Source organism: Rutidosis leptorrhynchoides, chromosome 6, assembly GCF_046630445.1.
Source record: "Rutidosis leptorrhynchoides isolate AG116_Rl617_1_P2 chromosome 6, CSIRO_AGI_Rlap_v1, whole genome shotgun sequence".
NCBI lineage: Eukaryota > Viridiplantae > Streptophyta > Magnoliopsida > Asterales > Asteraceae > Rutidosis > Rutidosis leptorrhynchoides.
Genome location: NC_092338.1, coordinates 421235647 through 421307735, shown reverse-complemented (window position 1 = coordinate 421307735; position 72089 = coordinate 421235647). Strand labels below are relative to the sequence as shown.

The 72089-nt window shown below is 32.2% G+C and overlaps 2 protein-coding genes across 2 annotated transcripts; both read right to left on the bottom strand.

Moving 5' to 3' along the window:
- Positions 1 to 45861: 45861 nt before the first annotated feature.
- Positions 45862 to 46350, bottom strand: LOC139855159 (uncharacterized). The gene has a single exon (XM_071844403.1). The coding sequence runs from the start codon at positions 46348 to 46350 to the stop codon at positions 45862 to 45864; it is 489 nt and encodes a 162-aa protein (XP_071700504.1).
- Positions 46351 to 46386: 36 nt separating this feature from the next.
- Positions 46387 to 47386, bottom strand: LOC139855157 (uncharacterized). Its single transcript, XM_071844402.1, has 3 exons — positions 47195 to 47386; positions 46856 to 47105; positions 46387 to 46643 (listed from the first exon to the last, which is right to left on the bottom strand). The coding sequence occupies exons 1-3, from the start codon at positions 47384 to 47386 to the stop codon at positions 46387 to 46389; spliced, it is 699 nt and encodes a 232-aa protein (XP_071700503.1).
- Between the last annotated feature and the right edge of the window lie 24703 nt (positions 47387 to 72089).

Here is a 72089-nt window from a genome sequence, read left to right as displayed (position 1 = left end):
CTCGGTTCTGGGACGGTACTTCTCGTTCATCAAGTGCTTGAATGCTGACCACGGTAGTGCGTACGCATCGTCTTGTCCCACTTGCTCTAGATAGGTATTCCACCATGTTAACGCAGAACCTGTGAAGGTATGCGTAGCGTACTTCACTTTGTCCTCTTCAGTACACTTACTTATGGCAAACACCGATTCGACCTTCTCGGTCCACCGTTTCAATCCGATCGGTCCTTCGGTTCCATCAAATTCCAAAGGTTTGCAGCAGTGAATTCTTTGTAGGTGCATCCTACACGATTTCCTGTACTGCTAGATTCAAGGTTATTGTTGGTATGTAGCGCATCCTGTACTGCGGCTATGTTTGAAGCTAGAAAAGTACGGAATTCCTCTTCATTCATATTCACGGTGTGTCGAGTAGTCGGTGCCATTTCCTTCAAAATAGTCAAATGGAACAAGTTAATCATACAGAATATTAAGTGTAGTTAATAGTATTTCGTAGCATAATATGAACTCATTTATAAAAGCTTTTTCTTCATATTAGCGTTTTATAAGTTTAAATTCGGGTAGTACCTACCCGTTAAGTTCATACTTAGTAGCTAATATACAATTCAACTACTACAATTCTATATGAAAAACTGATTATAATAATATTTCGCGTTCAAACTTTTATACAATATTTTACAAACTTACAATCCCGCTTATTTTACATAAAGCATGAAATATAGTACACAATAACTTTGATACAAGATAGTTGTGAAGATAATTCTAGCTAGTACACAAGTCGTTCAGCAAAGGCAATAAAGACACGTAATTCATACGTCCAGAAACAAGTCATGCATTCTGGTTTTACTAGGACTACTTCCCATCCTTGGTCTTGTGGAACATAACCGTTATGGCCGTTGATAAGACAGCGTGTTGTAACGTCGTCAAAGGGACGAGGGTTACGTAATGTCCAACAGTCCCGTAATAATCTAAAAACCTCATTTCTTACCCCAATTACCGACTCCGTCACTTGTGGAAACGTTTTGTTTAATAGTTGTAGCCCGATGTTCTTGTTCTCACTTTGGTGAGAAGCGAACATTACTAATCCGTAAGCATAACATGCTTCTTTATGTTGCATGTTAGCCGCTTTTTCTAAATCACGAAGTCCAATATTCGGATATATTGAGTCAAAATAATTTCTTAACCCGTTGCGTAAAATAGCATTTGGGTTCCCCGCAATATATGCGTCAAAGTAAACACATCGTAACTTATGGGTTTCCCAATGTGATATCCCCCATCTTTCAAACGAAAGTCTCTTATAAACCAAGACATTCTTGGAACGTTCTTCGAATGTCTTACAAACTGATCTCGCCTTAAATAGTTGTGCCGAGGAATTCTGGCCGACTCTAGACAAGATTTCATCAATCATGTCTCCGGGTAGGTCTCTTAAAATATTGGGTTGTCTATCCATTTTGTGTTTTTATACTATAAAATAGACAAGAGTTAGATTCATAAAAAAAAATACTTATTAATACAAGCAATTTTTACATATATCATAAAGCATAAGCACACTATATTACATATATTACACCACACGAATACAACTATCTTATTCCGACTCACTTGTTTCTTCTTCTTCGGTTTTGGTTCGTTTTGCCAAGTTTCTAGGGATATATGATGTTCCCCTAATACGAGCCGTTATTTTCCACATTGGTTTAGAAAAACCTGGTGGTTTAGAGGTTCCCGGGTCATTGTTACAACTTAAGGACTTCGGGGGTTGACGATACATATAAAGTTCATCGGGATTGGAATTAGATTTCTCTATTTTTATGCCCTTTCCCTTATTATTTTCTTTTGTCTTTTTAAATTCAGTTGGGGTAATTTCTATAACATCATCGGAATTCTCGTCGGAATCCGATTCATCGGAGAATTGGTAATCCTCCCAATATTTTGCTTCCTTGGCGGAAACACCATTGACCATAATTAACCTTGGTCGGTTGGTTGAGGATTTTATTTTACTTAACCGTTTTATTATTTCCCCCACCGGTTCTATTTCTTCATCCGGTTCCGATTCTTCTTCCGGTTCCGATTCTTCTTCCGGTTCCGACTCTTCTTCCGGTTCCTCTTCGGGAACTTGTGAATCAGTCCACGAATCATTCCAATTTACATTTAACTCTTCATTATTATTAGGTGAGTCAATGGGACTTGTTCTAGAGGTAGACATCTATCACATAATATCAAACGCGTTAAGAGATTAATATATCACATAATATTCACATGTTAAAAATATATAGTTTCCAACAAAATTTGTTAAGCAATCATTTTTCAAGTAAACACGGTCGAAGTCCAGACTCACTAATGCATCCTAACAAACTCGATAAGACACACTAATGCAAAATTCTGGTTCTCTAAGACCAACGCTCGGATACCAACTGAAATGTCCCGTTCTTATTGATTAAAAACGTTCCATATTAATTGATTTCGTTGCGAGGTTTTGACCTCTATATGAGACGTTTTTCAAAGACTGCATTCATTTTAAAACAAACCATAACCTTTATTTCATCAATAAAGGTTTAAAAAGCTTTACGTAGATTATCAAATAATGATAATCTAAAATATCCTGTTTACACACGACCATTACATAATGGTGTACAATACAAATATGTTACAACAAAATAAGTTTCTTGAATGCAGTTTTTACACAATATCATACAAGCATTGACTCCAAATCTCGTCCTTATTTAAGTATGCGACAGCAGAAGCTCTTAATAATCACCTGAGAATAAACATGCTTAAAACGTCAACAAAAATGTTGGTGAGTTATAGGTTTAACCTATATATATCAAATCATAATAATAGACCACAAGATTTCATATTTCAATACACATCCCATACATAGAGATAAAAATCATTCATATGATGAACACCTGGTAACCGACATTAACAAGATGCATATATAAGAATATCCCCATCATTCCGGGACACCCTTCGGATATGATATAAATTTCGAAGTACTAAAGCATCCGGTACTTTGGATGGGGTTTGTTAGGCCCAATAGATCTATCTTTAGGATTCGCATCAATTAGGGTGTCTGTTCCCTAATTCTTAGATTACCAGACTTAATAAAAAGGGGCATATTCGATTTCGATAATTCAACCATAGAATGTAGTTTCACGTACTTGTGTCTATTTTGTAAAACATTTATAAAACCTGCGTGTATTCTCATCCCAAAAATATTAGATTTTAAAAGTGGGACTATAACTCACTTTCACAGATTTTTTACTTCGTCGGGAAGTAAGACTTGGCCACTGGTTGATTCACGAACCTTAAGTTCCTTGGATAAACCTACTGGAAAAGAGAAAAATGGATCTAGCTTCAACGGATCCTTGGATGGCTCGAAGTTCTTGTATTAGAATGATAACCTACTGTAAGAAACAAAGATTTCTTGAGGTTGGATGATCACCTTACAAGATTGGAAGTGAGCTAGCAAACTTGAAAGTATTCTTGATTTTATGTAACTAGAACTTGTAATATATATGAAGAACACTTAGAACTTGAAGATAGAACTTGAGAGAGATCAATTAGATGAAGAAAATTGAAGAATGAAAGTGTTTGTAGGTGTTTTTGGTCGTTGGTGTATGGATTAGATATAAAGGATATGAAATTTTGTTTTCATGTAAATAAGTCATGAATGATTACTCATATTTTTGTAATTTTATGAGATATTTCATGCTAGTTGCCAAATGATGGTTCCCACATGTGTTAGGTGACTCACATGGGCTGCTAAGAGCTGATCATTGGAGTGTATATACCAATAGTACATACATCTAAAAGCTGTGTATTGTACGAGTACGAATACGGGTGCATACGAGTAGAATTGTTGATGAAACTGAACGAGGATGTAATTGTAAGCATTTTTGTTAAGTAGAAGTATTTTGATAAGTGTCTTGAAGTCTTTCAAAAGTGTATGAATACATATTAAAACAATACATGTATATACATTTTAACTGAGTCGTTAAGTCATCGTTAGTCGTTACATGTAAATGTTGTTTTGAAACCTTTAGGTTAACGATCTTGTTGAATGTTGTTAACCCATTGTTTATTATAACAAATGAGATGTTAAATTGTTATATTATCATGATATTATGATATATAATATATCTCAGTATGATGTATATACAGTTAAATGTCGTTACAATATTAATCGTTACATATATGTCTCGTTTCAAAATCATTAAGTTAGTAGTCTTATTTTTACATATGTATTTCATTGTTAATACACTTAATAATATATTTACTTATCATTTAACATAATTAACCAAGTGTATCAATATCTTAATATGATTCATATGTACCTAGTAAGACGTTGTTATAACGATAATCGTTATATATATCGTTTTCGAGTTTCTTAAATTAATAGTCTCATTTTTATGTATATAACTCATTGTTAAAATACCTAATGAGATACATACTTATAATAAAAACATGTTAACTATATATATAACCATATATATGTCATCGTATAGTTTTTACAAGTTTTAACGTTCGTGAATCACCGGTCAACTTGGGTGGTCAATTGTCTATATGAAACATATTTCAATTAATCAAGTCTTAACAAGTTTGATTGCTTAACATGTTGGAAACATTTAATCATGTAAATATCAATCTCAATTAATATATATAAACATGGAAAAGTTTGGGTCACTACAACGTGTATTTATTAGAAATGGAAATGAAATTCTTGTGGTCTATTAAAATGATGAAAATGAATGTTTATGATAAACTAATGAACTCACCAACCTTTTGGTTGACACTTTAAAGCATGTTTATTCTCAGGTACGAAAGAAATCTTCCGCTGTGCATTTGCTCATTTTAGAGATATTACTTGGAGTCATTGATGACATATTTCAAAAGACGTTGCCTTTGAGTCATTGAGTTCATCAAGATTATTATTAAGTCGTTGATAGTTTGGTATATTATGAAATGGGATGCATGCCTGTCAACTTTCGATGTAATGAAAGTTTGTCTTTTAAAAACGAGTGCAATATTTGTAAAATGTATCATATAGAGGTCAAGTACCTAGCGATGTAATCAACTATTGTGAATTGTTTATAATCGATATGGACTTCGTTCAAATGGATTAGGACGGGTCATTAGAGTTGGTATCAGAGCGGTGGTCTTAGCGAACCATGTCTTGCATTAGTGTGTCTAATTGATAGTTGTTAGGATACATTAATGAGTCTGGACTTCGACCGTGTCTGCATGTCAAAAGTTTTGCTTATCAATTCGTGTCGAAAATTACCTGCTTATCATTATTAAGAAATCACTTGCTTATCACTCTTAGTCTAAACACATCTTACTGCATTGATTGCATGAATAGTGTATAGACAAATCCATATCTTAGCGTATCTGTTACTGTAGACTTTATCTGACACGTTTCCTTAATTTTCTCCGTAATCTACGGGATCTTCTGTACTATATTAGATATTTTATATAATTAGAATATTATCCGATAACAGAAAATCATTTCATATAGAAAATCCTCTAACTGATCATAAGAGATGGATCCTACACCTAGCTTGGATTCCATTAGTTCCAAAAGCAATTTCGAAATGCGTATTGAAGTAGACTCCGAAGTCAATGAACCCGAAGTGTCTCCACCGTTTAGCTATTTTTCTTTATGTAGGAGATGGGGGTGGGTCCGAGACTTACTCACTCGATGGAGAAATGAAGAAGGCGAGCCCTATCGTGAACCAAACTTACCTCCTAACATCGGAGAAAACGATGTACTCACCGGTGAACCTATGCGCAACACTGTATTCACCCTTCTTGCTAAAGTTTTCCACCTCGAAGGTCGCATTACTGCAATCTCAGAAAATATTCAACCTCTACTTCCGAATACCAATCGAAGGGGAATATTGGAAGAAGTTAGGGAACTTCGAATTAATAATCAAGATCTATCGAATCAGATGAGTGGATGGATAGAAATGATAGAGGGTAGGATAAAAACTCTGACAAGAATGGTGCGTGATTTACAAGCTATACTTACTACACCAACATCATCACCAACCTCAGCACCAACAACACTTGTAGCACCGACAGCAACAGTACCACCATCAGCAGCACCAGCAGCATAACTAGTACCAACAACAACAACAAAATCATCACACGTCTCAACCTCGCAATCTATACCTCAAGCATAATCATCGTTCTACGAATCATTCTACATAAACTATCTTCGTCCTTCATGGCGATTATGTAATCTCTAATGTTTTAGAGATTATGTACTCTAGTTCTAACCGTAAATCTGATGAGTTTAATATCACATTGACTCATTAAATCCATGATTACTCTGAAGAAAATATATATGTATATATGTTTTCATAAAGATTGTAATTAAAAAATTTTTCGTACAAACTGTTAATGGTGAAAATATTTTAACTGGTATGTAATACCCGAGGAATATTTAGATTTCACATTAATAAGTTACATTGTACATTCTTTGAATCTAATTCAACAGTCATTTACTATCCTACTTACATCCACGATATACAAATCCGTTCACCACAGAATAACCATATTCATCCAATTTCATATTTGGATTTTGATTTATTAGAATCTAACAAGTGGTATAATGAAGAAAATATTTGACAAAATAAAATTTGTTAGAAACAAACAAATTAACTATGAGAAATTTTGTTAAGAATCCACGCTAACTGTTCCTAGCTAACTGTTAATTCCGTATTACATTTTATTTATCGCAATTTATTTATCGCAATTTAGTTATCGCAATTTATATTCTCGCAATTTTATTTATCGTCATTTAATTTCTGTTATTTATTTTACGCACTTTAAATATCGGGACACGTATACAAGGTTTTGACATATCATATCGACGCATCTATATGCAGTAATGCTGGAGTTAGCTATACATGGTTGAGGTTGATTCTACAATAATATATATAGTTTGAGTTGTGATCGAGTCTGAGACATGTACACGGGTCACGATACGTATTAATTAATTCGAATATTATATATTAAACTATATATGAATTATTGGACTGTCAACTGTGGACTATCGACTGTGGACTAAAAATATTGGACAATTAAAATGAATTAAAATATTGATTATAACCTATGAAACTAAACAATTCTTCAAGTTGCCACTTGATTTCATCTTAAACCTCATTTGTATTTTGACGATTATAATCTGCGTTCAAACCTTTCATGATTCTTGAAAACACCTCAATCGAGAGGATGAACCAACCGCACTTCATTTATGGAAGAAAAGGTTAATGTATATAGTGTTGAACCTGAAAAATTCTCGGAACATAAGTAAACGTTTAACACGTATCTGTGCTAGCACATTTGGCGTTGTTATTACCAAAAATTACTTTGAAATTCCTTTCCAAATTAGCCAATTTTGTCACAGCTCTAACAAATCAACATCGACCTTTCGTTCGAAGAAACTCTATTATAACTTTGATATATAAGTTTGCCTTTCGTCATCGTTCCGGGGAACCGTTTATATTCCATCACGTTAGCAGTAAATTTACCAGCAACTTCATTGATCTTTGACTTTCCGAAAAATCATTATATTTATCGAAACTCTATCCGCATCTTGTAACGAGAATTTCCATACGAATCATTTAAGAGTTAGCAATCAGTATTTAAAATCTCACAGCATGTCGACACCAACAGTTATACATATAACGTCTATCTCCAAGACTTACATACTTTGAATGTGAGGTTTCTGAAAAATACCTTGAACTGCGAACTAGTTCTTGAAATGCTGATGAAGCAGCAACAACTGTAAACGATCTTAACAGTAAAAAGTTTGATGATAAAGAATAGTGTATTGGCAAAGCTCAAAAAAAGAGAAGTTTTAGAACTGGAAAACGGATTGAGCAAAGTATGAAAGAGGCTGTGGATAAATCACAAGGACGAAATCTACCTTCAAAGAATCCAAATGATTCAGTATCTACTGAAGTCATTAACAAATATCTTGCTCCTGATCATAAACCCCTATGGATAATATTCTTCATCATCCTCTGATATTAGAAATCCTAAGATATCATCATATCTTTCATTATAAATATCCTCCATATTTCTGAAGATATTTTCATAACTATTCTTATCTGAAATCATTAATCTTTTCGTGCTATCAGTGTTACATCATATAGAAACTGTTAGTTTCTATATTCTGAACACTTTCGAGCTTAAAATATGAATATTATTGAAGTAATGTTGGGAACTGATGCATGAGTTAGTATAATATAATGACACTTGATCAACGTGTTTATATTACAGTAAGTCATGCTGAGTTTTTAATAGGACATGGTGATTCACAGATCATAACGTCATCATGTGCCATGTTACATAACTCTTTCATTCTGCTTAACTTCTGAACATATCAAGAAAGTATATTCTTGATAGTTCTATTCTCAGTGATTCTGGTAATTTAACAAATCAAATCGTGCTATTACGTCCTTTCTTGTTTAGAACATTAAGTTCATTCGAAACTCCATACTTATGAATTCTGGACCATTACTCACTTTACTAGAGGTCGAGAGGAGAATAAAAAGGCAAAGAGCTCCAAAATATAAGAGAAAATATAAAGCCCAATAACAAGCCGGAGGTTACAAACCGTGAATAGTAATATGAATAGCAATATAAAGACACAGTAGAATTAAGAATAGTATAACCCCAAGGTAATAGTGTGATGACCCGTCCTTATCCACCTGGACGAAGTCATCAACATCTGGTCCCATTGCGAGGTACTGACCTAAATATGCCATGTACGACTCCAAATAATATCTTTAAAATGAGCATATGCACAGCATAAGATTTCTTTCATACCTGAGAATAATCATGCTTAAAAGTGTCAACCAAAAGGTTGGTGAGTTCATAGGTTTATCATAATAATCATTTCAATATATTAATAGACCACAAGATTTCCGTTTATAATTATATGTACACTCCCAAGTGTATAAAAGTATTCTATAAGTTGTAATAATTATAATACTAATAATAATAATAATAATAATAATAATAATAATAATAATAATAATAATAGAAGTAATAAAAATACTACCTTAGAAGGAAAGCTTCAATAATACTAATACTAATAAAAACTGGCTCTGCCCGGCTCAAACACGCGACCACCTAGGAGCTTAACAGCGTACTTAACCACCCCACTACCAATGCATTTATATGAACTAGTGTAATTATTGGTATGTATTGTTTTGTATAAGTCTGAACTTGAAACCCAAGCACCATTTTAAGAGCCTGATAGCTAGCCCAAGGTAATAATTATTCAAGCCCAAGATAGTTGGCCCAAGTTGTTGAGTTAAATAACAAAAAATTTCGCAACAAGCTGGGATTGAACCCCTGACCTCTCGTTACACACAAACACTCTTAACCATGGATCCATCGGTTCCTTTTCTGACTTATGCTCCGGATTAAATTTATTTATCCTATATCTCAGTTACCTTTTTCATCCTCTAAAACGTCACAGGCTTATCATATCACCTCATCATCCATTATCATTTGTTGTCACCATCTTCAATATCTTTTTCGTTGAATAGTAATAGAAAAGAGAAAAAAAAACGCAGCAGTAGGCTGCTATTCGAATACACCAAAACATAAAAGAAAATAACAGCGGTGATCATCTTCATCATTCTCTTATCCTATTCATCAAGGTATCACTGTAGCCTCTTCATCATTCGATAATACTACTGCATCACCATCATCGCTGTTGTAATAGTAACAGAAATAAGGTAGAAATAGCGAAGTAGCAATCACAGAAGTTGGTTGTTTGCTTTGTTAAACTGAAAGAGAGTAAAAAAATACTATAGCAGTGAGAGTTAACGGGTTTCAGCAGTAAAAAGCTGTAGTTTGGTGTTGGCGATTGTGATGGAGATGGTGGTTTGTTATGGTGGTTGATGGTGGGTGAACCAAGGTGGTGGTGGCGGATGGAATTATGGAGATTGATTGGTGTGTGGTTTCGAACATCATTAAGAGAGAGAGAGATAGAGAGAGAAGAAAGAATCATGGTGGTTCAAGGTGGCGTTTGTTTGCGGGGTTGAGAGTGGTGGCCGTGAGGTGGTGAGGTGTTGGAGAAGAAAGGTGGTGGTAGTTCACGACTGAAAAATAGGAAACATTTATAGCAGTTTTTTTTTTAGAATGGTGTTTTTAATGGTGGAGGTGTGGTTCTCGAATGAATTTCACGGTGGTTAGTGGTTGGCAATCGACATGGTAGTGGCCGGTTGTGGTGTTGAAGAAGAAGAAGATGAGCGTGGTTTGTTTATGCGTGTCCTCCTCATTTCAATCTAAATCTCTAGTTATATATATACATATATACATACATATTATATGAAGTTAAATAATTATAATTATATAATATTAATAAGTCATGTGGTGCAAAGAAAACATTGAACAGCAAAGCAGCCAGATTTATTGTTCTCTTCTACCTACACTTAGATATTTTTACTTCGCGGAGTGCTATATCGTGTCCATTGCTAAACAGTTGACGTATAAAAGTGTTCCTAAAAATCCCAAATTTTTAGATTAAATATATTTAATTATTTCACTCATTAACTGTTTGAAACCTGATCAAAAAGATTCGATAATTATTTATTTTCTGTTCCAATTAATATGTACGGAGTACTAATATTTAAACTAAAAAGATAAAAAAATAAAAAAATATATTTTTATCAAATCTAAAATCTTCGTAATCGATTTACTGTCCAACTTTTATTTTAAATCTTCATGAACTCGTTTTAGATCCATATGAACACTAACGAAATGTCAACCGAGTGTTACTGACGTTTACAAATTAGACTCGAAATCGTTTATTTTCCATATACAATATGTATATATAAATACATTTTAATATCCGGTTTTATTATATAACTAAATATATATATATTTTCAAATAAATATATTTACAATTAACATTCATGTATATATATATATATATATATATATCTATTTACAAATAGTTGTTCGTGAATCGTCGAGAACAGTCGAAGGTCAATTGAATATATGAAACAGTTAATAATTTTTGAAACTCAACCTAACAGACTTTGCTTATCGTGTTAAAGATATTAAATCGTATCGAGATTTTGGTTCAAAATTAGTCGAAATTTTCCGGGTCGTGACAGTACCTACCCGTTAAAGAAATTTTGTCCCGAAATTTGAGTGAGGTCGTCATGGCTAACAATAAAAATGTTTTCATGACGAATATGAGTTGATAAATAGAGTTTTATTCACTGTTGAGTAATATGAATAAGACAATTCGATTACTCGCAGCGTATGAGTGAATCTATCACAAAATAGTGAAATGAGAAAAATAAGATTCGACCTGACTTTTGACGTAGTCACGAATATTCTTCTGGAATTCAAGGAATTTAAAGAAATCTTCTAATCAGAAAGAAAATGTAATAGCACGATTTATTAGCAACTGTCGAAATTATGGAAAGGATAGAAATATCAAGAGAATATTTTCTTGATATGTTTAGAGATTAAATAGAATGAAAGAGTTATGTAACATGGCACATGATGAGGATAAGGTCTGTGAATCATCATCACGTTACATTAGAAATTTAGCATGACTTACTATAATATAGCCACGTTGGCCTGACGTCATTATATTATACTAACTCATGCTTCAATTCCCAACACTTCTCCAAAAACCATTCATAATTTATACTTAGATTTTATAAAAGTTTCCAATATAATGAAATACAAAAAACACGAAGAGGTAGATAATTTCGGGCAAGAATATTTTTGAAAATATCCTCAGAAATATCGAAGATATTTATGATAATATTTTGGAATTTCTAAGTTCGAAGGTGGATGAAGAAAGATTTTCCGCAAGATTTTAACATGACTTCGGAACAAGATATTCTCTAAAAATTTCATCGGATACAGAATTACCTGGATTCTTTGAAGTCAAACTTATTCTTTGTGATTTATCCACGGCTTCCTTCATAGTTTCGCATAATCCGCTTTTCGGTACTAAATTTTCTATTGAGTGTTTCCAACACTCCCTTCTTTATCATCAAACTCTTGGCTATTTAGGCCATCTACAATTTTAATGTTTCATCTGCATTTAATGCAGTCATATCTGAATCGTCGGTTATCAATCCGAGGTGTTTTAAGGAGAATTGTGTTTTTAGATGATTAAACGCTGTTGGTAATATGGTGGAATATAAAAGGTTCCCCGATAACAATAAATGAGCATGCATATATATCAAGGTTATAATAAGGTTGTTTTGAATGAAAAGCCGAAATTGTCTGGTTAGAGCTGTGACAAAATTGGCTATTTTGAAAAAGAATTTCAAAGTTATTTTGGGTAATAATAACGCTAAAGGAATTCGAACGGTTACGAGTTAATCGTTTACTCAGTTTCCGAGAGTTTTTCAGATGCATAGCTGTATGCATAAATCTTTCCTTCCGTAAATGAAGTACGGTTGATTCATCCTCTCGATTGAGGTGTTTTCAAGAATCATGAAAGGTTTGAACGCAGATTGTAATCGTCAGGATACAAATGAGGTTTAAGATGAAATCAAGTGGCAAATTTGTAGAATTTGTTTAGTTTCATATGTTATAATCAATATTTTAAATCATTTTTAATTGTCCAATCTTGATAGTCCACAGTCGATAGTCCACAGTTAACAGTCCAATAATTCATATACTCCCTTCGTCCCACCACAAGTGTCCACATTTCTATTTTGGGATGTCCCATTTCAAGTGTCCACTTTGTATGTCAACCAATGAAAAGAGGTTATTCAGGAGAGAGAAAATTTCTGATTGGTGGAAAATGAAGTTAGTGGGATTTCCTAAAACTATGTGCAAAAAGTAAGTGGACATTTGTAATGGGACGGAGGGAGTATAATTTAATATATAATATTCGAATTAATTAATACGTATCGTGACCCGTGTACATGTCTCAGACTCGATCACAACTCAAATTATATATATTATTGTAGAATCAACCTCAACCCTGTATAGAGAACTCGATCATTACTGCATATAGAGTGTCTATGGTTATTCCAAATAATATATATAAATGCGTCGATATGATATGTCAAAACCTTGTATACGTGTCCCGATATTTAAAGTGCGTAAAATAAATACAGAAATTAAATGATGATAAATAAAATGCGTAAAGTAAATAACAGAAATTAAATGACGATAAATAAAATTGCGATAATTAAATTGCGATAAATAAACTGCGATAAATAAAATGTAATCAGTTAGCTAGGAACAGTTAGCTAGGTACAGTTAGCGTGGATTCTTAACAAAAAAAATTTCATAGTTAATTTGTTTGCTTCTAACAAATTTTATTTTGTCCAATGTTTTCTTCATTATGCCACTTGTTGGATTCTGATAGGTCAAAATCCAAATATGAAATTGAATGAAAATGGTTATTCTGCGGTGAATGGACTCGTATCTTTGTAGATGTAAGTAGGATAGTAAATGACTGTTGAATCAGATTTGAAGAATGTACAGTGTAACTTATTAATGTGAAATCTAAATATTTCTCGGGTATTACCTACCCGTTAAAATATTTTCACCATTAATCGTTTGTACAAAAGAATTTTTAATTACAATCCTTATGAAAACATATATACATATATATTTTCTTCAGATGTAGTCATGGATTTTAATGAGTCAATATGATATTAGACTCATTTGATTTACCGTTAGAATAAGAATATATAATCTCTAAAACATTAGAGATTACATAATCGCCATGTCGAATGAAGATAAATGATGTAGAACGATTCATAGAACGATAATTATACTCGAGGTACAGAATGAGATGATGAGGCAGGATTGTTGATGGTACTGGTGCTGTTTATTGATGATACTGTTGGTACTGGTGATGTTGTTGAAGCTGGTAAGTTTTGCACCACATTCTCCAAAAATCATCACTCAGGCACGAAGCTTGTTGACTTCTTCGATTACTCCGGGATGATTGTCGGTAAAAATGAGCGATTGAATAAGGTTTAGAATCTGAGATAGTATGTAATCATGACGAGATATTCGAGAAATGAGGGTGAAATGGTATTTCGGATTGGTTCACCGGTAAGTGCTTCAGGTTCATCGTCAAGAGGTAAATTCGGTTGGTGAAAAGGATCGCCTTCTTCGCGTCTCCATTGATTAAGTTGACTACGAACTCATCAGATGATTTGGGGGTGGATGATTGGTTGATTCATTCTGGTGACATTGCTTTCGGAGCTTAGGTGAGACTCAATATCGAAATAGCTGTCGGAATTCGAGGAATTCAAACTAATTGAGGGATTCATCTCGTACGATCAGATGAAGGATTTTTGATAAGAAATAGATTATAGGATGTAGATTAGTACCCTGCAATACATAATTTATATATGCATATATAATACTAAAATCCCATAAGTTACGGAGGAATCTACGGAAGCTGTCAGGCAAAGTCTACAGTAGCAGATACGCTAAGTTATGAATTTTTGTCTATACATGCAGTAAAACGTGTCTAGACTAAGAATGATAAGCAGGTAATTTCTGACAAGAAATGATAAGCAAAACTTTTGACATGCAGACACTGTCGAAGTCCAGACATACTAATGCATCTAAACAACTATCAGTTAGACACACTAATGCAAGACCTGGTTCGCTAAGACCACCGCTCTGATACCACCTGTGATGACCCGTCCTTATCCACCTGGACGAAGTCATCAACATCTGGTCCCATTACGAGGTACTGACCTAAATATGTCATGTACGACTCCAAGTAATATCTTTAAAATGAACATATGCACAGCGGAAGATTTCTTTCATACCTGAGAATAATCATGCTTAAAAGTTTCAACCAAAAGGTTGGTGAGTTCATAGATTTATCATAATAATCATTTCAATATATTAATAGACCACAAGATTTCCGTTTATAATTATATGTACACTAGCAAGTGTATAAAAGTATTCTATAAGTTGTAAAAATTATAATACTAATACTAATAATAATAATAATAATAATAATAATAATAATAATAATAATAATAATAATAATAATAATAATAATAATAATAATAATAGAAGTAATAAAAATACTACCTTAGAAGGAAAACTTCAATAATACTAATACTAATAAAAACTGGCTCTGCCCGGCTCGAACACGCGACCACCTAGGAGCTTAACAGCGTACTTAACCACCCCACTACCAATGCATTTATATGAACTTGTGTAATTATTGGTATGTATTGTTTTGTATAAGTCTGAACTTGAAACCCAAGCACCATTTTAAGAGCCTGATAGCTAGCCCAAGGTAATAATTATTCAAGCCCAAGATAGTTGGCCCAAGTTGTTGAGTTAAAAAAATTTCGCAGCAAGCTGGGATTGAACCCCTGACCTCTCGTTACACACAAACACTCTTAAACATGGATCCATCGGTTCCTTTTCTGACTTATGCTTCGAATTAAATTTATTTATCCTATATCCCGGTTACCTTTTTCATCCTCTAAAACGTCACAGGCTTATCATATCACCTCATCATCCATTATCATTTGTTGTCACCATCTTCAATATCTTTTTCGTTGAATAGTAATAGAAAAGAGGAAAAAAAAAATGCAGCAGTAGGCTGCTATTCAAATACACCAAAACATAAAAGAAAATAACAGCGGTGATCATCTTCATCATTCTCTTATCCTATTCATCGAGGTATCACTGTAGCCTCTTCATCATTCGATAACACTACTACATCACCATCATCGCTGTTGTAATAGTAATAGAAATAAGGTAGAAATAGGGAAGTAGCAGTCACAGAAGTTGGTTGTTTGCTTCGTTGAACTGAAAGAGAGAAAAAAAATACTATAGCAGTGAGAGTTAACGGGTTTCAGCAGTAAAAAGCTGCAGTTTGGTGTTGGCGGTTGTGATGGAGATGGTAGTTTGTTGTGGTGGTCGATGGTGGGTGAACCAAGGTGGTGGTGGCGGATGGAATTATGGAGATTGATTGGTGTGTGGTTTCGAACATCATTAAGAGAGAGAGAGAGAGAGATAGAGAGAGAAGAAAGAATCATGGTGGTTCAAGGTGGCGTTTGTTTGCGGGGTTGAGATTGGTGGTCGTGAGGTGGTGAGGTGTTGGAGAAGAAAGGTGGTGGTAGTTCATGACTGAAAAACAGGAAACATTTATAGCAGTTTTTTTTAGAAGGGTGTTTTTAATGGTGGAGGTGTGGTTCTCGAATGAATTTCACGGTGGTTAGTGGTTGGCAATCGACATGGTGGCGGCCGGTTATGGTGTTGAAGAAGAAGAAGAAGATGAGTGTGGTTTGTTTATGCGTGTCCTCCTCATTTCAATCTAAATCTCTGGTTATATATATACATATATACATACATATTATATGAAGTTAAATAATTATAATTATATAATATTAATAATAATAATAAATTATATTAATAAGTCAAGTGGTGCAAAGAAAACATTGAACAGCAAAGCAGCCAGATTTATTGTTCTCTTCTACCGACACTTCGATATTTTTACTTCGCGAAGTGCTATATCGTGTCCATTGCTAAACAATTGACGTATGAAAGTGTTCCTAAAAATCCCAAATTTTTAGATTAAATATATTTAATTATTTCACTCATTAACTGTTTGAAACCTGATCAAAAAGATTCAATAATTATTTATTTTCTGTTCCAATTAATATGTACGGAGTACTAATATTTAAACTAAAAAGATAAAAAAATATTTTTATCAAATCTAAAATCTTCGTAATCGATTTACAGTCCAACTTTTATTTTAAATCTTCATGAACTCGTTTTAGATCCATATGAACACTAACGAAATGTCAACCGAGTGTTACTGACATTTACAAATTAGACTCGAAATCGTTTATTTTCCATATACAATATGTATATATAAATACATTTTAATATCCGGTTTTATTATATAACTAAATATATATATATATTTTCAAATAAATATATTTACAATTAACATTCATGTATATATATATACATATATATATCTATTTACAAATAGTTGTTCGTGAATCGTCGAGAACAGTCGAAGGTCAATTGAATATAAGAAACAGTTCACAATTTTTGAAACTCAACCCAACAGACTTTGCTTATCGTGTTAAAGATATTTAATCGTATCGAGATTTTGGTTCAAAATTAGTCGAAATTTTTCGGGTCGTGACAAATAGTAAAAGTAAACAGATTTTTCTGGTGGAAGATTTAAAAGAAGGATGACAGAAATGATAATTAGAAAAATATCAAGGATTAGAACTGGATTAAGCATTTTCACAATCTTTTGGATGTATGAACTAAGAAAGAAAGTATAGGAATGGTGAAAATAATGAAACGGAAAAAGTAATTTTATAATGAAAATATCAGACGTAGCAATCGAAGCAAATCACTGTAATTTAATTATAGAGATCTTAATTTCCTTATTCACCAAAGAATCAAATCTTTTAGATTTCGAAAATTTTCTTTAAAACCCTTGAATTCCGGAATTCAACCTTGACTACGTCAAAAGCTAAATCTTTACTTCCTTACTTCACTCTTTTGTGATAACTTCACTCGTACTCTTCGAATAATCGAATTGTTTTATCCATATTACTCAATGATGATAAAACTCCTTTATCAACTCATATTCGTCATGAAAACATTTTTATTGTTAGCCATGACCACCTCACTCAAATTTCGGGACGAAATTTCTTTAACGGGTAGGTACTGTGACGACCCGGAAATTTCTGACCAAATTTAAACCAAATCTTTATATGTTTCCGACACGATAAGCAAAGTATGTAAAGTTGAGTCTCAAAACTTTTGAACTATTTTTATGAATTCAATTTGACTTTCGACTGCTCTCGACGATTCACGAATCCTTAATCGTAAATAAATACATATATATTTACATATATAAATATATAATAATAATTTAGAATATAATTTGAAATATTATATGAATTAATTTATTATATAAAATAAAAATAAAAAAATGGGATATTGTGATCATTATTATTTAAAATATATATATATATATATATATATATATATATATATATATATATACACATATAAATGAAGTATATTAAAAAATAATATTTTGGTATTTCTAATATTTAGTAAATAACAGTAACACTCAATTGCCATTCGATGGATATTAATCAGGTTAAATACAAATTCATATGATTTAATTGTCATGAAAGATAACTTAAAATAATTTAGAACTTATTATTTAAAACTATTTATTTAATTATAGGAAGTACATTAAGTGTAAATGTTTTTGAACATAAATTGTCAACGATAACATAGGATTAAATGTATACTACATAGTTATATTATAAAATCAATAATATGTAATTATAAATATAATTGTTATAATAATACTATTATTATTTTCAATATTAATATCAATACTAGTATTATTAAAATTATTGTATATAATCTATAGATATTAGATTTGTTATATATAAATTGTTATAGTATTACTATTACTAATATTATTATTATCATTAATAATATTATTGTTATAAATTTTATGGTTATTATTATCATTACTATCGTTATTATTATTATTATCCTTAATCTAGTGTATTTATAATTATTAATAAATGATCTTTATATAATAATATACTTAATACACATAACTTAAATATATTAATATTTTTATTTGTTTAAAATATATATAAAATGAATACCTCTATTTTAATAAAGAAATATATATATAAGTTAATAATATAAAAATCATATCACTAATAAATTTATATACATATTCATTCAATTACGATTATATGTATTAATGAATATACAAATGATATAGGTTCGTGAATCCGAGGTCAACCCTGCATTGTTCATTTCCGTCGTATGAATATTTTTACTACAAAATATTGGATAGTGAGTTTCATTTGCCTTTTTACCCTTTATATTTTTGGGCTGAGAATACATGCGCAATTTTTTATAAATGTTTTACGAAATAGACACAAGTAATCAAAACTTCATTATATGGTTGAATGATCGAAGCCGAATATGCCCCTTTTTGCTTGGTAACCTAAGAATTAGTAAACCAGTCTACTAATTGACGAGAATCCTAAAGATAGATCTATTGGGCCTAACGAACCCCATCCGTTGTAGCGGATGCTTTAGTACTTCGATGTTGTTTTATCATGTCCGATGGATTTCCCGGAATGATAGGGGATATTCTTATATGCATCTTTTTAATGTCGGTTACCAGGTGTTCAATCCATATGAATGATATTTTTGTCTCTATGCATGGGACGTGTATTTATGAGAAATGGAAATGAAATTCTTGTGGTCTATTAAAATGATGGAAATGAATGTTTATGATAAACTAATGAACTCACCAACCTTTTGATTGACACTTTAAAGCATGTTTATTCTCAGGTACGAAAGAAATCTTCCGCTGTGCATTTGCTCATTTTAGAGATATTACTTGGAGTCATTCATGACATATTTCAAAAGACGTTGCATTTGAGTCGTTGAGTTCATCAAGATTATTATTAAGTCGTTGATAGTTTAATATATTATGAAATGGGATGCATGCCTGTCAACTTTCGATGTAATGAAAGTTTGTCTTTTAAAAACGAATGAAATGTTTGTAAAATGTATCATATAGAGGTTAAGTACCTCGCAATGTAATCAACTATTGTGAATCGTTTATAATCGATATGGACTTCGTTCAGATGGATTATGACGGGTCATTAGACAACCCACAAAAAACATTTTGCAAACACCGGTGAAGGGTTATTCCGAAAAACTTATCTAGGGTAAAAGCTAGAATGAATTTTCAAAAGATCAAATATTTTCATAAAGATCCAATTTCCTTAAAGGATCTAAATTTTCATAGTCATGTGGGACTGTAAATCACATCGTTACTATCATTGTTTATATCGCCGTATCAAAATCACTAATGTATAAAGTGTGAAGAATAAAAAAAAAAGTGATTCGAGTGAAGTGTGATTTTATTTCAAGTTCTGTATTGCTTGAGGACAAGCAACGTTCAAGTGTGGGGATATTTGATAGTGCTCAAAATGAACATATATTTAGGCACAATATCCTTTCAATATGTAAAGCTTTTAGTTACAATTGTTCTATTTTTATGTAATATTCGTTTAAATAAATAAGTGCGAAGACAAAAGAAGAAAACGACGATTTAAAGACGCAAATGACCAAAAAGCTCAAATGAACAAGATATAATTCAAGTGGTTTCATTTATTGATAAGAAACGTCTAAAAATGACAAGAGTACGAGCCGCGGAACGCAAAGTACAAGATATCTCCGCGTACGAAAGGACGTTCGAAAATCCGGAACCGGGACCTGAGCCGACTATCAACGCGCGATGCAACGGACCTAAAATTACAAGTCAACTATGAACAAGAATATAATATAATATATATATAATTAATATAAATTTTATATATATATATATATATATATATATATATATATATAAAACGTCGGTAAGAAGAAAACAAAAGCAAGTGGCCTGATACAGCTGGCCATGCGATCGCATGGCCTGGCTGCCTTATTCCCATGCGATCACATGGCAGGGAATTGGTGGCCAAGTCTATAAATTCAGCATTTTTCGGATGAGTTTTAACACATCTTTTTCTTTTCCTTCTCTGTAAGAAACATATATATATATATATATATATATATATATATATATATATATATATATATATATATATATATTTATAATTTAAAGTTTAATTTAAGTTTAATAATAATTGGGTTATTGTAAGAAATGTTTTAAGGCTTTGTAAGTCTGAACTCTGTCCGTATAACGCTACGCGATTAATCACCACTGTAAGCTATGTTCCTCCTTTTTAAATTAATGTCTCGTAACTAAGTTATTATTATACTTATTTGAGCCGAAGTAATTGTGATGTTGGACTAAATATTAAGACGGGGTTATTAGATTTTGTACCATAATTAAGGTTTGGACAAAAGACCGACACTTGTGGACATTGTACTATTGACTATTAATAGATAGGAGGAATTGTCTAATCGAATGACAACTCATTAGAATCTGTCGAACCTATCTTCAAATTAGTTAATCTAATAATTATTAAAATGATTATGTATGTTCTATTTAGTGACGTTTATACGACATCTTTTACGGTCATTTAATTAATTATTCGAGTTGGGTAATTGATTATTCATTCTGATCAAGTGGGTAAATTATTATTCATATCTCATTAAAACAGGGGTGGATTACATACAAGGATAATTGGTGTAATTGTTAACAAAGTATTAAAACCTTGGATTACACGCAGTCGATAACCTGGTATAATTATTAAACAAAGTATTAAAACCTTGTTACAATTCGAATCCCTAATTAGATGGAATATTTGACTTCAGGAATAAGGTTAATTTGACGAGCATTTTATAATTATGACCGATGGACTATTATGAACAAAAACCAGATAGGTATCAAATAAACCAGGACAAAGGACAATTAATCCGGGTAACAATTAAATAAAATCAAAACATCAAACATCATGGTTACGGAAGTTTAAATAAGCATAATTGTTTTATTTTATATCTCATCGTACTTTTATTTACTGTCATTTATTTATTTGTCATTTTAAATATTGTTATTTATTTTACGCATTTTAATTATCGTCATTTATCTTTACGCTTAAAATATAAAATTGACAAACCGGTCATTAAACGGTAAAACCCCCCTTTTATATAATATTATTGCTACTTTTATATATATATATATATATATATATATATATATATATATATATATATATATATATATATATATATATATATATATATATATATATATATATATATATATATATATATATATTTTATATAAATATAGTTAATAAAAATATAGTACATATCACTAGCTCCCTGTGGAACGAACCGGACTTACTAAAAACTACACTAATGTACGATTAGGTACACTGCCTATAGTGTTGTAGCAAGATTTAGGTATATCCACTCTATAAATAAATAAATAACTTGTGTAAAATTGTATCGTATTTAATAGTATTTCGTAGTAAAAATATAACTATTTCGTATACACCACTGCACACATCAGTGGGTCAGATGACAAGAGGAACAAAATTGACTAAAATAACCTCGTATGCAAGTCATGTGCACCACTTAACCGCGAGATTTACACAGACGTTAGTTAATTGGACCCCCCGTGAAACTATTGCAAACCACAGTGACTCCCCAAGGTGAAAAAAAATTCTTTTGAAATCCGCTTGTTATTTCGAACATACCACAGAGACCCCCATGCAATTTTTTCTCAAAAGAAAGCGTCAAAGTATAGAAGTGAAACGGGAAAAATACTAGTTTAATTAAGGAATATAGCGGCCGCAATTGAATCTATCGCAGTCGCGATGTTATGTTATGCTCGCATAAAATTTCTCGCGGTCGCATTATCTTAACAGAAATTCGGAGTTTGAAGAACAACGAAATCGCGGGAACAAGACTTGACAATGCGGTCGTGACATTTTCCAATAATCGCGGTCGCGAGGCCAGGAGATGCGGTCGCGAGATTAGCTGCCGACTTATGTTTTTTTGCAACTATTTAAATGCGAATTTTAACCCTTTTGAGGGTAATCAGTTTTCTATTACAAATTTTTATCCCACAGCAGCTAGGTTACGAATTTTATTACTTTTCTTCATAGTTTTCATTGGGTTTACATTATTGCAACAATTTTGGTTATTGTTAATCTTTCAATTACTTTTATTTACATTCAATTTAATGATTTCAGTGATTTATCTTGAAACAACCCAACCCGTATTCCATACGATAAATTTTTTTTTTTAAAATAAAACACATTTACGCGCCAATTAAATATGTAACCATTCCATACGTTCGTTGGAACATACAACGAGTTTTAGTGTTTACAAAAGGCACAAAGGCCATTAACGAATGATACAAGTTTGACCAACTACAAATGATAGTTTATAATCCAAACGACCCCTTGAGCATGGTTTGGGACTAAACTACCCAAAACGTAGGTCAACTTCCAAAAGCTTCGTCATAATATCAACAATGACACCTAGTGCCCAATAACCCCCTTGCCCTTGTCCACACCTGCACCTAAAAAGATAAACAACGAGAGGGGTAAGCTAATGCTTAGTGAATGCAATAATTATACATACACATATATAATATATCTACTTGCAAACACTTACACAACACCGTACACAAGCTAGCAATTCGACAACCATGCAAAACATTATGCATATATCAATGACCGCAATTCACATTGAGCTAGCAATAACAAAAGCATATAGTTCATATTTAAGTATGCTAATGCACAATTCATACAACCATGGTTAACCAAATCGTAAAAGGAATGGTACTCTAATTTCCCATTGGTGTTCACAACAACCGTTAGTGCACAACACATATATCACTAACCCTTGGACAACACATATCCGTTTATAAAATCGTTAGTGTACAACACATATAACACTAAATCGGACAACACATATCCATTCATAAATCATTAGTGTACAACACATATAACACTAAATTGGACAACATATATCCGTTCTTAAAATCGTTAGCGTACAACGCATATATCACTAACTTGGACAACACATATCCATTTCTACAAGTAAACACATCATATACGTACATGTATACTTATTCCACTCACCTTGACACAAGGATGATGATTATGCACGTCCGAACTTCAAGACAATGTACCTAATTCATTAAGTACACATTCAATACACCAACTAGTGGAATTAACCACATTACACTTACTTGAGCATTTAATGACCTAATTCACATTAAATGACTCAATCACACCAATACCGCCCTTAAATGGCCAAGACCCGACTTTAACCACTAAAGCTAGTGCATTAAAGTCTACTAACTTCAATTAACACAAACTTAGGGTAATTCATACCCGTTTCACCCAAACTAGGTCAACTAGTACATTTGACCCATTTTAAATTACTTAGCCTCTCAATCAAGTCAAACTTACCCATTAACACTTCTTCCATAAATCCAAAAGTGGATTAGTGACTAGCAATACCATTTGACACTTACAACCTCAAATCATAAGACCAAAACCCTAGTTTGTGGCCATTAGGGTTTCATTACAACATCATAACCCAAATTCACCCATTTTACCCTCAAATGGGTCATACAAGTCTCTAGTAACCAAAACCCTAGCCATTAATCAATTAAAATTTAAAACATAGAGTTGGAACTTACCGAGACTATCAACGCGTAGCTAGAAACAAGAGGAACAACTTTAATTCTTGCTCCAAAGATCAACCCTCAATCCTTCACTCTCAAATCTCACTTTAAATCTAAATGGGTGTTGAGTTTTGGGAGAGAAAATAGAAAGAAAAGGGAAAAGAAATTAAATGAAATGGGTGTGTGGTTGGGATTTAATGCTCCCATTAGATTTATACGCCAAATTACTAATTTGCCCCTTGAAGTCATTTAATTTGAGCTAGAACCGGATTCTGTCCAGCAGGACTGCCGCAGCGCAGCCAATTCGTCGCGACGCGACGTAACAAAGGAAAATCGACCCTTCTTAAGTCCCTTTCTGATCCTGGTTTGCTCTATATGTCGCGTCGCGGCCCAGATTGTCGCGGCGCGACATTTGCTTTTGCCTTAACACTTCGACAACACTTAAACCAAAAATCATTTTACGCGACTTACAAATTGTTCATGCTTCCGATATACGTCTAAACATCGTATCTAAGCCACACAAGACTTAACGCTAACCAAACTCATATACAAACTTATATACGCACACATTAACAAGTATATATATATATATATATATATATATATATATATATAATATATATATATATATATATATATATATATACACAATTACGCCTAAACGACGAGTTACAAACGTACAAACGATTAAGTATGTACCTTTCAATACATACGGGAAAAACGGGATGTTACATATCTTTTATTCTCTTGTGTTTGTTGCTTTAATATGAGTAGCTAAATTTGTTGTATCTACTTAGATGATTGAACTGAGGTGAAGGATTGCTATCTTTATGAATTAACCGATTAAATCTCATTATTCATATATTGTTTGGCCAAGAACGACTATTATATAGGTTAATTAATTAGTTGAAGTTACGGAGATTATTGACTATTCAACAAGAGTTAAATTAAGTTGTGATCTTTCTTTACTAGGTTATTAAATGTGAATAGCTTAGGCCTTTGGTTAATTATATAAGGGAGACCGGTATAATTAAACAACTTGTAATTAAACTGTGAGAAATCTTAATAATTGTGGAATTGTTAGGGAGACTAAAGCAATTCAAGCTAGATAAATATCTTGATTAATATCTTGGTAACTAGATTAGAGAATTAGGATCAACGAGAGTTGAGCTAAGGATTTAGTTGATAATATGTGAAAATCGAGAGATAATTACAGTGTTACCACCATTATAATTGTTTAAAAGTGGACTTAACAGCAATCCTGATCCGAGAAAATTGATTCTAAATGGATACCTTTGTCTTTATTGAATTAAGTTAATTTTAATTGCGCAATTGTTTTCTAAACAAAAACCCCCCCCATTTTTACTAGAATAATTACAAGTTAAAGTTTCTTATAAAACTGCTCTCTGTGGACGAACTGGTCAACATTACTTATAAATTACTACACGATCGGGATTAGTTGCATGTATTGTGTGATAATTATTGGGTAGTTTTTACTAGTTATTTTAAGAGTACGAAATTACTCATCAAGCTCTCTGAAACTATCTAGTCATTTAGAGATTAAATTGAGGAGTGATTCGTTGAAACAACCCTAAACCGGTTAATTAAACAACTTGTAAAAATATGACGTACTTTTTTTTATACCAATAACAATAATTGCAACAACATTGGTTTGGATCACCATAACGTGCTTAGATGTTAAACATAATTCAAAATACATCAAGTTCAATTTTACAACATCGGAACTCAAGTCCCATAACGTGCTTAGATGTGAGCATCACCGTCGGGACCATTACCAAAAGTGCCTTCCAAAATCCACCACATGCTAGCTAAGCCAATCCCTTACCATTGTCCTTCGATGTGCCACAATCTATAAAAAGATAAAAAACGAAGGAGTAATCTACAATGCTTAGTGAGTGCAATACTTATATGCATACATACATAAACCACTTTCTTGCGCAACTTACACATATCCGCATACAAGATATCATCACTAATGCATATAAACACAACCGAGTACAAGCTAGCATGTTAAACGCATAAGACTATTATATAACATGCTACACTACCAATAAACAATATATAGTTAACCATACCCAAATGTGTTAGTCATCAAATGAATAACACCATCAACCCATGTATCTGTCCAACAAAAGCGCCTCCGAGATGGCACTACCATATACACCCGAATGTGGCCAACAAAAAGTGAAACCGAATGGTGACACTTACCACATCCTCACAAGTGGCCAACAAAGAGTGGACTTTCACATAGTCGACACTCACCACTTTTCCCAAACGCAACGTGGCCAACAAAGAGTGAATCATCAAAGACATCACTCACCACTATGCACTAAGTGGCCAACAAGCTTCCACATCCAGGTAGTACTCATTACTAAACCCCGCAAGCAAACAATTTATATACATACACATATAAATACTCCATTCACCTTAATCACCTAGATGAGTCAACAACCGAGCTAAGACTTCAAGCTTGATCCAAGAGCAAGTCACCTAGCATAAACATAACATCAAGCTATAAACACTAATAGCTTGACCCAAAACCCTCAAGTGTAATTTTAACCCATTTGCACCTAAACCACCAACTAGGTTAAATAAGACCCCAATACCCTAAATCACCATTGGCTAGTGATTTGGCCTCAAACTCACCAAAATATAACTCATGGTCAAGTGCTAGGAGCACTTCATGAACCATTTAAACCTAATGGCTCATTTGACCCAAATTGGGTTTACACCCAAAATCAAACTTCCAACACACTCATTTGGGTTCCAATCACCAATAAAATCACTAATACTAGTGATTATACCCAAATTGCAACCATTATCATAACCAAAACGTTTTCCAACCCAAAACCCACCAATAAGGGTCAACAACACCCACAAGTCCACAACTAGCTTCAAACACCCATTTGTGAGCTAGATGAGGTTTCTCAAGAACATGCAAGTTCAAACCCTAACATTAAATTGAATGAAATTCGGAGTTAGGACTTACCACCACTATCATAACGTAGCTAGGAAAAAGATGAACAATGTTAACTCTTGCACTTTGAAGAGATTCAACCTCCTTCTTCCTCAACCAAGCTTTCTCTCACTAGAAATGGGTTTCTCACTCTAAAAGAGATGAGAGAGTTTGTGTGTGTGAAAGATAAAGTTTGAGTGAGTCTAAGACATCTATAAGGTCGTCCACAAGTGGAAAGACCCAATTGCCCCCATTTAAACCCCTTTTAAAAACACAAGTCAGCATTCAGCCCCGCCTTAAGGCGCGTTGCGGCTCTCAGGCCTGCGACGCCGACCTCAGTGCATTTTGATTTTTGGCAACAGAGTTTTGCCTTCGTTCCAACCTTCAACTCACGCAAAAAGGCGCGGTACGGCCCTAAGGCCCGCGGCTCGGCCTATAACACAATTTCGTGCCAGTCATTTCCAAAGGAACTCCCATCGTGTCAAGTATCGAGGATCCACGTGAAATTCGTCATCAGCCAAAATTCAAGGAACCCTCTATCAGCTCATTATTTGAGGCGCGGCGCGCCTTTCTCCTCCGCGGCGCGGCCAAAAGCGAGGATTGAGAATCGGAGTGTTACATTCGTGTTTCTGGATATTCATTTTTGCTAACTGAAGCTTTAAATCGGATTAAATATCATTGAATGATTCTAGATCTTAAAGTCAAACATTGAAGCTTTCTGTTCAAAGAATAATTGAAGCAAATTAGTGTGTTTCAGATGTTAGAATTGGATGTCGACTACTCATGTGGAGATTCTAAGAAGTTTTGATTCACACATCTTCATCTGAAAATCACTAGAAATCGAGTTTGATTTTTTTAAGCTTATGAAAGTTCATCGATGTTCATCAGCAAGTTCTGTAGATTCGTGAAGTTGTTGTTCAAGTTTCTGATCAGAAGTTGAATAACGAAGGTTCATCGATTTTCTTCAAAAGGATATCTGATTATGCAGAGATTCACAAATATGTGAACCATTTCACAAATACATAGACTAATCACTTATGATGAATATCAATTTGAATTCTTGTTTGAGTTGTCTTTATATCGATTTGGGTTTTAATGAAAGTGTGTACAACGTTTTAGAGCAACTTCGAATGCTTATGATTTTTGTTGAAGAAGAACACAGTTGACCACGAAGAACACAACAATATGATGATGATCATGACGTTACACACACATACTTAAGTTTTAAGTTTGTTTTGATTTAGGTGAAGATTTTGTTTTCTAAATTCGTTTTTGTGGTTTTTCATTTATTTTTTTTCTAGAAAAAAATTAGGGTTTATAATTTGGGAAAAAACAAGTTGAGCAATTCAGAATTTAGATGAAGAACCAATTCAAAGACGAATCTACCCTCACATGCAATGCACATGTCAAGAATTAACAGACTTTTTTAATGGCAATTGACGGAGGGACTCGATTTGTTTAAATGGGATAATGGAAGGATGCTGATAGCCAAAAAATTGAAGGGACACTGTTAGCTTTTCGGTGTATAATGGAGGGACCAACGGCACAAAAAAGTCTTTTTTTCAATACCCAGTTCTTGAAGAATTACTTGAAGAAGATCTCGTTTTCATCTCACCTCGATTAAATTTATTGAATCTCAATAAAAACCATTATCCATTGACCCTAAAATCTCTCGATTAAATCGGATCTATTGGCTATCAACGAATTTGGTCAGTTGATGAACCGCCGTTTAATTTCGGCGTTGGTTTTTCAATTTTGTTGTGGTTAAAATTAAAGGCATGCTTTACTCAGTTTCATAAATGCGGCATACCTTCAATTTTAAAAGCATCTGTGATGTGTACTTTAAATGGGTGGGTTATGATTTTAAGTTCTAATTGTTGTAAATTAGGTTAGGTCATTTTTTCAAAGTAATTTTTATGTAGATACACAAATTTGGAAATCGATGGTGGTGTTGTCATCGTCGTTAAATTTCAAATCTGGAAACTCTTCTTAGATAATTTATCTATATATTTACAATGCATGCGTGTAGGTTTTTGTAAAGCATGTATTAATGAACATCAAATCAAAGAACCAAATTCTCTTGAAATCGTGTATGTATGTATTGTATAGATGTATCTATCTATCTATACATCTATACATTATTATAAAGCACGTGCTAATAATTCTACGTGTCAATTTCTCATTTAATTTGAATTAAATTTGCACAAGTGTCAATTTATCAATTATTATGAATTAAATTTGTCCACATGTCATTTTTTATAATTAAATTGAATTATATAATGATAACTACCTAAAATAACTCTCAGAATATATCCATAAATAAAATAAAATATATACCAAATTAAATGCCTATATTTTAGTAACTGATTGAACATAAATATAATACCTCCTATTATTTAGCTACTAACAATTCTAATTCTAAATGTCATTTTTCAATTAAACTGAAATAAATAATGATCACATGTAATTTTCTTATAAAATTCTTATATAAGGTATACCTAATTATATATGCTAAAATACGAGACCATGTGAATTTATTTAATTAATAAATAACTTAATTATGGTGACATGGAAATAAAAATGACTGCATATATTGGCATTATTGTGGTACGTTAATCATGATATCACTTTCCAAAATTATATATTCTAGCTTATTTAGTTAGGAGGTATTTATTTACATAATTAAATTAGTTTTTTGTAAATATATTATATGTAGTATTTTTTTCTGAACTACTTTTATATATATTATATATTTTAACATAATTAATTATTACGATTAAAATAGATTATTGATTCATAAAAGATTAATATATGTAGGAGAATTTTCAACTTCGGAGGTGTTAGAATTTTTTGTCTTTATACGAAAAACCTCAACTCGCATTGAAATATATGTATATATTTTTTTTTTAATGTGTTATATCTTAAATATAATTCTTAAAAACTATTATGTTATATATTTAATTCAAAATAAAAAAAATTCCAAAATCTGATTAATCAATTAAACTTCTATTTCATAATTAGATCTCAAAAACCAGATTCTTATATATATAAAGAGATTAAGATAAGATAAGATTTACTAATTATTTTTTTGTTTAATTTAAAAATACCATGCAATGTACATGTTTTCCACGGACACTTCCATAGAGAATTATCATATTACGATTCCATTTTATATATGTTTTTATGTTCCTAATTATAGTATATGTTTTGATCAATAACATCTCTAATTGTCGTCAATACTAAAGGCTATTGATAGTGCTCTAAATGAACATATATTTAGGCGCAATATCCTTCCAATATGTAAAATTTTTAGTTGCAATTATTCTATTTTCAAGTAATATTCGTTTAAATAAATAAATGCGAAGACAAAAGAAGAAAACGAAGATTTGAAGACGCAAACGTCCAAAATGCTCAAACGTACAAGTTAAACTCCAAGTGGTTCAATTTATTGATGATCAACATCTAAATATTGACAAGAGTATAAGTTGCGGAACGTAAAGTACAAGATATTAAAGCATACGAAAAGACGTTCGAGAAACCGGAACCGAGACATAAATCGGGCGTAAATGTACGAGACAACGGAGCGAAAATTACAAGTCAACTATGCACAAGAATATAATATAATATATATATAATTAATGCAAATTATATATATATTATATATATAATAATATGTCGACAAGCAAGAAAACAAAAAATATGTGAGCTGGATCTGACGGCCATGCGATCGCATGAGAAATAGGCATAAAACCCATGCGAGTGCATGAGCCCATGCGAGTGCATGAGATTTGCACTAAAACCCCATGCACTCGCATGGGCATCAGAATCAGGAAATATGCCTATAAATACCAGGCTTCTGCTCGACGAAAAAACTACACACCCACAATAATATATATACTCCCTCTGTAATAATACATATATATATATATATATATATATATATATATATATATATATATATATATATATATATATATATATATATATATATATATATATATATATAATATAGTTTAGTTTTATATTAGTTAGTTTGGGTAATGTAAAGGTTATTTATATATATATATATATATATATATTGTTATAATTCAGTAGGCTTATAACTACCTTTAGTGGTTTGATTCTTGATGTTATAATTCAGTAGGCTTATAACTACCTTTAGTGGTTTGATTCTTGATGTTATAATTCAGTAGGCTTATAACTACCTTTAGTGATTTGATTCTTGATTTAGAATACTAATAATGAAGTGTAAGAACAAAGATGATAATGGAGAGAAAGAAAGAAACACTTTGTAAGTGTGAGAAATGGTGCAAGTTTAATGCTTGCATTCATGAGTATTTATAGCCTAAAATCTCAATATAAAAATACATACTTTGTGTACCAAAATTGACTATATATATACACCAAAATTGACTATCCATATCTATATTATTATTATTATTATAACACTCCCCCTTGGATAGCAATTTTATTTTGTTGAAGATCAACTATAAATTACTGCCTCGTTAAAAACCTTGCTAAAGAAAACCCAGTGGGAAAAAACTTTAGCTAAGGGAAAAAGAGTGCAGCATGGAGTTGACTCCCCCTCAAGTAGACATCGCTTCAGCTGTTACATCTTTTGAACATGTCTCATGCCAATGTTATGAACGTGTGTTCTGAAAATAGCAGTTGGAAGTGCTTTCGTGAAAAGATCAGCAGAGTTTTTGCTAGATTGCACATATCTCATTTCAATCTGGTTGTCCTTAATGAGATTTTGAGTGTATGAGAAGAATCTAGGTGGTATGTGTTTTGTTCGGTCACTTTTGATATACCCTTCTTTCATCTGTGCTATGCAAGCTGCATTATCTTCAAAGATAGTTGTTGGACTTTTATCGCGTTCTAGTCCACAAGAATCAGTAATGAGTTGTGTCATTGATCTCAACCAAAAACATTCTCGAGTAGCTTCATGTAATGCAATCACTTCGGCATGATTTGACGATGTAGCAACAAGTGTTTGTTTTTGAGAACGCCATGATATTGCAGTACCTCCATTTAGGAATACATATCCAGTTTGAGATTTAGCTTTATGTGGATCAGATAAATAACCTGCATCTGCATAACCAACCAAATCTTGTTTTGATTCGTTAGAATAAAATAATCCTAAATCAGTAGTTCCTCGAAGGTATCGAAATATGTGTTTGATCCCATTCCAGTGTCTTTTGGTAGGAGCAGAGCTGAACCTTGCCAACAAATTAACTGCAAAAGAAATGTCAGGTCTTGTACAATTTGTAAGATACATAAGAGCTCCAATTGCACTAAGATATGGTACTTCTGGTCCAAGAATGTCTTCTTGATCTTCACATGGACGAAATGGATCAGCTTCAACATTGAGTGATCTAACAACCATAGGAGTATTTAATGGTTTTGCCTTGTCCATATTGAAACGTTTCAAAATCTTTTCAGTATATGTTGTTTGATGTACAAGTAAACCATTAGGCATATGCTCAATTTGTAAACCAAGGCAATACTTGGTTTTTCCGAGATCTTTCATTTCAAATTCTTTCTTTAGAAGTTGAATGGCTTCATGGATCTCTTTATTTGTACCTATGATGTTAAGATCATCAACATAAACAGCTATGATCACATATCCGGATGTTGTTTTCTTAATGAAAACACAAGGGCAAGTAAGATTATTTGTATACCCTTTGCTTATCAAGTAATCACTTAATCGGTTATACCACATACGTCCCGATTGTTTTAACCCATATAAAGATCTTTGTAATTTAATCGAATACATTTCTTTGGGTTTTGCATTTGATGCTTCTGGTACCTTAAATCCTTCAGGTATCTTCATATATATATCACTATCAAGTGATCCATATAGATAAGCAGTCACAACATCCATGAGATGCATTTCTAAATTTTTAGAAACTGCCAGACTGATTAAGTACCTAAAAGTAATTGCATCCATAACAGGAGAATAAGTTTCTTCATAATCAATTCCCGGTCTTTGAGAAAAACCTTGAGCTACAAGTCTAGCTTTATACCTTGTAACTTCATTTTTCTCATTTCTTTTTCGGACAAAAATCCATCTGTATCCTACAGGTTTCACATCTTTAGGAGTGAGAATGATGGATCCGAAAACTTTTCTTTTATTGAGTGATTCTAATTCAGCTCGTATTGCTTCTTTCCATTGAGCCCAATCATGTCTATTTTGACATTCAACCATAGATGTTGGTTCTGGATCATCATCATTATTCATGATGTCATATGCAACATTAAATGAAAATTTCTCATCAAGATTTTTCATTTCATTTCGGTTCCATAATATTTTTGAATATGCATAATTGATTGCAATTTCTGTATTGACATCATCAATCTCCTCTGCAGTAGGAGTACTGATTTGTGGTTCTTCTTGAACACTTTCTTTTACTTCATTATCAGCTGATTTTCTTTTTCGAGGATTTTTATCCTTTGAACCGATTGGTCTTCCACGTTTCTGACGTGGCAAAGATTCATGAGTGACGTTATTGCCAGCTTTTGGAATTTCAATTCGAGCTGGAGTATTTACTGCTGGTATATATGATTTTGTCACCGTTTTTGTATCTGTAAATGCATCAGGCAATTGATTTGCAAGTTCTTGTATATGCATTATCTTTTGAACTTCTGTCTCGCATTCTTTTGTGCGAGGATCAAGATACTTTAATTGAGGTTCACACCATGAAACATCATTTTCTTTATTTTTCATTTCTCCCCCTAATCTAGGGAACAATGTTTCATTAAAATGACAATCAGCAAAACGTGCTGTAAAAACGTCACCTGTCATAGGTTCAATATACCTTAATATTGAAGATGTTTCATATCCAACATATATTCCCAACCTCCTTTGAGGACCCATTTTTGTACGTTGTGGTGTCGCAATTGGAACATACACTGCACAACCAAATGTTCTAAGATGGGAAATATTTGGCTCTTGACCAAAAGCAAGTTGTAGGGGGGAATATTTATGACTTGCACTTGGTCTGATGCGAATCAATGCAGCAGCATGTAAAATTGCATGACCCCATATAGATACAGGGAGTTTTGTTCTCATTATCAATGGTCTAGCGATTAACTGTAAACGTTTAATCAATGACTCGGCTAAACCATTTTGTGTATGCACATGAGCAACAGAATGTTCAACAACAATTCCTATAGACATGCAATAGTCATTAAATGCTTGGGATGTAAATTCACCAGCATTATCAAGTCTCACCCTTTTAATGGTGTAATCAGGAAAATGAGCTCTCAATTTAATAATTTGGGCAAGAAATTTTGCAAATGCCACATTACGGCTTGATAACAGACAAACATGAGACCATCTGCTAGATGCGTCTATTAGAACCATGAAATATCTAAATGGTCCACATGGTGGATGAATTGGTCCACATATATCACCTTGAATTCTTTCAAGAAACATTGGTGATTCTTTCTCAACCTTAAGTGGTGAGGGTCTAGTTATCAATTTTCCAAGAGAGCAAGATGTACATGGAACCATTGTATCATGATGGATTTTTCTATCCTTTAGTGGATGTCCATGAGTACATTCAATAATCCTTTTCATCATTGTTGATCCTGGATGGCCTAATCTGTTATGCCATAAACTGAATACACCAGGATCAATATATTTTTCGTTAACTACCATATGTATTTCTGGTACATTTATATGTGTATAATGTAATCCAGAACTAAGTCTTGGCAGTTTTTCAACCACATGACTCTTGTCAGTGATACTTAAATATTTCTCATTTTCTGTTGTCACTGACTGATAATCATACCCGTTAAGGTATATGTCGGAGAAACTCAATAAATTTCTGCTTGACTTGGGAGAAAATAAGGCATCATTTATTAAAAATTTTGTACCATTTGGTAGTATGAAATTTGCCTTTCCTATCCCTTTTATCAAGTTAGCAGGTCCTGATATTGTATGTATAGTTCCTTCCGTTGGTTTTAGATCAATAAAATATTTCTCGGATTTAAGTATAGTGTGTGTAGTTCCACTGTCTGCTATACAGAGATCTCCACCACTTGATTGATGTTGTATTCCAGCAAAATTCATATTGAACTTCATATATAAGAAATAAATAGTGAGTACATTAATATTACACAATATTTTAAACGCAAATAGATAGTACTGAAACATTTAGCAAACATAATGACAAAGACAGACGATATTAAATCGTTTATTTTTCAAAAGACGCACAACTTAAACATTCAAGAAATCTTCATATAAATCAGATGGTTTCTCAGTGACTGTTGGATCAATATTATCCACAAAATTTACTTCCTTTTCTTTACCTTTCAGCGAATCCTGATACATCTTAACAAGATGTTTAGATGTTCGGCAAGTATTAGCCCAGTGGCCCATTCTACCACATCTGTAGCAAGATTCTTCAGAATTTTTAGAAGAATTTTCTTCAACATCTTGTTTAATGGGCTTGTTTTGTGGTTGATATTTATATTTTCGTGGATTACTATTTCTTTGACCACCACGGCCACGACCACGACCACGTCCACACCCATTACCATTACCATAAGGATGGTTTCTACCATAGTTATGGCTTTTGGCATGATGATGGTGATGGTTATTATAACCACGACCTTGCCCGCGTCCTTGTCCCTGTTTATAATTATTTGCAGTATTTGCTTCAGGGATTGCAAGTGTACCAGTAGGACGGGATTGCTGATTTTTCATTAATAGCTCATCATTTTGCTCTGCAACTAAGAGATATGAATTAAGTTCAGGATATGTTTTGAACTTTAGCATTCTCAAATTTCTTTGCACTGTGATGTTTGCAGCATTCATTGTGGAGAAAGTTTTCTCCATCATGTCTGCATCACTAATTTCATGTCCACAGAATTTAAGTTGTGAACATGTATTATACAGAGCTGAGCTGTATTCATTTACTTTCTTAAAGTCTTGGAACCTTAATGTTCTCCATTGTTCCATTGCAGCTGGAAGTAAAATTTCTCTTTGATTATTGAATCTGCTTTTGAGACCTTCCCATAAAACATGGGGATCTTCTACAGTCACATAATTATTTTGTAAGCATTCATCAATATGTTGATGAATAAAGCAACATGCCGTAGCTTGTTCTTTTTCAGAACAAGTGTTGTTTTCATTTATGGTTTCAAGAATGCCCATTGATTTAAGATGCATTTTTACTTTTATAACCCATGGCATGTAGTTGTTTCCAGTTGATTCTAAAGGAGTAAATTTAAGCTTTTCCAGATTCGACATTTTCTATTATCAAAAATTAAAACAAACATCATGATAAATTAGAGTCAATTTATATTCATAAGTATATAAACATTAAACATAAATTTAATATAACATAAATGATAAGTAGGTGACAGTGTCGACCATGTGTAAGCAATCATAAATAAATGTTATATAACAAAAATATAAATATTAGTAAACATAAATGAAAATTTGGCGACAGTGTCGACCATATATTTTTTCAGGTGGTATAACTGACCTATATCATTCTGGTAGTATAACCGACCATATATCATTTTGGTGGTATAACCGACCATATATCATTTTGGTGGTATAACCGACCATATATCATTTTGGTGGCAGAGCCAACCATATTTAGTATTAAGATTATCGTGCTGATAACGTGTTATAATTCAGTAGGCTTATAACTACCTTTAGTGGTTTGATTCTTGATGTTATAATTCAGTAGGCTTATAACTACCTTTAGTGGTTTGATTCTTGATGTTATAATTCAGTAGGCTTATAACTACCTTTAGTGATTTGATTCTTGATTTAGAATACTAATAATGAAGTGTAAGAACAAAGATGATAATGGAGAGAAAGAAAGAAACACTTTGTAAGTGTGAGAAATGGTGCAAGTTTAATGCTTGCATTCATGAGTATTTATAGCCTAAAATCTCAATATAAAAATACATACTTTGTGTACCAAAATTGACTATATATATACACCAAAATTGACTATCCATATCTATATTATTATTATTATTATAACATATATATATATATATATATATATATATATATATATATATATATATATATATATATAATATAGTTTAGTTTTATATTAGTTAGTTTGGGTAATGTAAAGGTTATTTTACGGGTTTTAAAGTCGGAACTCTGTCTCTGTAACACTACGCGATTAATAATCACTGTAAGCTAAATTCTTCCTTTTTAATTATGTATCGTACTTAAGTTATTATTATGCTTATTTGAGCCGAAGTAATCATGATGTTGGGCTAAATATTAAGACGGGGTTATTGGGCTTTGGACCATAATTGGGATTTGGACAAAAGACCGACACTTGTGAAAATTGGACTATGGGCTATTAATGGGCTTTATATTTGATTAACTAAATGATATCTTGTTAATTTAATATAGAGATTTATAATTTGACGTATCTATATATAACCACATACGCTTGAATGGGTACGGTGAGCGGGATATTTATAAATACTAATAATTATTCATTTGACCGGACATGGGGACGGATTAATAGTCAATGGACTCATTAAAACAGGGGTGGATTGCATTCAAGGGTAATTGGTGTAATTGTTAATAAAGTATTAAAACCTTGGATTACACGCAGTCGATAACCTGGTGTAATCATTAACAATGTATTAAAACCTTATTACAGTTTAAGTCCCCAATTAGTTGGAATATTTGACTTCGGGTATAAGGTTAATTTGGCGAAGACCCTCGCACTTTATAATTATGACCGATGGAATGTTATAGACAAAACCAGATGGACTTATCAAATAATCCAGGACAAAGAACAATTAACCCAGGGTAATAAATTAAAATCAAAACGTCAAACATCATGAGTACGGAAGTTTAAATAAGCATAATATATTTTATTTTATATTTCCTCGTACTTTTATTGTCATTTTAATTATTGTTATTTATTTTATCGTTATTTAAATATCGTCATTTACTTTACGCTTGACTTAAAATATAAAATCGAAAAACCGGTCATTAAACGGTAAATCCCCTTTTTATATATTATTACTATAAATAATTATATATATTTTGTACAAATATAGTTGTTTAAAATATAGTGTAAAATAAGCCGTCTCCCTGTGGAACGAACCGGACTTACTAAAAACTATACTACTCTACGATTAGGTACACTGCCTATAGTGTTGTAGCAAGGTTTAGGTATATCCCATCTGTAAATAAAATAAATTAAAACTTGTGTAATTTGTATCGTATTCCGTAATAAAAATAAGAGTATTTCGTACGCATCCGCTACCACATCAGCTATAAAAACTAATATTTTTACAACTTTCATCCAATAGCTTTATTAAGATAAGGTAAGATTTATTAATTATTTTATTTAATTTAAAAATATCATGCAAAACACGGGCTCTTCTACAGGTTCTTCCATTGAGGATTCTCAACTAAAGATTATATTTTATTTGCGGTTATCATGTTCTTAATTATATTCTACATTTGATCGTTAACATCTGTAAATTGTAATTGTCGTCTTAATACTAACTATTTTAAAAACTAATTTATTTGCAGTTTCCGTGCAACGGACGGGCTCATAAAACTAGTGTAATTATATAAGTAGTCATATGTTGGTTTTAATTGAATTTATGTTTATTAATATAATTAGGGTTTAGTTTGTAATTAATTAAGTATTTGATAAAAGAAAAGGTTTTGAATTTGTGGATAAATGATTTAGGATTTGTGGATAAATGTTATTAAAAATAAAATCTGATTCATGTGTTTTTTTGTTTTAAGGATGAGATAGAAAGACAGCTGGGAAGAAGGTAAAAACATTGGTTGAAGAAGATAAGAGAGGAAATGACGGTTTCAAGAAGATGTTGTAGTTTTGGAAAAATGTCTAATTTACTCTCACGTGAGATGCACATGATCGATGATGAAAAAATAGTCAGTCAAGTGACAGAGGGACTACAATTAAAAAACTACAATTTAAAGGACTGCCAATGTAAAATTAAAAGTTCAGGGAAGGGTAAACGATAGGGACTATCCACGTAATTTTGGCTACTATATTTTTAATTGTTGTAGGTCGCTTTTTAGAGTATACACGGCCGTAATTATCTTTTTTTTTTTTTTTTTTTTTTTTTTTTTGTAGATTTGTGTTCTCGGTATGAGGTTTAAGCTACAACATTTCATAACTTTTCTAGTGAAGTGTTTTGGAACGTTCAATTTCGAACACTCTAGGGCCACATACCATATTTGTCATAAGATTATATCTTTGTGGACTTCAGATGTCAAACTGTCACAACCTCTTATAGATAAGATGAAGTTTCCCTATAAATACAAGCAATTCTATAAATACAAGCACTTGATTATCAATACAAGACTTCACTATCCTTGTGAATAACCCCTCATGAAATTGTTAATATAGTCAGCATATCACCAAAGATCAAGCCTAACCACCCTCAAAATTCTTTAAAGTTGCTTGGGTTTGCTCGTAAATCAACATATCAACAGTCGATCTCTCGTATACACTAATTAAGATCTCGCACTCAAATTGAAATGCTCTGGATTAGTAATGAACATGAACAAATATGAGGCGGACTTACGAATATAATATAATAATAATAAATAAAAAACGTCGAGTTGACTTTTTACGGTCAAACCTTTTTTTAGATTAAGTAAGGTGATATGATGGATGTAGTAAGATGATAATGATTTATATTAGAATGATCCACCTAATGAATAGATAACATAGCACTAGAAATATATTTGAATTATATAAGCATGATCCAAGTGGACTTTATTATCAATATATCACATGGTTAACTTTGTAAAAGTCAAGCTATAATCACACAAAAGAAGTTATTTTACGATGAATAATGATTTTGTACTAGTGAAATGACCCGTGGAATCACGGGTTTGGTTAAATAAAACAGTTTAATAATGTGTTTTATGTATTAAGTGAACGTAAATGTTAAAGTCATATAGTTTAATGACCCGTGGAACCACATATTCCGACTAAGAAACTTGTCATTGTTTTTACAAACATATACTTAACTTAGTCAGAATAAATGAGCTACATTTATTCTCCCACCACTTACTTTCAATTTTGATCACAATTATTATTTTTCTTATCATAAAATTTACATTACAACATTTTATTGAGACATGTATTTCGCATACATATGTAACGTAATTAATCCCGTAAAGAAAACCTATATTTGAATAATAATAATAATGTAATAATACTCCCTCCGTCCGACTACAAGTATCCGGTTATTGTTTGCACAAAGTTTTAGGAAATTCCACTAACTTCATTCTCCACCGATCAGAAATCTTCTCCCTCTCCAGAATAACCTCTTCTGATTGATTGAAATATCAAGTAAATACTTGAAATGTGACAACAAAAAATAGAAAGGTGGATCATTATCATTTTCATTATTGTAGTAATATCGTTGTATATGTATGTAAATAAGTATTGTTATCTCATCATATTGTTGGTCAAAACAATAACTGAAGTGCTACTGGTGATGTGAGCAAAAGAAGTAAACAATTGTAATTAGTTAGATATACATATCAATTTTTTGACGAAACGTGATTTATAGTATCCGTAGCCTATCAATTAAATGAAATTAACAACAATAAAAAAAATTCAGTTAGCTAAAGTATAAAGATAAATAATAGTGATCACATTATGTATTCTCACCTTATAATAGCTTTATACCGTTGAGGAGAAGTAGATGATTAACATGTATCGATTATGGTAGTTAATATCATAGTACATAACTCGGAGAAAAAAAAAACAAGCATGAATAATTGCAGCTAAAAAAATTAGGGCATAAAGACGTATCACATTAAGATTGAATAAATGAGTAAATATGATAGTTTATATGTTTAAAATGGGCTAATATGATATAATTATATTTAAGTGGGTAAATATGTTATTATTAAAGTTAAGAAGGGTATATATGATAAAAACCCTAAATAAATAATAAAATATTTAATTAATGTTAATGACATCATCAAGATGGCTTAGATTTTTTTCTTTTTATTTTTTGATTTTTTTTTAACAAATGAAATAGTCTAATAATGACATCATCATTTTAGAATTTTAATAGAAACTATAGATTTGGCACATAAGCTTCTAGAAGTTTATGGAACCTTAAACTTATTTTTTTCATAAGCATTAGTTCTAGTCTTGTTTGAAAGACAAATATTTCAGAGCTTATGAAAAAAATAAGTTCTGAAAAAATAAGTTAGTTGAAGTAGCTTATGAAAATAAACTCGAAAACTTATGTAAGTAAAATTACATTATTAGCCCCTAAATCATTATTTATCATTTACTTTTTGTCCTTTTATGTCATTGTATATACATAAGCTCCAGCTACTTTACCAAACACTTATAAAGCACAAGCTCCAGTTTCTAGCTTAAAAAATAAACTCCAGCTTTCAGCTTTAACTACAAGCTCTCGCTCCAGATAGTTTAATTCAAATACACCCCCAAACACCATTTTTTTTTTTTTTTGGATCCATGAATTATGTACAAACATAATAATTGTTCCGTACAAACATTGATTGTGAATGTAAATCCATCAAATATTTATCATTGCCGTTTTTGATAAAACGAAAATGGTATTTTAGTACACTTATTTATATAATGATTGTGCAAGTGTAAGCATTCGTTTAACGTATGAGATCGTGTTCATAAGTGGTGGAATTTTGGTAACTGTCCTCATTCGAGTGTATCCGATGTCCTTCATGGAAAGGCCCCTCGAGCAATGTCCTCTCTTGGCTCAAAAATTTGGCAAGCCGTTGCGTGGGTATGTGTGTATCTAATCTGGAATAATCGTAACATGATGGTGTTTCAAAATAAATCGAGTTGTCCTCCGGTGCTTCTAAATGAAATTCAAGTAAAGTCGTTCGAATGTGTGGTCGATGCCATCTTCTTGTAATTTGTTGTTGAATTTATATATATAATTACCTTACTTTTCAGAAAAAGAAAAGAAAAAGTAATTAGCACAAAAGGCAAAATCACGCCGTCTATACAAATATAATATATATATATATATATATATATATATATATATATATATATATATATATATATATATATATATATATATATATATATATATAAGAAAAAATTATTCTTGATTGTGGTTGAAAGTTATTTATGGATGGTTATATGTATAGATTATATATACTCCATATTATTTACACTTATTATTATTATATTATATATTATATATAATAATAAATAGAAAATCCATAAAATAGAATACTCCGTATATCATAGATACTCAAAATAGGTATAGATAATAGTTACAGTATGTGATCTATAATATTATTTGGTAAATTTGACTTATATACAAAATAAAGTGATGACGTCACCAAATATAATCTGTTAATTTAAATTTCATCATTTATTATTATCGATTCAAGTTGATGTATTATAATATTTTCATTTCCATTATTATTCTATCTTTTCAATTCTTTCTCATCTCTTTCCATTTAAAAAAAGAAAAAGAAAAACCTCGAGAATACAACGTTAGATATTTGGTATATGTAGTCTTAACCTATTGATAATGTGTTGTCGATTGAATTGTCATTGTATTTTTGAGAGAACTGTTGATGTTGAAGAAGGAATGGAACACACGGGCTCAAAAATCTACCATATAAATTAGAGAATCAAGTAAGTTTTAATGATTTTATTTAACAACTATGCAACACACGGGCTCAAAAATCTAACATATCATATTTTGTTGACACATTTCTATCTATAGGTCACAAAAATAATTGTTTGATAAACTTAATTGATTTTGGGTTATTAATATATTTAGTAAATTATAATTACTAATTAATACTTCGTACGTTTCATGTTTCATCTCCGGGGAACTTCTAACATATTATATATATTTTTTAATATTATAATTTAATTAATTTTGTTAATAATAAAATTATAACTAAATTAATTAAATAACTAAGTTAGTTATTTACTAATTAATATTATTAATAAAAATAAACTTTTAAATTTTCTCAATATCACGGGCTCTTAAACTCAAAAGAATAACTGTTTGACAAAATCAATTAGTTTTATACAATTATTTTATTCATCGTGCAACGCACGGGCTCTAAAGCCTATTACAATAAAATTGCAAAGTGATTTTTTTAACAATTTTAACTACCGTGTAATATATGTACGGGCTTCGCTCCGTACACTATCTCATAAAGTGTTAGCAATTTAATATTTTATCAATTATTATCATTTTATTAAAAATATTACCTCTAAAATGTAATCCGTAATTGTTTGGTAAACTCAATTGATTTTGCACGGTTATTTACTCACCCGTGCAACGCACGGACTCTAAAACCTAGTATATATATATATATATATATATATATATATATATATATATATATATATATATATATATATATATATATATATATATATATATATATATACTAGACTCGAAACTAAAACTTTTTAATTAAAGAGTTACCTATAGCCATCTAGCAAAATCAGTTGGTGCCTAGAAATTAACTTAATTCTTACTGATTTTTCATATATAAAAAATAAAGTAAATTATTACGGAGTACTATAGTAGGATAGTAATTTAATACATGCAGTTTAACTTTCTATGAGAGCATTCCCAATAACTCGTTAATGTCTAGCCAATACTCCAAGCCAATTATTGGTAATTGGCTTCCAATGGCAACACAATGTTAATCCTTAGCCAATATATATTCGTTACCAGTTTCGTGGATTTTTAGTTTATTTCATCACGTGAATTGTAGTCAAGAAAGTAACAGAAAGTTGAATTGAGTGGACCAACTTGGTAGTTGCAAACATAAACAATACATTTGATAATAATACAATTAAGTTTAATAACAAAATTAATAAAGTGAGTCCATGTGATAGTATGTCATGATTGAGAGTGAATTATTATGAGTTAGTGATAGGAAGAAAATGGGAAGAAAATGGTGATGTGACGCTGATGTGGCAGTGTGTTAATATGAAGAAGGGTGTCATGAATGGGAATGCTCTGAGTACTTAAAAAAAGAAGATGTTTTGCCATTTACAAGTAAATCACGTGATGTCAAAGCAAATCAACACTAATCAAGATGTAAGTACATTTACGGATTAATATATGATAAATTGAGGTAACAACTTGTTCTAGTTTATTTTCAATCTTGAATATAGTTTTTGATGCGATCTTTATTTAATAGTTCATAGACAAAGGATACGTGATTTAATCAATTTTATTATCACTCTATATTTTTTATTTACTTAACAGTTTAACCTTTTAACTTTTCACCTACATTTTATTTTATATGCATAATAAGGTATGAGTATAAAAAGATTGTACTCTATTATTCTTATTTATTTATTTATGGATTAGATTATAAATATAAATTTGAAACATCTTAAAAAGGAAAAAAAAAGAAAAAAAAAAAGAAAAAGAAAAAAAGAAAGGTGATTATTGAATTGAGAAGAGGGAGCATCTGTATTTAGAAACTATAACAAATACGGAGTAATTGGTTTGTTACACACTTACACCATATACCAACTCGCTCGCATGTGAAAACTTTCAAGAAAAAATATCACCGTTGGTCCACGAACTTTGTATCAAAAATCATGATAGTCCACAAACTTTATTTTCATCTTCGTTGGTCCCAACTTTTCCTATTTCATCCCGTCTGGTCCCAGTTTTTAACCCCGTTACCTCCAGATACGTTAAACCCTCCATGTGGCTTGCACACGATGGGCAATATTGTCCTTTTGCTTTGTACATCTAATAACCCTAATTATTTTCTATTTATTCAAAACCCGTCCCTTTATTTTCCCCAAATCCCATACGTATCACCCCTTTCTAATTAAGAACCCTAATTCTCAAAATTCCCAAATTGTTCTCATCAAAACAATGGAAATTTGTTGGTGTGGTCGTAGTTCAGTGATCAGAACATCTTGGACTGTTAAAAATCCAGGTCGTCGTTACTATGATTGTCCAATTAAGGTAAGCCGATTTTTTTTTCAATTACGTTTACTGTTTCTGCTAATTTGTGTTTTTTGTTTTCATCTTTGTTCGATCTGTAGTGATCTAAATGCAGGTTTTTAGCTTGGTATGACCCACCCATGTGTGCCCGATCAGTCATGATCATTCCAGGACTTTTGAAGGCGAAGAATGCATTGGAAAAGAAAGTAAAGAACTTGCAGTGGTCTCTAGTTTTAAGTTGGGTTTTTTTTTGCTGTTTATGTAATGATGCAATCGAAATAGTTGGGTTGGTTAGCATTGTGTTGTTTGAACTTTAAGTTTAATGTTTCTTCCATTTCAATGCACTTGAATGTATTGTGGTTTACTGTTATTTACTTCTAATGCAATTGAATGTCTTTTGGTTCTTGTTATCAACTAATGCATACTGTTTTTGAGCATCATTATTAATGGAATCATCTTGACCTGCATTCACACGATGTATACATAGTACCAATGTGCAATTCGAATTGAAACATACATAGTCTTTAATTCAAACAGTTTCATTCAAACATTAAACCAAACATATTCTAGACGAAACATAGTGTAGAATTCAAACATAATTCAAACAAGGCTGACCAAAATAACAAAAGAAAATGACAAGGCTGACCAAAATAGTATAGAATTCAAACATGGCAGACCAAAATAACAAAAGAAAATGACAAAGTGTAGCTTTAAAATAACAAAAGAAAATGACAATTCAAACTTAATTCTTGGCTTTTCCCTTCATCTTTTTTTGCACTCCACTTCCATTAGCACCATTACCAGACCTCTTTGTTCCACTTCCAGAAGCACCATTTGTACAACTTCTAACATTATGACCAAATCCTTTGCACTTGCCACACTGAGTAGTCCCTCCCCTCTTTGACAACTTACCATTTTTGACCATACTTTCTTTTTCATCTAATTCCTTTCTTCTATTTTTTTTGGGCCTTCCAGCAGTTTTAATTTTAAGTGGTGGCATAAGCTTGGTTGGTACACTTGTTTTTGGCCAATTTTCTCTGCCATTGACTGGGTCAATTGTAAATTGATAGGTCTTCTTCCAAGTTTCCAACCTATGTACTTGATGAACCCATGATTCAGGACGTCCAACACTTTTGTCATATGCATACATGTTCCATAACACTGCTACAACATGTTTGCAAGGCATACCTGTAAGCTCCCACTTTCTGCATACACATGCCTTTTGTTCCATGTCAACCACACATTGATCTTCATGAGGTCCATTAACTTAATATTTGCTGCTCCCATTAAACAAGACAGTATATTTTGTAGCTTCTTTCTTTATTCCTTCAAACACTTTTGTAGCAGCAGGGGTTAATGGACCCTCACTCTTTGCAATTTTGGAATGAACATTAACTATTCTCTTCATTAGGTATTCTCTAATAAACTCAAGTGCAGTAATGATTGGCTTATCTCTACCATCTACCAACCATCTATTTAGAACTTCACACATATTGTTGAGAAGCACATAAGTTTTGGCCTTCCCTACATTTAACAAATAGTTTACACACCATGTAATTCTCAATCATTTAAGGGGGATGATTCTCACACACACTTTTTTGATCCTCACACACCTATTTTAACCTTTTACTCTTCTAATAAAACTCAATTGGTGTGTGAGGATCAAAAAAGTGTGTGTGAGAATCATCCCCCATCATTTAACAAGTACATAAATTAAAAAATGTATATAACTTTACCTGAGAAATGACTTCTTGCCCAATGTTTGGGTTGAACCTTAACCAAATATTTCCAACAACCTTCATTAAAGTTTTTACGCTCCTGCATACAATGTTCAAATTGTGGAACAGTAGTTGCAGTAGGACACCTCCACAAATGGTCTTTGTATGCTTTTCCATTCCATTGTGTTTTCATGTTTTGTTGTATATGCCTTAAGCAGAACCTATGCTCAGCATTAGGATAAAGGTTTTCTTCAGCAGCTATGATCCCCTATACAAATTTAATCATTCAGTTAAAAAAAGGTGTCAATAAGTGTAACAAGAATGAAAGTATAACTTGTATTTAAGTGATTATATTACCTTTTGTCTATCACTCATGAAAGTGATGTTTGACCTCTTAGTTAAACCCAAGTCTTTACCAACACAATTAAGGAACCAACACCATGAATTATAAGTTTCAGACTCCACTATGGCATAAGCTAAAGGATATATTCCATTGCTTGAATCAATACCAACTGCTGTTAATACTTGACCACTAGCAGGTTCTTTCATAAATGCACCATCCAAACCAAGAAGATCCCTACCCAAAGATTTGAAACCCTTCTTTAATGGTCCTAAACAGGTTGTTTACCATCGTGTGCAAGTCACATGGAGGGTTTAACGTTTCTTGATGTAACGGGGTTAAAAACTGGGACCAGACGGGATGAAAAAGGAAAAGTTGAGACCAACGAAGATGAAAATAAAGTTTGTGGACTATCATGATTTTTGATACAAAGTTCGTGGACCAATGGTGATATTTTTTCAACTTTCAAACTCACATTTTCTTTATTTGCACAATATGTGCACTTGTAAATTGTAATATTACACTAATAGATAGATTTGTAATTATATACATAATTCTAATTATATCCACAAATCACCAATTAAATCATTATCGTTTTTGATTTAGCTATCTAAAAGATGTGTTTTGCTAACATTTGCTTTTATGGCATAGTGTATTTAAGAGCACGGGGTGTTCGTGTCCATTTTTCAAGTATATTCAAGCTCGAAAATGAACTTTGAAATTGATTAAAGTGGGGTATCGTTCGGTGTCCATTTCGGTGTCAGCTTCAAGATCGAAATGACGTGGCCAATAAGAAAATAGAATAATTTAAAAAGAAAAAAAGTGTCCGTGTAGCGACGATGGTGTACTGACGCCGGAATAGGTATTGATCGACGGTGGGCCGGTATAGCCACCATCAGTGATGAACGCTGCAATTGCCGACGGATACCTGATGCTCTTAATAAACACATAACAAGGTAAAATATGATTAATAAGGTAAAAGTTTAAATTACCAAAATTATTTTTTGAATAAACACATAACAAGGTAAAAGTTATGTTGAAATTGATGAATATTACTCGCAAACGATACTAGCGGTATGTGAGAAGTCCCTTCAACCAAGACGTTGGGGGTCAGTGGCTATTATATGATAAAAACTCAAAATACTGTTGAAACGACCCGACCCAATCCATAGGGACGAATACAATAACATATGATTACATCGCGAGGCATTTGACCTCTATATGATACGTTTTATAAACATTGCATTCTTTTGAAAAGATATACCATAAATGAATATTTAAAATTCAATGTTTTCGACATCTGATGATTTCTACATATAGACAATCACCGTAAATAACAGTTTACAAGAATACTTCCGTTGACAATGCAGTCAAAATAAATACACGGTGATGATTTTGTGAATGCAATGCTTCCTCGAATAAAACATGTATGACTCCATGCACATGGTTTCTCTAGCATATATTCAAACAGCGGAAGACTTCTAGGAACCTGAGAATAAACATGCTTTAAACGTCAACATAAAGTTGGTGAGATATAGGTTTAATGCTAGCAGCGTTATAAATATAGACCACAAGATTTCATATACATAAACGTTTTAATAAAAATATTCTAAGTGGTTGAGCACTTGATAACCATACTTAACATTTAATCAACGTCGCATATTCCCTTTATTATGAAATCTCACTACACTGTACCAAGTGTAGTCACCAAAACGAAGTACTGTGCAACCGTTGAATACTGGTCGTCCAGTCCAGTTGGGGTTGTCAGGCCCGATAGATCTATCAACAGGATTCGCGTTTACAATACCACATGTAAATAGTAGTTACCAAGCTACAGGGAAGTATGCCAGTGGTACAACTCAACGTAGAATATATATTTTAATCACTTGTGTCCATAACGTAAATCATAAAATGCATGTATTCTCATCCCGAAATATTTAGAGTTTAAAAGTGGGACTATATACTCACTTTTGCCTTGAAGGTATTTAACTCGACTTGGTCTCCGATAGATATCACGAACCTAACCATATATATAATATATCAACATATTTTCTTTTCAATTAATCGTTACATATATACTTATAATACTTTTAATATTTTCTTAGTCCGTAGTTAGCAGTCCGATATTAGTAGTCTACAATTAGTTGCTCAATAAAATAAATAAATAAATAAAGACCCCATCGTATTCGTATTGATCAGAATTAATCTCGACCCATGGTACCATGTTGTCAAATGACGTGTTGCGTACATAAAGTACCGTGTTGTTAAATGACGTGTTGCGTACAATCATGAGGTCTTATGATTAATCTTCTCGTGTTGTTTACGGGTGGTCCTGAAATATGTAAAATCAAATCATAAGTAATTATATATAAAATATCATATTAATTAGAAAAGATATGATTAATTTACTTTATCTCCAAATATTTTCGTAGCTAAACTAGCTTCGGATACCCAATCTTGTTTTAGTCGTAGTTTCTTCATTACAACTCCGTTTTTGTTGGTTCAACTTGCCACTTCCTTGGTTCGAGTCAAATTTTAAGAATATGAACTGAAAATACCTTAGTTTGTATTTGAAATCATAGGTTATAGGTCAAACTTTGATAAAACTTATGAAAGTGATCATTTCCGTTGTAAAAACAACATCTAGATGATCATTTTTACAAAAATACTTACACTTTGAGTTACACCATGAGATTTTTATATATTAACATATTCATAAGAAATATCATTTTTTTCTAGAATATAAACTTCCAATTCAAAGTTTAAGATGGTTTTTAATTATCCAACCCAAAACAGCCCCCGGTTGCACTCCGACGATGTAGATTCAGTTTTTAAGGTGTTCTTTGTAAAACCAAGTTATATCTTGTTAAGTTAGCATATCATTATGATATATTACAGATTTTGAAGTGTTTTAAAAGTTAAGTTAGAAGGATCTATTTAGTTTGCAAACAAGTTTAAAATCATTCAAACTATGTTCTTGTTGTTAAAATTTTACAACATAAAATAAGATAGCTATATAATTATGAATCGAACAAGATTATGAACAAGGTTACTACCTCAAGTTACTTGAACAAAGTTACTGTAAGAGATAAGAAAAAATCTTGGAATCAAAGAGTAGTGGAGTTAGATCAAAAGGTTGGAAGTATACTTCTTCAAATGGGTGGTTATTTTGATATGTTCTTGAAAGAGTTTTCTTATGGTGTTTAAGGCTTGTAATTGAAGCTAAATGATGGGGAAAATGCTTGGAGATGATCAAGTATGAAGATAGGAGTATTTTGAGAGAGAAATGAGGGTGTAGGTATGAGAAAATGGAGTGAAGAAATGGTGTTCATTCATAAAAACGTTTTTAGTTTATAAAGAAAGAAAAGGATTCCTAATTTTGTTTTCTTACTAATAATTCATGCTACTTGATAAATCCTAGTTACCTCATATCTAGGGCAGTAATAATGTTGATTAGGATGTTGATTTGATGTGTATATACCAATAGTAAATACATATAGAAGCTGGGTATGATACGGGTACATATACCCTAGATATACGTATAGAAATCTTGAGGAAACGGAATGAGAATTCAAATATAGCTATCTTTTGTGAATATACTTATATTGTTTTATGTATTTAAGTCCTTAAAAAGTGATTAAATATATTATATATACGATACATGTATAAGCATTATAGGTTATAAGTATATATATCAAAGAATGTTATGTATAGTTATCGTTTTGAAAACTTAAGTTAGTAGTTTCAAAATATACTTATAACTCATTGTCATTAGTACACAATGAGATGTTAAACCATCCTTAGATCATGTTAAATATATATAAGTACATATATATACACAAACGTATAATTATCGTATGTTATATAGTTCGTGATATCATCGGTCAAATTGGACGGTCAAACGTTGTGTAAAACTCTTTTCAAAAACACAAGTCTCAACAATTTGGATTGCTTATCATGTTATTAAGGTTTAATTTATGTAAATATTCATCTCATAAGTATAAAACGATTGGAAAAATCTGGGTCGTTACAGTACCTACCCGTTAAATTAATTTCGTCCCGAAATTTGAATGGGATGGTCATGGCTGACAATAAGTATGTTTTCATGATGTATACGAGTTGGAAATTAGAGTTTTATTATCATCAAGTAATATTGATAAAGCAATTTGATTTTTGTGAAGAGTACGAGTGAGGCTATCACCAAAGGGTGAAATGAGTAGGTATAGATTCGTCATATCTTTTGACGTAGATAGGATTGATTTCCAAGTTCAAGAGATTTGGAGTAAAATCTTCATAATGAGATTTGATTCTTCGATAATCAAGGAAATTAGAATCCGCTTTAAATGCGATCATCTATTTTGATTGCTCTGTCGGATCTTTTACTATAAATCCACCTCCCTTCATTTCCTTACAACTCATACCTTCTATTCTTCCTCCCTCAATTCATACTTTAAAACATTTATCAGTATGCTTCATCCAGTACTGATCCTGGATATACTCTTAACTTTCATCTCTGTCATTCTTCTTTTTCATCTACCTCCGGAGGATTTTATTTATTTCTACTATTACCTTGGGGTTATAGTATTGTTAATTCTCCCGTGCCTTTACGTTGCAATACGTATTGATATACACGGTTTGTAATTTATTTGTTGTTGTCGAGCTTTATATTTTCTTTTATATTCAACAGTTCCATACTTCTGTTTCCTCTTCCCGACTTCGAGTCAAGCGAATAATGGTCCGGAATTCGAAGGAATGGATTTTGAAATAAACATAGTTAATGTTCTAAGAAGGAAATAGTAATTGCGCGATCTTGATTTGGTAAGTTACCAGAATGTCCGAAAAGATAGAATTATCAAGGAGATATGTTCTTAATATGTTTGGAGATTGGGTAGAATGTAAGATTTGTGTAACATGGCACATGATGACGTTATGATCTGTGAATCATTATGTTCCGTTTAGAAACTCAGCATGAATTACTGTAATATAATCACGTTGATCAAGTGTCATTATATTATACTAATTCATGCTTCAGTTTCCAACACTACTTCAAAACATTCATATTTTAAACTCGAATTTTTCAGAATTTAGAAACTAACACAGTTTCTTTTATGTTGTAACGCAAATATTGTGAAGAGATAAATGATTTTTGATGAGGATAGTTGGGAATATATCTTCAAGAATATCGGAGATATTTATAATGAAAAATACGATGATATCTTAGAATATCTAAGATCAGGGAATGACGCAGAAAATCTGTCTGTGAAGGTTTAGAATAAGGAGTAACGTTCTTACTAACGGTTTCAGCAGACACTGATTCATTTGAATCCTTTGAAGGTAGATTTCGTCATTGTGATTTTTCCACGACCTCCTTTATACTTTGCTCAATCCATTTTACAGTACCAAATTTTTCGTTCGAGCTTTTCCAATCTATTATTCTTTATTGTCAAACTTCTGACCGTAATTGTTGTCTACTGTCTTTACCACTTTATCAGTCTTTTCCAAAACTTAATAGCACTAATTCGTAGACTGGAGCATTTTTCAGAAACTTCACATTTGAAATATGTAATTCTTGGGGAAAGACGTTGTATATATATATATATATATATATATATATATATATATATATATATATATATATATATATATATATATATATATATATATATATATATATAACTGCCGAAATAGAAATGCTGCGAGATTTCAAAATACCAATTGTTGATTCCGCCAAAGGGGTAACGAGTTGCTGGTACATCTGCTGATAATGTCGTGGAATATAAAAGGTTCCCTGGTAACAAAAGGGTAATCGTATGTATTACAGGTTATAATAAGGCTACTTCGAATGGAAAGTCGAGGTTGACTTGCTGAAACTGTGACAAAATTTGCTATTTTGAAAAGGAATCGCAAAGTTATTTTTGCTAATAAATGCTAAAAGATTTAACGCGGATACGTGTTAAATTATGTCCTTGGTTTCGAGAGCTTTTCAGGTGCAAGACTGCGGGTAATGTGTGGTTGGATCATCATCTCGATTGTCCATTATTTGAAGTGTCTTCAGGAATTTCGAAGGGTTTGATCATAGATTGTAATTGTTAATATACATATGATGTTTTAGGACTTTGAATGATACAAATATTTTTCCGGGTTCCAAGAATCGAATGATGTTCTAGCATAGTTTTGAAATCAAAGTATAGTTTTGAAAGATGTAAGAGTCCTAAGAGTGATGTCTTCTGTTAAGTCTTGACTTGGATTTCGTTTTGTCGTAATCAAATTTGGATGAGAATGGTTGTTTTGATTTCTATGAAAGAATGTATATTATTGTGAAGGTAGCGAGTATAGTTGATGATTGTTAAATCAGAGTTGAAGAATATAATCATATTAATTGTGAATTTATATATCTCTCGGGTATTACCTACCCGTTAAAAAAAAAATTTCACAAGTAATATTTTGTACCAGAGAATTTTATTACAATCTTTATGAAAATATATGTACATATATATCTTCTTCAGATGTAATCATGAATTTAATAAGTCAATATAATATTAGACTCATTTGATTTTCGGTTTGAGTTAGAATAAGTAATCTCTAAAACGATTAGGAACCACATATTCTTCACAGAATATTAATGAAGTTATGGATTAATACTTCATTATTTATTCTTATATATATTTCCTTAGTAAATTATGCTGATACTCATTGAACTCTTGCTAACTTCGCAAGATATGAATGTTGTTTCCCAGTAAGCTTCGAGTACATTGAAGATGAAAGTGTAAAATCAAACATATTATTGAATAATACACTTGGTTTATTATAAAATGAAATTCATTGAATTGAAACAGGGATTGTAGTTAACGATGATTAAGTTGCTGACGAAGGACGTACATCATTGCATATTTGTAGTATGAATTTAAACGAGTAGTATCTACCCTTTTTCAATTCATACTTAATAGCTTAGTACGAAAAGATTTATTTTGGTTTCCGAATTCATATATATAAAATATTTATATAAATTCTTCAGAAGAATGAGTTAATACTTCATAACTCGTTGAGGCAATATACGCGTTATTGATGATGTCCACGGTGATTCTTGAACTGGTGGAGCTTGTGATGTTAAAGTTGCTGATGATTCTAACGATGTTGACAACACTGACTGTGTTGGTGAGGCTAAGGGTACTGCTGATGCTGTTGGTAAAACAAGTCTAGCTTGTACCTTACGCATCATTCTTGTCGGGGTTTCTACTCTTCCTTTTATCATTTCTGTCCACTCATCTGATTTATGGTTAAGGCAGAAATAGGTAATCTCTATGTCTTTAGAGATTACATAATCACCATAGAATGTTTCTCCGATGAAGTTATGAATCAATACTTCATCGTTTGTTGTCGTTGGTACTTCTTGGTATCTATGGTGCGTGTGACGTTGATATTCGAGGTACGGATGGTGATATTGAGGCGTGTGATGCGGATGTGATTGTTGGTGGTGGTAATGATCCTGTTGATGTTGATGATGGTGATAACGTTGATGATGGTGATGCTGCTGGTGCTTAGGGTATTGAGGCTTGCGATGTTGATGTTATTGACGGTACTGGTTATGCTGATGATGCTGCTGATGGTGTTTGTAACCTTCGTACCGTATTCTCCAAAGCCACTACCCGAGTGCGAAGCTCGTTGACTTCTTCTATTACACCGGGGTGATTGTCAGTTTGGACGAGCGGATAAATAAAATCTAAAATTTGATGTAGTATATAATCGTGACGAGATACTCTGAAAATGAGAGAGAAAATGTGTGACGATCGCTCCAAATCCATATGGACGAACACGTCATTTATTGATTTCATTGCGAGGTATTTGTCCTCTATATGATACATTTTGTAAACATTGCATTCTTTTGAAAAGGCACACCATAAATGAATATTTAAATCAAAGGTTTTTGACATCTGATGATTTCTACATATAGACAATCACCATGAATAATAGTTTACAACATTATTTCCGTTGACAATGCAGTCAAAATAAAATACATGGTGATGATTTGGTGAATGCAGCGTTTCCTTGAAAAATGTGTCATATAAGACTCCATGCACATAGCTTGTCTAACATCTAAACAAACAGCGGAAGACTTCTAGGAAACCTGAGAATAAACATGCTTCAAGTGTCAACACAAAGGTTGGTGAGTTCATAGTTTTAATATTACACATAATCCGTATATCAATGTGGATTTACAAAAGTTCAGTTGTTTTATTCAAAACGTTTATCAATAGGTTTTACATAAAAGGTGGATCACAAGATTTCAGTTGTTTCATCCGAAACGTTTATCAATATATTCTATAAAAGTGGATCACAAGATTTCAGTTGTTTCATCCAGAAACGTTTATCAAAAATATACTACGAAATTGAGCACCCTGGTAACTAAACTTTAACGTTTATATAATTTGTACCCTTTGTATAATCATCTTAATAATACACGCAAACCAACGTGTACGCTTCTCAAATAGCATACGTCCGTTAAAAGGCTAGCGCTCTAGCTCGGACGGGGATGTCAAGCCCTATGGATCCATATACTACTACTCGCGCCCACCAGTTCTTATAACTGGCAGTTACTAGTTACCAAAGCTAAGGGATTTTCGGTTCAAACTCAGTGTAGAATTTAGTATGTACTTGTATCCATTGCGTTTAAAATAAAGTGCATGTATTCTCAGCCCAAAAATATAGATTGCAAAAGCAATTAAAAAGGGAGCAAATGAAACTCACGCATATAAATATTGTATATCGGTTAATAAAGCATTTGCATGTATTCTCAGCCCAAAAATGTAGAGAGTAAAAGGGATCATATGAAACTCACGCATATAAATATTGTATATCGGTTAATAAAGCATTTGCATGTATTCTCAGCCCAAAAATATATGTAAAAAGGGATCAAATGAACTCACTGTTTAATATTGATATACAATATTGCAGGAAAGCACGTAGACGCATCGGAGATGATAAACACGAGGTTTGATTCACAAAATAAATACCCCCGAACATTACCCATAACCTCATTGGCAATAACCCATAATTTCCTTAGCTCTAGCTTGCTCGAAAACTCATTTTGAAAATTACTTGGACAGCACTCCGTCGTAATATTTTTTGTACATTATTATTTTTTGTATCGCAAAAATAATAACACTAATAATAAAAATAATAAGATTAATAATAATCTTATTATTATTAATAATAATAATAATAATAATAATAATAATAAAATAAATAAATACGGAGTAAAAATAATATATATGTGTGTGTGATTTATCTGGCCAAAACTCGAGAATTTATAGCACTTGGCCTGAAATCTGGAGTCATGCGACTCGCATGGAAATGGCCTTCTGGCCATGCGACTCGCATGAGGACCAGGGACAGCTCACATTGTTTTGTAATTTAGCTCGTCGACATAATTAAATATTAATATAATATATATAATTTAAATAATTAATTATATATTATATTAAATTCACGTGCATAGTTGACTTGTAATTTTTGTTCCGATAAGTCGTACGTTATCACTCGACTTATGTCCCGGTTCCGGTTTTTCGAACGCCCTTTCGTACGCTGAGAAAACTTGTACTTTACGTTTCGTGAATCGTACCTTTGTCAAAATATAGTCTTAAATCATCCATAAAATATACCACTGTAGCAAAGTTACTGTAGCAAAGTAAATTTTTACTGTAGCAATTCACTGTAGCAAATAGTGATTTTCAAAAACACTGTAGCATTTTGGGTACTGTAGCAATTTGAAATGTTACTATTGTTTACTAAATTACTTGAAATTATATATATGTATATATCTTTTTAATATATATAAATCAGTTTTTAAATACACATTGGAAGTTATTTATAAATAAATTTTAATAATAAATATTTCAACTTATCATATATATTCAAATAGATATTTAAAATAATAAGTTTAATGTACGGTATCAAATAATTAATACATTGTTACATTTTCAAGTTATAGTATATATGTATCTATTTACATATAATTGTTCGCGAATCGTCGAAAATAACCGAAGGGTATTTAAATATATAAAAGTAGTTCAAAAATTTTGAGATTCAGTTTTACAGACTTTGCTTATCGTGTCGGAAATGTTAATCATACAAAGATTAAGTTTAAATTTGGTCAGAAATTTCCGGGTCATCACAGTACCTACCCGTTAAAGAAATTTCGTCCCGAAATTTGAGTGAGGTCGTCATGGCTAACAATAAAAATGTTTTCATGACGAATATGAGTTGATAAATAGAATTTTATTACCGTTGAGTAATATGGATAAAACAATCCAATTACTCAGAGCTTATAAGAGAAGTTATCGTAATTGAGTGAAATGGAGAATAGAGATGCGTCTTATCTCTTGATGTAGTAACGATTGATTTCCGGATTTTAAGGAATAGAAAATCTTCATAATTTAAATAAGATTTGATTTTTTGGAATTTGCGGAAATTAGGATTTTCTTTGATTAAATGCGTAATCTGACTCTATTACTGCGTCCGATATTTTGCTATAAATTGACCTCTTCCGTTTCATTTATTTTCAACACTCCTATAATCTTCTTTATTATTTCATACATCCCAACAGATTGTGAAAATGCTTAATCCAGTTCTGATTCTTGATATTTTCCTGGCTATCGTATCCTTCATTCTTCTTTTTCATCTACCACCAGAGGAAGTTATTTTCTTCTACTATTACCTTAGGGTTATAGTGTTTTTCATTCTCCCGTGTCTTTATATTGCTATACGCATTGATATACACGGTTTGTAATTTCGGGGTTGTTTTCGGGCTTTATATTTTCCATTATATTTCGGAGCTTCATGCTTTCGTTTTCTCTTCCCGACTTTAAGTCAAGCGAATAATGGTCCAAAATTCGTAGGTATGGATTTTGAAATGAACATAATTAATGTTCTAAGAAAGAAATGGTAATGGCACAATCTGACTTGTCAAATTACCAGAATATTCGAAAAAAAACCGAATCATCAAGAAAAATATTTTCTTGATACGTTTGGAGGTTAAATAAAATGAAAGAGTTATGTAACATGGTTCATGACGAGGGTGGGATCTGTGAACCTTTCTCACGTTCCATTAGAAACTCAGCATGACTTACTGTAATATAATCACGTTGATCAAGTGTCATTATATTATACTAACTCATGTTTCAATTCCCAATACTACTTCAAAAATATTCATATTTTAAACTCGAAGGTTTTAGAGTTTAGAAATTAAAATAGTTTCTTTTATGATGTAACACAGATATCATAAGGAGAAAATTGATTTCCAATAAGAATGATTATGGAATTATCTCCATAAATATGGAGGATATTTATAATGAAAGATATGATGATATCTTAGAATTTCTAATATCAGAGGATGATGAAGAATATTATCCGCAAGGGTTTAGATTCGGAAGCAAGGTATTCGTTAATGGCTTCAGCAGATATTGAATCATTTGGATTCTTTGAAGGCAAGTTTATTCTTTGTGATTTATCCACAGCCTCCTTCATACTTTGCTCAATCCGCTTTCCAGTTCCAAACTTTCTCTTTTTCTGAGCTTTGCCAGCACACTATCCTTTATCATCAAACTTTTTACTGTTAAGGTCGTTTACAGTTTTTGCTGCTTCATCAGCATTTTTCAAGATTTCGAGAACTAGTTCGTAGTTTAAGGTATTTTTCGGAAACTTCACATTCGAAGTATGTAAGTCCAGGAGGTAGACGTTATATGTACACATATAACTGTTGGTGTAGACGTGTTGCAAGATTTCAAAATACTGATTGCTAACTCCTGATAATTCGTATAGCAATTCTCGTTACAAAATGCAGATGAGTAAATGATAGGGTTTTAATGAGTATAAGGATTTTTCGAATGGTCAAAGATCAATGGAGTTGTTGGTAAATTTACTGCTAATGTTGTGGAACATAAAAGATTTCCCGATAACAAAAATGTATATGCCAAAGTTACAAGTCTGAAAGGTCGTCGTTGACTGGTTGAACGGTTGATAATACTGGATACTTTGAAAAGAAATTGCAAGGTTATTTTCAGTAATAACAATGCTAAAGGATCTTTCACATTTTTGAAGTCAAAGTATAGCTTTGAAAGATGTAGAGATCTAAGAATGATGTCACCCGTTAAATCTTAACTTGGATTCTGATCCATCAATATCAGAATATGTAATTGAATTTGTATGGAAACGATTGTATATCGCTGTGAGCATAGTTAATAATTTTTGAATCAAAATTGAAGAATGTACAGTGTAACATATTAATTGTGAACTTAAATATTTCTCGAGTAGTACCTACCCGTTAAAGATTTCACAATTAATACTTTGTACAAAAGGAATTTTATTACCGTCTTTATGAAAATATATGTATGTATATTTTCTTCAGATCTAATACAGATTTAATGAGTTAATATCATATTAAGCTCATTTGATTTTCGGCTTGACTTAGAAATGATTATTCTCTAAAACATTAAAGATTACATAATCTTTGCGGAGTATTTCGCTAATGTAATCGATACTTCATTATTTATTCTTATTTCTCGTGAAGGATGTTGATGCTTGTGGAATTTTTGTGAACCTTACAAGGCACAGATGATGTTTTCTGGAAAGTTTCGAGTATATCGAAAATGAAAATATAAAACCAACCATATAATTGAATAATATACTTAGTTTATTATGAAATGGAATTCATTGGGTTAAAACAGAGATTGCAGTTAACAATGGTTAAGTTGTTAAGGAAGGATGTATATCTTTGCATATTAGTAATATGAACTAACCAAGTAGTACCTACCAGTTAAGATTCACACGTAATAGCTTAGTACGAAAAGATTTATTTTGATTTCAAAATTCATATATATTATACATAAATTTTCTTCAGGGGAAATGAGTTAATACTTCATCGGTTATTGTTGCTGGTATTTCTTGGTAACTACGGTGTGTATGACGTTGATGCTCGTGGAACAGATTGTGAAGTTGAGGTTTGCGATCCGGATGTTGTTAGTGGTGGTAATGGTACTGTTGGTGTTGTTGTCGGTGGTACTGTTAATGCCGGTGATGTTGCTGGTGCTTGTAACCTTTGCACCGTATTCTCCAAAGCCACTACCCGAGCGCGAAGCTCGTTGACTTCTTCTACTACACCGGGATGATTGGCGGTTCGGACGAGCGGATGAATAAGATCCAGGATTTGAGAGAGTATATGATCATGACGAGATATTCTGGAGATGAGAGAGAAAATGGTATTACGAACAGGTTCGCCGGTAAGTGCTTCAGGTTCTTCGTCAAGAGGGCAATGTGGTGGATGGAAGGGATCGCCTTCTTCTTGTCTCCAATAATTAAGTAGGCTACGAACCCATCCCCAATTCATCCAGAATAGATGATGGCTAATTGGTTGATCCATTCCGGTTACACTGTCTTCGGAATTCAGGTGAATATCCATATCGGAATAGCTGTCAGAGTTTAAGGAATTTGAACTAGATACGGGATCCATCTTGTATAATTAGAGAGATGAGTTTTGATATGAAATAGATTATAAAATTTGATTGGTACTCTTCAATACATAATTTACATATGTATATATAATACCAAAATACCGTAAATTACGGAGAAATTTTCGGAAGATGGCAGTCAAAGTTTACTGTAATAGATATGCCAAGATATGAATTTTGTCTATACACTATCTATGCAATCAATGCAATAAGACGCGTTTAGACTTAAGATGATAGACACGTAATTTCTGACAAGAAATGATAAGCAAAACTTTTGACATGCAGACACAGTCGAAGTCCAGACTTACTAATGCATCCTAACAACTATCAGTTAGACACACTTATGCAAGACCTGGTTCACTAGGACCAATGCTCTGATACCAACTGTGACGATCGCTCCAAATCCATATGGACGAACACGTCATTTATTGATTTCATTGCGAGGTATTTGTCCTCTATATGATACATTTTGTAAACATTGCATTCTTTTGAAAAGGCACACCATAAATGAATATTTAAATCAAAGGTTTTTGACATCTGATGATTTCTACATATAGACAATCACCATGAATAATAGTTTACAACATTATTTCCGTTGACAATGCAGTCAAAATAAAATACATGGTGATGATTTGGTGAATGCAGCGTTTCCTTGAAAAATGTGTCATATAAGACTCCATGCACATAGCTTGTCTAACATCTAAACAAACAGCGGAAGACTTCTAGGAAACCTGAGAATAAACATGCTTCAAGTATCAACACAAAGGTTGGTGAGTTCATAGTTTTAATATTACACATAATCCGTATATCAATGTGGATTTACAAAAGTTCAGTTGTTTTATTCAAAACGTTTATCAATAGGTTTTACATAAAAGGTGGATCACAAGATTTCAGTTGTTTCATCTGAAACGTTTATCAATATATTCTATAAAAGTGGATCACAAGATTTCAGTTGTTTCATCCAGAAACGTTTATCAAAAATATACTACGAAATTGAGCACCCTGGTAACTAAACTTTAACGTTTATATAATTTGTACCCTTTGTATAATCATCTTAATAATACACGCAAACCAACGTGTACGCTTCTCAAATAGCATACGTCCGTTAAAAGGCTAGCGCTCTAGCTCGGACGGGGATGTCAAGCCCTATGGATCCATATACTACTACTCGCGCCCACCAGTTCTTATTACTGGCAGTTACTAGTTACCAAAGCTAAGGGATTTTCGGTTCAAACTCAGTGTAGAATTTAGTATGTACTTGTATCCATTGCGTTTAAAATAAAGTGCATGTATTCTCAGCCCAAAAATATAGATTGCAAAAGCAATTAAAAAGGGAGCAAATGAAACTCACGCATATAAATATTGTATATCGGTTAATAAAGCATTTGCATGTATTCTCAGCCCAAAAATGTAGAGAGTAAAAGGGATCATATGAAACTCACGCATATAAATATTGTATATCGGTTAATAAAGCATTTGCATGTATTCTCAGCCCAAAAATATATGTAAAAAGGGATCAAATGAACTCACTGTTTAATATTGATATACAATATTGCAGGAAAGCACGTAGACGCATCGGAGATGATAAACACAAGGTTTGATTCACAAAAAAAATACCCCCGAACATTACCCATAACCTCCTTGGCAATAACCCATAATTTCCTTAGCTCTAGCTTGCTCGAAAACTCATTTTGAAAATTACTTGGACAGCACTCCGTCGTAATATTTTGTGTACATTATTATTTTTTGTATCGCAAAAATAATAACACTAATAATAAAAATAATAAGATTAATAATAATATTATTATTATTATTAATAATAATAATAATAATAATAATAAAATAAATAAATACGGAGTAAAAATAATATATATGTGTGTGTGATTTATCTGGCCAAAACTCGAGAATTTATAGCACTTGGCCTGAAATCTGGAGTCATGCGACTCGCATGGAAATGGCCTTCTGGCCATGCGACTCGCATGAGGACCAGGGACAGCTCACATTGTTTTGTAATTTAGCTCGTCGACATAATTAAATATTAATATAATATATATAATTTAAATAATTAATTATATATTATATTAAATTCACGTGCATAGTTGACTTGTAATTTTTGTTCCGATAAGTCGTACGTTGTCACTCGACTTATGTCCCGGTTCCGGTTTTTCGAACGCCCTTTTGTACGCTGAGAAAACTTGTACTTTACGTTTCGTGAATCGTACCTTTGTCAAAATATAGTCTTAAATCATCCATAAAATATACCACTGTAGCAAAGTTACTGTAGCAAAGTAAATTTTTACTGTAGCAATTCACTGTAGCAAATAGTGATTTTCAAAAACACTGTAGCATTTTGGGTACTGTAGCAATTTGAAATGTTACTATTGTTTACTAAATAACTTGAAATTATATATATGTATATATCTTTTTAATATATATAAATCAGTTTTTAAATACACATTAGAAGTTATTTATAAATAAATTTTAATAATAAATATTTCAACTTATCATATATATTCAAATAGATATTTAAAATAATAAGTTTAATGTACGGTATCAAATAATTAATACATTGTTACCTTTTCAAGTTATAGTATATATGTATCTATTTACATATAATTGTTCGCGAATCGTCGAAAATAACCGAAGGGTATTTAAATATATAAAAGTAGTTCAAAAATTTTGAGATTCAGTTTTACAGACTTTGCTTATCGTGTCGGAAATGTTAATCATACAAAGATTAAGTTTAAATTTGGTCAGAAATTTCCGGGTCATCACAAAATGGTTTCTCGAACAGGTTCGCCGGTAAGTGCTTCAGGTTCATCGTCAAGAGGGCAATTTGGTGGATGGAAGGGATCACCTTCTTCTTGTCTCCAATGATTGAGGAGGCTACGAACCCATCCCCAATCCATCCAAAATAGATGATGATTGATTGGTTGATTCATTCCGGTCACACTGCTTTAGGAGCTTGAGTGGTATTCCATATCGGAATTCGAGGGACTTCAACTAGTGACGAGTTCCATTTCGTATGATTGAATAAAGGATTTTTTGATATGAAATGATTTTTCGGCTATCGGGTGGTATTCTAATTATATAGAATATCCACATATATAGAACAAAAGATCTCATAGATTACGGAGGGATTTACGAAATATGTCGGACAAAGTTTACAGTAACAGATACGCGTAGATATGAATTAGCAAATACGCTAAGATATGAATTTTGTCTATACACCATTCATGCAATGAATGCAGTAAGACGCGTTTAGACTTAAGATGATAAGCAGGTAATTTCCTGCAGATGATAAGTAGATGATTTTCGACACAAAATGATAAGCAAAATTTTGACATGCAGACACGGTCGAAGTCCAGACTCACTAATGCAACCTAACGACTTATCAGTTAGACACACTAATGCAGACCTGGTTCGCTAAGACCTCCGCTCTGATACCACATGAAACGACCCGACCCAATCCATAGGGACGAATACAATAACATATGATTACATCGCGAGGCATTTGACCTCTATATGATACGTTTTATAAACATTGCATTCTTTTGAAAAGATATACCATAAATGAATATTTAAAATTCAATGTTTTCGACATCTGATGATTTCTACATATAGACAATCACCGTAAATAACAGTTTACAAGAATACTTCCGTTGACAATGCAGTCAAAATAAATACACGGTGATGATTTTGTGAATGCAATGCTTCCTCGAATAAAACATGTATGACTCCATGCACATGGTTTCTCTAGCATATATTCAAACAGCGGAAGACTTCTAGGAACCTGAGAATAAACATGCTTTAAACGTCAACATAAAGTTGGTGAGATATAGGTTTAATGCTAGCAGCGTTATAAATATAGACCACAAGATTTCATATACATAAACGTTTTAATAAAAATATTCTAAGTGGTTGAGCACTTGATAACCATACTTAACATTTAATCAACGTCGCATATTCCCTTTATTATGAAATCTCACTACACTGTACCAAGTGTAGTCACCAAAACGAAGTACTGTGCAACCGTTGAATACTGGTCGTCCAGTCCAGTTGGGGTTGTCAGGCCCGATAGATCTATCAACAGGATTCGCGTTTACAATACCACATGTAAATAGTAGTTACCAAGCTACAGGGAAGTATGCCAGTGGTACAACTCAACGTAGAATATATATTTTAATCACTTGTGTCCATAACGTAAATCATAAAATGCATGTATTCTCATCCCGAAATATTTAGAGTTTAAAAGTGGGACTATATACTCACTTTTGCCTTGAAGGTATTTAACTCGACTTGGTCTCCGATAGATATCACGAACCTAACCATATATATAATATATCAACATATTTTCTTTTCAATTAATCGTTACATATATACTTATAATACTTTTAATATTTTCTTAGTCCGTAGTTAGCAGTCCGATATTAGTAGTCTACAATTAGTTGCTCAATAAAATAAATAAATAAATAAAGACCCCATCGTATTCGTATTGATCAGAATTAATCTCGACCCATGGTACCATGTTGTCAAATGACGTGTTGCGTACATAAAGTACCGTGTTGTTAAATGACGTGTTGCGTACAATCATGAGGTCTTATGATTAATCTTCTCGTGTTGTTTACGGGTGGTCCTGAAATATGTAAAATCAAATCATAAGTAATTATATATAAAATATCATATTAATTAGAAAAGATATGATTAATTTACTTTATCTCCAAATATTTTCGTAGCTAAACTAGCTTCGGATACCCAATCTTGTTTTAGTCGTAGTTTCTTCATTACAACTCCGTTTTTGTTGGTTCAACTTGCCACTTCCTTGGTTCGAGTCAAATTTTAAGAATATGAACTGAAAATACCTTAGTTTGTATTTGAAATCATAGGTTATAGGTCAAACTTTGATAAAACTTATGAAAGTGATCATTTCCGTTGTAAAAACAACATCTAGATGATCATTTTTACAAAAATACTTACACTTTGAGTTACACCATGAGATTTTTATATATTAACATATTCATAAGAAATATCATTTTTTTCTAGAATATAAACTTCCAATTCAAAGTTTAAGATGGTTTTTAATTATCCAACCCAAAACAGCCCCCGGTTGCACTCCGACGATGTAGATTCAGTTTTTAAGGTGTTCTTTGTAAAACCAAGTTATATCTTGTTAAGTTAGCATATCATTATGATATATTATAGATCTTGAAGTGTTTTAAAAGTTAAGTTAGAAGGATCTATTTAGTTTGCAAACAAGTTTGAAATCATTCAAACTATGTTCTTGTTGTTAAAATTTTACAACATAAAATAAGATAGCTATATAATTATGAATCGAACAAGATTATGAACAAGGTTACTACCTCAAGTTACTTGGACAAAGTTACTGTAAGAGATAAGAAAAAATCTTGGAATCAAAGAGTAGTGGAGTTAGATCAAAAGGTTGGAAGTATACTTCTTCAAATGGGTGGTTATTTTGATATGTTCTTGAAAGAGTTTTCTTATGGTGTTTAAGGCTTGTAATTGAAGCTAAATGATGGGGAAAATGCTTGGAGATGATCAAGTATGAAGTTAGGAGTATTTTGAGAGAGAAATGAGGGTGTAGGTATGAGAAAATGGAGTGAAGAAATGGTGTTCATTCATAAAAACGTTTTTAGTTTATAAAGAAAGAAAAGGATTCCTAATTTTGTTTTCTTACTAATAATTCATGCTACTTGACAAATCCTAGTTACCTCATATCTAGGGCAGTAATAATGTTGATTAGGATGTTGATTTGATGTGTATATACCAATAGTAAATACATATAGAAGCTGGGTATGATACGGGTACATATACCCTAGATATACGTATAGAAATCTTGAGGAAACGGAATGAGAATTCAAATATAGCTATCTTTTGTGAATATACTTATATTGTTTTATGTATTTAAGTCCTTAAAAAGTGATTAAATACATTATATATACGATACATGTATAAGCATTATAGGTTATAAGTATATATATCAAAGAATGTTATGTATAGTTATCGTTTTGAAAACTTAAGTTAGTAGTTTCAAAATATACTTATAACTCATTGTCATTAGTACACAATGAGATGTTAAACCATCCTTAGATCATGTTAAATATATATAAGTACATATATATACAAAAACGTATAATTATCGTATGTTATATAGTTCGTGATATCATCGGTCAAATTGGACGGTCAAACGTTGTGTAAAACTCTTTTCAAAAACACAAGTCTCAACAATTTGGATTGCTTATCATGTTAGTAAGGTTTAATTTATGTAAATATTCATCTCATAAGTATAAAACGATTGGAAAAATCTGGGTCGTTACAACTGTTATATAAATTTAGTTGTTATATAAAATATGATTAATAATTTGTAAAAGAATATTCCAAACATGTGAGGTTCTTGGATCTCACATCTTTCCATATAAACCCACCAATGTTGGTGTTCAAGTCTCCTAATAAAATAAAAACACACACACACACACACACACACACACATATATATATATATATATATATATATATATATATATATATATATATATATATATATATATATATATATATATATATATATATATATGAAACATTTCGTGTTTATTATGTGAGTTTATCTTAAAAAAATTAATTTGAATTAAATACTGCTTAAGATATGGCATGGAGATACATCCAATTATTTAATATATTCACAATTATTGTGCATTTATGTGTAATAAATCAAGAGACTACTTTGTCATCTCGAAAAAAACTGTAGCATGCTTTTTGGTCGATGGATCGCGTTGATCAAACTTGGAAGGAGTGTGTCATATTAGAGATGAACAATTAGAAATGTTTTCTAAGGCCACTCCCTATCGTAACTAAACTATTCATCCTCTTAACCTTCCACATCAGCGCCACATCAACACCAATATTCTATAACTAACCCATAACAAACACTCCCTATAATGGTGTAACAACCCAAACCAACCCTCGACCAAACCACGCGAAAATACAAAGTAAAAAAATTTTCCTGTGCAGCATACCCGCGCGGCGCGCCAGGTAGGGGCGCGGCGCGCCAAAGTGGTCTGTCCGGAAAGTTTTAAAATGCGAAAAAGATCGGCTAGTTCCCGACATTTTTAGACGACACGCTTTTAACCACACATTCAAATATGTAAAACTATCACGATTCAAACATAAAAATGATGTTTTACAAGTGGGGCCCACATCGGCCGTTTTACGAGTTTAATACAATTTACGAGTTTCGACCACCAAAAAGTTTAAGTTCCAAACTACACAATGAGCATGGCGTTTGGGATTAAACTACCCAACTATCGGTCAAACTCCAAGAGCTACTAAAGCCAAAAGCGTCCCCTAGCATCAAGCGGGATCTCTAGTCCAAAACGATGCCCTTACCCTTGTCCAAAACCGAACCTATAAAATGGTAAACAACGAGAGGGTAAGCAAAGCTTAGTGAATGCAATAATTATACGAATACATATATAACTATACCTACATGCATACACTTACACACCAAACCGCAAACACGCTAGCATACACATTTAGCTTATCGTCACAATAGCAAGCTATAAATCTCCAATACCACAAGCTAGCATAACAACCGCATAGGAATATAACTCGAATAATATAATATGCTTACAACACAAATAACCATGGTTAACCAATAGTACAAGGGAACGGCGCTCGCGAAAACGCCATCGGTGTTCACAACATCCGTTAGGGCATTTAACACCTCGCACCACTAACCCCTAGGGTGGCACCTTAACACCTCGGCACATCACCCCGAGTGGCATCTTAACACCTCTGATGGTCAAAGCTAAGGGGTATAAAATACTATTAAATTTTAGCAGGAAATACTATTAAATACGATACAATTTTACACAAGATATTTATTTATTTATAGAATGGATATACTTAAACCTTGCTACAACACTTATAGGCAGTGTACCTAATCGTACAGTAGTGTAGTTTTTAGTAAGTCCGGTTCGTTCCACGGGGAATCGTTTTAAACAAAGCTTAACGCTATATTAGTTTACTTTTATAAAAATACAAATATATATATATAAGTAATATTATTATTATAAAGGGGGGTTTTTACCGTTTAATGACCGGTTTGTCGATTTTAAAACTTTAGTCGCAGTTAAAACCAAATAAATACAAGACTTTAAATTAAAGCATAAAGTAAATAACGATAATGAAATTGCGAATAATAAAAGTGCGATAAAATAAACTTGCGATAATTAAAAAGTACGATAAGTAAAAGTGAAATTAAATACAATAACAATAAAAATGCGATAATTAGAAGTGCAATTAAATATAAAATAAAGGAAATTAAATATGAAATAAAAGAATTATGCTTATTTAAACTTCCGTAATCATGATGTTTGACGTGTTGATTTTAGTTTTATGCCCATGGGTTAATTGTCCTTTGTCCTGGATTATTTAATATGTCCGTCTGGTTTTTGTCCATAACAGTCCATCAGTCATGAATATAAAGTGCGAGTGTCCTCGTCAAATTATTCTTATACCCGAAGTTAAATATTCCAACTAATTGGGGACTTAAACTGTAACAAGATTTTAATACTTTGTTTAATAATTACACCAGGATGTCGACTGAGTGTAACCCAAGGTTTTAATATTTTGTTATCAATTATACCAAGTGTCCTTGTACATAATTTCACCCCTGTTTTAATTATTCTAGTGACTATTAATCCATTCCCGTGTCCGGTTAAATGAACGATTATTCGTACATATAAATACCCCGCCCATCGTGTCCGATTGAGTGTATATGGTAATTTATAGGGACGCCCAATTGTAAATCTTTATATTAACATTAACAAACTATCATTTAGTTAAACAAATATAAAGCCCATTAATAGCTCATAGTCTAATTTCCACAAGTGTCGTTCTTTTGTCCAAACCCCAATTATAGTACAAAGCCCAATTACCCAATTTTAGTAATTAGCCCAACATCATGATTACTTCGTTTTAAATAAGCATAATAATAACTTAGCTACGAGACATTACCACTACATACTAATCAACACACAGAATTTGGTCGTTTGACCCCATCCCCCCCAAAAATCTCGGCCAAAACGACAAGGAGGGAAAAAGGGGGAAAAAAACCAAAAAAACCCCCTAAAAAATGTGACAACTTACACCCAAACCCTCAAAACAGGGGTGTAAAGTGTAAAATACATATTTTAATTAAAAATCTTAAACAAACTCCACCCATATTTTCAGCGGGAGATATCTTTCCGCCCGGCTCGAGTTAAATTTTTTCAATCCCACCGTTCAACTCAAAAAAATCTAATGAACACAACGGGACTAACTAGACGCGAAACGGACACTTCTAAAAAAACGCTAAATACCTCGGACTATATTCAATACATACACACCCCTCTAATAAACTACCCAAACTAACTACATCATATCGATATTTTAGTTTCCGTTAAAAAAACACTAAATAACGGGCCCTATATTCTCGCTCGGTGCGCGTTAAATTTTTCCGAGACCACCGTTCAACTCGAAATAATTTTACGAACACAACGCGACTAACTTTACGCGAAACGGACATCGTTAAAAAAGCTTTACATACATATACATACACGTCCAACAAACAACTCAACCTACTAGATATATTAGGTACCAAACAACGTATATCCAAATTCGACCGCGCGTCGAATACAACCGCAGCAACGCGCGGTCGAATTTTTTCTAGTTAATGTAAAAAGGTTGAACATAACTTACAATGATTAAAAATAGCGTAGCGTTACACGGACAGAATTTCGACTTACACCCTTACAATATTCGCTAACATACCCTTATTATTAGAATTATAATTAAAATTAAAATATAAATTATAAATATATATATATATATATATTTTACGTATGAATGAGGAGAAGAAAAAGATGATAATTACGATCAGAATGCGCGAGCTTTATAGGGATTTTCTGAAATTGGGGCTCCGCGACTCGCGGCCTTTTTGGCCTTCAAACTCCGCGAGTCGCGGAGTTTACTTTTACAGCTCACCCATGTTTGGAGTCTTTCTTGCCGACGATTTATTTTATATATATAATATATATAATTAATATAATTAATTATATATTATATTATATTTATATACATAGTTAACTTGTAATTTTTAGTCCGTTGCGTCGAGCGTTAAGAGTTGACTCTGGTCCCGGTTCCGGATTTTCGAACGTCCTTGCGTACAATTTAATATCTTGTACTTTGCGTTTTGAATCTTGTACTCTTGTAATTTCGAGACGTTTCTTATCAATAATTGGAACCTCTTTGATTGTCTTTTGTACTTTTGAGCTTTTTGGTCGTTTGCGTCTTTAATTCGTCGAATCTGTCTTTTGTCTTCACCTTTTATTATTTAAACGAATATCACTTGTAAATAGAACAATTGCAACTAAAAGCTTGTCTTTCTTGAGGAATAATGCTATGAAATATATGTTCGTTTTTAGCATTATCAACCTCGATGCATCACTCATTATTTTACAGAGTGGTGTCTTAACACCTCGACACTACACTCCTAGGTGGCATCTTAACACCTCGATGCTACACCCGAGTGGCATCTTAACACCTCGATGCTACACTCTTCAAGTGAAACGTGGTGTCTTAACACCTCGACACTACACCTTTCACGCTACAACAAATAGATACATTATATACATACGCATATAATTATTCCACTCACCTCAAAGTCTTGTGAAAAGATACACGAGCTTGCAAGACCTCAAAGTAACGTACCTATCATATTATACACATCATCAAACGCAACTCAAGTCGGTCAACCAAACCCTTTCACCATTCTAAGCCATTTTGACCCAATGGTGCAATTTCAACCCATTTGCACCCTTAACCCTAAATTGGGTCAACACACACCAAAACCCTAATCATTCGTCAAGATGGGTTTAAAACACATTTAGGTCACAAGGCTAACTCGTTTTCATAATTGCTAGGCCACTTAGGTCATTAAAGACTCATTTGACCCATTTCAAGGTCAACACACCCATTTGGGTCATCCATACCCAATAACACCCATTTACATATTATTAAAGTGTTCTAGCACTAACTAACTAAATTTAAGACTCAAAAGTCCAATTAACACATTCAAACCCTAGGTTAGTCATCAATGAGCCTTCATAACCCATTTTCACCCAAAATCCCCAAAATACTAACAAAATGGGTCTTTGGTTCATCACTAGCCTAAACCCTAACCCTTAAAGAAATTAAAGTAAGAAATTGGGTTTTATAACTTACCAACACAATCACCACGTAGCTATCGACTAGATGAACGACTTTATAACTTGCACCGAGACCCGATTCAACCTCTTTCACCCTTTAATGGAGCTTTCTCTCTCAAGGATTGCACTCTCTCTCTAGAGTTTAA

Bases quoted from the DNA above. Each gene is read 5' to 3' on its own strand.
- LOC139855159 (XM_071844403.1), bottom strand. From the start codon at position 46,350: ATGGAACAAAAGGCATGTGTATGCAGAAAGTGGGAGCTTACAGGTATG.
- LOC139855157 (XM_071844402.1), bottom strand. From the start codon at position 47,386: ATGAAAGAACCTGCTAGTGGTCAAGTATTAACAGCAGTTGGTATTGAT. The intron at 47,106-47,194 runs GTAATATAATCA...AAATTTGTATAG, and splicing joins TCATGAGTGATAGACAAAAG to GGGATCATAGCTGCTGAAGA. The intron at 46,644-46,855 runs GTAAAGTTATAT...TGTTAAATGTAG, and splicing joins GGCAAGAAGTCATTTCTCAG to GGAAGGCCAAAACTTATGTG.